This window comes from Callorhinus ursinus, unplaced genomic scaffold (genome assembly GCF_003265705.2).
Source record: "Callorhinus ursinus isolate GAN/ISIS: 27379988/994484 unplaced genomic scaffold, GSC_fseal_2.0 scaffold35, whole genome shotgun sequence".
Lineage (NCBI taxonomy): Eukaryota > Metazoa > Chordata > Mammalia > Carnivora > Otariidae > Callorhinus > Callorhinus ursinus.
Genome location: NW_027397097.1, coordinates 15,443,810 through 15,513,967, shown reverse-complemented (window position 1 = coordinate 15,513,967; position 70,158 = coordinate 15,443,810). Strand labels below are relative to the sequence as shown.

At 38.5% G+C, this 70,158-nt stretch overlaps 1 protein-coding gene and 1 long non-coding RNA gene across 3 annotated transcripts in view; both read right to left on the bottom strand.

Annotated features, from left to right (window-relative positions):
• Positions 1 to 10,282: 10,282 nt before the first annotated feature.
• EED (embryonic ectoderm development) lies at positions 10,283 to 39,648 on the bottom strand. 2 transcript variants are annotated; one of them, XM_025894462.2, is made up of 13 exons: positions 38,950 to 39,648; positions 33,810 to 33,962; positions 31,734 to 31,826; positions 28,482 to 28,547; positions 27,300 to 27,425; positions 26,550 to 26,631; positions 24,408 to 24,499; positions 22,311 to 22,444; positions 20,363 to 20,468; positions 19,155 to 19,229; positions 12,158 to 12,316; positions 11,390 to 11,463; positions 10,283 to 10,617 (listed from the first exon to the last, which is right to left on the bottom strand). In XM_025894462.2, the coding sequence occupies exons 1-13, from the start codon at positions 39,061 to 39,063 to the stop codon at positions 10,491 to 10,493; spliced, it is 1,401 nt and encodes a 466-aa protein (XP_025750247.1). In that variant the 5' UTR covers positions 39,064 to 39,648; the 3' UTR covers positions 10,283 to 10,490. The 2 variants fall into 2 exon arrangements, with proteins under 2 accessions (XP_025750247.1, XP_025750248.1); XM_025894463.2 differs by lacking the exon at positions 19,155 to 19,229.
• Positions 39,649 to 53,385: 13,737 nt separating this feature from the next.
• Positions 53,386 to 70,158, bottom strand: part of LOC141370476 (uncharacterized) — a 139,017-nt gene continuing 122,244 nt past the window's right edge. The window contains exon 3 of the long non-coding RNA XR_012374529.1: positions 53,386 to 53,641. This is a non-coding gene — a long non-coding RNA (uncharacterized lncRNA). The remainder of the gene's footprint in view (positions 53,642 to 70,158) is intronic.

Sequence of the window (70,158 nt, the reverse complement as noted above, 5' to 3'; positions counted from 1 at the left end):
CTTGATCCCAGGACCCTGGGATCATGACCTGAGCCAAAGGCAGACGCCCAACGACTGAGCCACCTAGGCGCATCCAACATGGAGCTTGAACTCACGATCCTGAGATCAAGAGTTCATGCTTTACTGACTGAGCCAGCCAGGAACCCCTAATGTGGATCTTGCTCTCAATCTCCTTGGTAAAAACCCTCTAGACTAATTTCCCCTAGATCAGTGTGTTTCAGACTGTAGGTTGAGATGATTATTAGGTTGTGCAATCGGCTTAGTGAGTCACAACCGCATTCCAAAAAAAAAAAAAAGAAAATAAATAGAAAATGTCAGAATACATCATACATGGTAAATGTATTGTTTCATGGAACTTCTTGTTTTGGTTATATATATATATATATGTTTGTGTGATTGGGATATTATAGTCTACTTCTTACCATGGGTGGCGTTAAAAAAAATTTTTTTTAAACTACTGTCCTAGATGATGCAATTAAGCAGAATGACTATCTCCTTTGCCTCAAGTGAGAGTTTTCATTCTTAAAGCACTTCTGGACAATCTGACCATCAGTTCTTTAGACCTCTGCCCTTCTCAGGCATTTGCTTAAAAACAAAACAAACAAAAAACCTTTAAAATCATTTAATTTCTATCCAGCCCCTTTCCAATATTCTGTAGGATGATACACCTAAAGTCACATCCCAGTCTTTTCTTAGCCAATTTTGTTTTCCCAAGACTTCATTGTACTTGTCATCTCTACAACAGAAACCATCTACTCTGCTTCATAGATTTCTTCAGACTCAGGTCCCTGCTCACAGAGCACAATATGGCTCCCAGCCTCTGCCTTATTTCCTATTGCTGAAATTGTTATTTTTCTTTTGGGGGCAAATGTGGGGAGAAGGGGAGAAGGTGGAGAATCATTCTATTCATTTTATTTAAAAGGACCAAAGAAGACCAAGATAGAGCCAGAAAGAGACTGATAACAAGAGTAAATAGTTTAGAAAAGAAATGAGAACCTATCAACAGAGTTGTCAGTGCCAGAAGGAGCTTCTAAGAAAAGGGAGGCACAGGACCTCAGGTCAGCCCCAGGCAGGATCAGTTTCACAAGTGTGTGACCAATGCAGTAAGTAGTATGGGGCCCTGGGCTCAGAAAGAACCCATGCTTAGTTCAAAGCCTCCTCTGGGGGCGCCTGGGTGGCTCAGTCATTGGGCGTCTGCCTTCCGCTCAGGTCATGATCCCAGAGTCCTGGGATTGAGCCCCGCATCTGGCTCCCTGCTCGGTGGGTAGCCTGCTTCTCCCTCTCCCACTCCCCCTGTTTGTGTTCCTTCTCTCGCTGGGTCTCTCTCTGTCAAATAAATAAAATCTTAAAAAAAAAAAGCCTCCTCTGCTCCCATCTTGACATTCTTGGTAATTTTCTTTGAACTTGCATTTTGTAAGTATTGTAAGTAAAGTCCAGTGGGACAAGGCAGCATGTATGTGAAGAGGGGACTCGTGCAATATGCGTATCTGTCTACTGTTCCTTGCCTCTCTATTCATATGTAACATTTTCGATTCTCCATGAGCAAAGAATTCCACTACAAGATTCAAAATGAGTGCAAGTGTGTTTCATCTACAATTGAGTGGGCAGGGGTCTGACAACCCAAGGGCTATGCTTTCAGTTTGAACCAGAACTTGGTTTAAATAAAGAAGACAAAGCATTTTAAGAAACTCGAACAACTAAGGAACGCTATCCTTGCTTATGTTACTTCTTTACTTCCTTGTGTTAGTCAACCACTTAAACTGATGATAACACAGAAGAAAAGGGAAAGATAAGGCAATGGATGGTTGTTTACCTTTATCCTAAAATCAGTAGGTCAAATGCAGAGAATGTTGGTAGAATGTGTGATATCAAGAAGTGAAATAAACGTTTTGTCCTGCATTTTCACTGTACTGCCAAGAACTAAATACACATGAAAGTACAAGTTACAAAATACCAGTTGTAAAATTTCAATAGGATTTAAATGCTTTTATGTTTGCATTGGAAACTGTCATCATACAATATGAAGATGAATGGTAAAATTCATGCTAATATACAATCTTAACTTAGAATGGCGTTTTTAGTTAGAATAGCATTAAAAGCAAATATAAAAATATTATAAGTTGAGAAATCACAAAAAGAAAAAAGCTTTTGTATTTTTCAGTACCTTTAAGGGCATCTTTCTCCTGCTTTTTAAACAAGGCACTTGCATCTATGAAAAAGCCACAGCGAATATCATTCTCAACGGGGAAAAACTGAGAGCTTTCCCCCTGAGCTCAGGAACATGGCAGGGATGTCCACTATCACCACTGCTATTCAACATAGTATTAGAAGTCCTAGCCACAGCAATCAGACAACAAAAAGAAATAAAAGGCATACAAACTGGCAAAGAAGAAGTCAAACTCTCACTCTTTGCAGATGATATGATACTTTATATGGAAAACCCAAAAGACTGCACCCCAAAACTGCTAAAACTCATACAGGAATTCAGTAAAGTGGCAGGATATAAAATCAATGCACAGAAATCAGTGGCATTCCTATACACCAACAATAAGACAGAAAAAAGAGAAATGAAGGAGTCGATCCCATTCACAATTGCACCCAAAATCATAAGATACCTAGGAATAAATCTAACCAAAGAGGCAAAGGATCTGTACTCAGAAAACTATAAAATACTCATGAAAGAAATTGAGGAAGTCACAAAGAAATGGAAAAATGGTCCATGCTCATGGATTGGAAGAACAAATATTGTGAAGATGTCAATGCTACCTAGAGCAATCTACACATTCAACGCAATCCCCATCAAAATACCATCCACTTTTTTCAAAGAAATGGAACAAATAATCCTAAAATTTGTATGGAACCAGAAAAGACCTTGAATAGCCAGAAGAATGCTGAAAAAGAAAAGCAAAGCTGGCGGCATCACAATTCTGGACATCCAGCTGTATTACAAAGCTGTCATCATCAAGACAGTATGGTACTGGCACAAAAACAGACACATCGATCAATGGAACAGAATAGAGAGCCCAGAAATGGACCCTCAACTCTATGGTCATCTCATCTTTGACAAAGCAGGAAAGAATGTCCAAGGGAAAAAAGACAGTCTCTACAACAAATGGTGTTGGGAAAATTGGACAGCCACATGCAGAAGAATGAAACTGGACCATTTCCTTACACCACACACAAAAATAGACTCCAAATGGTTGAAAGACCTCAATGTGAGACAGGAGTCCATCAACATCCTAAAGGAGAACACAGGCAGCAACCTCTTCGACCTCAGCTGCAGCAACTTCTTCCTAGGAACATCGCCAAAGGCAAAGGAAGCAAGGGCAAAAATGAATTTTGGGACCTCATCAAGATAAAAAGCTTTTGTACAGCAAAACAAACAGTCAACAAAACCAAAAGACAACTGACAGAATGGGAGAAGATATTTGCAAATGACATATCAGATAAAGGGCTAGTATCCAAAATCTATAAAGAACTTATTAAACTCAACACCCAAAAAACAAATGATCCAATCAAGAAATGGGCAGAAGACATGAACAGACATTTTTCCAAAGAAGACATCCAAACGGCCAACAGACACATGAAAAAGTGCTCAACATCGCTCAGCATCAGGGAAATCCAAATCAAAATCTCAATGAGCTATCATCTCACACCAGTCAGAATGGCTAAAATTAACAAGTCAGGAAATGACAGATGTTGGCAGGGATGCGGAGAAAGTGGAACCCTCCTACACTGTTGGTGGGAATGCAAGCTTGTGCAGCCACTCTGGAAAACAGTATGGAGGTTCCTCAAACAGTTGAAAATAGAGCTACCATACAATCCAGCAATTGCACTACTGGGTATTTACCCCAAAGATACAAATGTAGGGATCCGAAGGAGTACATGCACCCTGATGTTTATAGCAGCAATGTCCACACTAGCCAAACTGTGGAAAGAGCCAAGATGTCCATCGACAGATGAATGGATAAAGAAGATGTGGTGTATTATATATATGCACAATGGAATATTCTGCAGCCATCAAAAGGAATGAAATCTTGCCATTTGCAATGACGTGGATAGAACTGGAGGGTATTATGCTAAGCAAAATAAGTCAATCAGAGAAAGACATGTATCATATGACCTCACTGATATGAGGAATTCTTTTTTTTTCTTTGTCTTTAAATTTTTTATTGTTATGTTAATCACCATACATCATTAGTTTTTGATGTAGTGTTCCATGATTCATTGTTTGTGCATAACACCCAGTGTTCCATGCAGAACGTGCCCTCTTTAATACCCATCACCAGGCTAACCCATCCCCTCACCCCCCTCCCCTCTAGAACCCTCAGTTGGTTTTTCAGAGTCCATCGTCTCTCATGGTTCATCTCCCCCTCCAGTTTCCCCCCCTTCATTCTTCCCCTCCTGCTATCTTTTTTTTTTTCATTACATATATTGCATTATTTGTTTCAGAGGTAGAGATCTGTGATTCAACAGTCTTGCACAATTCACAGTGCTCACCATAGCACATACCCTCCCCAATGTCTATCACGCAGCCACCCCATCCCACCCACCCCACCCCCACTCCAGCAACCCTCAGTTTGTTTCCTGAGATTAAGAATTCCTCATATCAGTGAAGTCATATGATACATGTCTTTCTCTGATTGACTTATTTCACTCAGCATAACACCCTCCAGTTCCATCCACATCGTTGCAAATGGCAAGATTGATATGAAGAATTCTTATTAAGAGAGAGAGAAATTGAGTCGATCCCATTTACAATTGCACCAAAAACCATAAGATACCTAGGAATAAATCTAACCAAAGAGGCAAAGAATCTGTACTCAGAAAACTATAGAATACTCATCAAAGAAATTGAGGAAGATACAAACAAATGGAAAAACGTTCCAGGCTCATGGATTGAAAGAACAAATACTGTGAAAATATCTATGCTACCTAGAGCAATCTACACATTCAATGCAATCCCTACCAAAATACCATCAACTTTTTTCACAGAAATGGAACAAATAATCCTAAAATTTGAATGGAAACAGAAAAGACCCTGAATAGCCAGAAGAACGTTGAAAAAGAAAAGCAAAGTTGGTGATTACAAAGCTGTAATCATCAAGACAGTATGGTACTTGGCACAAAAACAGACACATAGATCAGTGGAACAGAATAGAGAACTCAAAAATGGATTCTCAACTCTGTGGTCAACTAATCTTTGACAAAGTAGGAAAAAATATACAATGTAAAAAGGACAGTCTCTTCAACAAATGGTTTTAGGAAAATTGGACAGTCACATGCAGAAGAATGAAACTACCATTTCCTTACATCACACACAAAAATAGACTCAAAATAGATGAAAGACCTAAATGTGAGAAAGGAATCCATCAAAATCCTTGAGAACACAGGCAGCAACCTCTTCTTCCAGAACACATCGCCAAAGGCAAGGGAAGCAAGGGCAAAAATGAACTATTGGGACTTCATCAAGATAAAAAGCTTTTGCACAGCAAAGGCAACAGTCAACAAAACCAAAAGAATGGGAGAAGATATTTGCAAATGACTTATCAGACAAAGGGCTAGTATCCAAAATCTATAAAGAACTTATCAAACTCAACACCCAAAGAACAAATAATCCAATCAAGAAATGGGCAGAAGACATGAACAGACATTTTTCCAAAGAAGACATCCAAATGGCAGACACATGAAAAAGTGCTCAACATCACTTGGCATCAGGGAAATCCAAATCAAACCCACAATGAGATACCACCTCACACCAGTCAGAATGGTGAAAATTAACAAGTCAGGAAACGACAGATGTTGGCGAGGATGCAGAGAAAGGGGAACCCTCCTACACTGTTGGTGGGAATGCAAGCTGGTGCAGCCACTCTGGAAAACAGTATGTAGGTTCCTCAAAAAGTTAAGAATAGAGCTACCCTACAACCCAGCAATTGCACTAGTAGGTATTTACCCCAAAGATACAAATGTAGTGATCTGAAGGGGCATCTGCACCCCAATGTTCATAGCAGCAATGTCCACAATAGCCAAACTTTAAAAGGGCCCAGATGTCCGTCGACAGATGAATGGATAAAGAAGAGGTGGTATATATATACAATGGAATATTATGCAGCCATCAAAAAAATGAAATCTTACCATTTGCAACAACATGGATGGAACTAGACGGTATTATGCTAAGTCAAATTAAGTCAATCAGAGAAAGATAATTATCATAGGATCTCACTGATACGTGGAATTTGAGAAACAAGGCAGAGGATCATAGGGGAAGAGAGGAAAAAAATGAAACAAGAAGAAACCAGAGAGGGAGACAAACCATAAGAGACTCTTAATCTCAGGAAACAAACAGGGTTGCTGGAGTGGAGGGGGGTAGGGGCATGGGGTAACTGGGTGATGGACTGTGGGGAGGGTGTGTGTTGTGGTGAGCGCTGCGTATTGTATTTAAGACTGATGAATCACAGACCTGTACCCCTGAAATAAATAACATTTTATGTTAATAATAATAAAATAAATAAAAAACAAGAGGCTTGCAATTTCATTTTTCAATGGGCCCTGCAAATGACCACTAGCCTCCTGTTCCTCTGGAATTATTCTACATTTCTTTCCCAAAGAGCTGGATGTGGGGTCCATCGAAGTACAGGGGGTTCCAGGAAGAGTTCATTCTGAAATCCATAGACAAGAATTCTGGAGCCTCCCAAGTGCTGGAGCCTATCATGACTTTGGCTCTCTTGGAGGCAATGAGCATTATCTTGACCTACATGTACAATGTTACAGTGCTTAATACCTCCATGTTAACACATACATTTATTTCCCACTTTTCGGTTGGAGATCCAGGTGAACTAAGTGTGCACTTTCTAAAGTGTCCTCACTATTCAAAGTGCACTTTTTAATCCAGAAAAAAATAGGTTCCATGATGTGGAGTTACATAGAGAATTTGTGGCTCATCATAGGACTGGAATGAATACTTTTAGTGAATGACAGGAGAGTTTAGATCAAGCACCAGGCTCTGGGTAGACCCACAGGGATGCCAATCTTTGGTTCCTACCCAAGGCCTTCCAAATCTATTATCCTTCAAATTGTTCTGTAGAAGGGCTTGGAAAAACTTGCTGTCCTGGTGAGCACCTTACGTCACCACAAAAGGCTGCAAGAGGGATATGGCATCAGCTGAGGCCCCTTGTGAAGCTTGAGATCAACTGAGGTGGGGATTTTTCTCAGGACTTAATAGTTTGGGGCAAAGTTCTGGCCTGTGGGTGACTAAACAGACTGGCACATTAGTGGCTAGGACTGCAATGGAAGTGGGAGACATAATGGTAACAAACATGCCAGAACCACCATCTCTCTCCCTGCCCACTTGACACTCAGGTATCATGGTATATTTACTTCTTCAAATATTGCCTTGCCTTCCTTTTTTTTGATTAAGCAATTACCACTGGACCTTTTCATTTTATGCTCTATAGTTTCTAACTCCTCATATTCTCAATTTCCTTCTCTTTAACACATTCCAAGTAATTTTTTAGGATCTCTTCCAGTTCACTTATCTCTATTGTGTCTAATCTAACATTCACTTTTTTTTTTTAAGAGATTTTATTTGACAGAAAGACACAGTGAGAGAGGAACCACACGCAGGGGGAGTTGGAGAGGGTAGGCTTCTCACTGAGCAGGGAGCCCGATGCGGGACTTGATCCCAGAACCTGGGATCATGACCCGAGCCGAAAGCAAACGCTTAACGACTGAGCCACCCAGGTGCCCCTAACATTCACTTTTACTTCCATCATTTTTCACTTCTGAAGGTTCTAGTTGTTTTTCTTTTTTTGTTTAAATGTTAAATGTTGAGACTTATTCAGTTTTTTTTAAATTTTATTTATTTATTCATGAGAGACAGAGAGAGAATCAGAGGGAGAAGCAGGCTCCCCGCTGAGCAGGGAGCCCGATGCGGGACTCGATCCCAGGACTCTGGGATCATGACCTGAGCCGAACGCAGACGCTTAACCATCTGAGCCACCCAGGCGCCCTCATTGTTTCTTTTATAAATCCTCCTGGTCAGTCTTAGTATTCTCTAATTGCTTATTTTTGTGACTGCAACTTTTATTTTCATTCATTCAAGTATTTATCGAGTACCTATGTGCAAGGCACTGTTCTAAGTGGTTATACCAGCAAAATAAACAAACCACAGTCCACTCTTATAAAAGACTACACCCCAGTGGGGGGAGAAATACAACCAACCAAAGTAAATTACGTAGTATATTAGATGATCATTGAAATGTTCAATAAGAAAGCCAGGAAAGGGTGGAATATAGGTAAAAAGCAGCAATTGTAAATGTGGCTCTTCTACATTTTCTGGCAACACCAGCATCTGAAGTCCTTGGTGGTCTAAGTATATTATGTACTGTTTCACCTATCAGTCAGAGCATGTCATTGCCTATCTGGTGATCTTTGTGAGCTATTTGGCTGACCTAAATTTTCAACAACCTTAGGGGCCTCCTGAAGTGTTTAGTTTCAATATCTAGTATCCATAGCAAGAGTGGGCAAAACTACGGTTTATGAACCAAATATGGCCCACTGTGTGTTTTTGTTAATTTTATTGAACACAGCCAGGCCCATTCATCTACGTATCATCTATAGTTGCTTTCACACTACAGTAGTAAAGTTGAGTGTGAGAGAATGTACGACCTTCAAAGCCTAAAGTATTTACTACCTAGCTGTTTACCAGAAAAGTTTGCCAACTGCTTATCTACAGATATACACAGGAATTAATAACAAAAGTAAAATGGGTACCAACATACACTGTTGGAGCAAGTGAATCTGGTACAACCTTATTAGAAATACCCTTTCATTGACTAATTCTGAAAGATGAGTGTGGAAATAATCAGAGAGGTACACAAAGACTTGTATCCTGTGCCAGAAGTCTAAAGATTGTTTATAATAGCAAAAACCAGAAGCAATAAACACATCCAGAAGGGTATTAAATACTGGTGTATTCATGGAAATGCATAAGATTTATAAACACAAGGCTCATGAATCTCAAAATCTGATAAAATTCAGTCTTACATTTTACCCGGCACCCATTTTACTTCCTACCTTCTGATTTACTCAGGTTTTCCTTATTCCCTCTGCTTCAGGTCAACTCCTCCACATGTCATGTTGGTTCTCTTTGGGAATTTTCTGGTCTTTTTTTTTTTAAATAAAGATTTTATTTATTCATTTGAGACAGAGAGAGCATGAGCAGAGGGAGAGGGAGAGGAAAAGCGGACTCCCCGCTGAGCCAGGAGCCCAATGTGGAACTCGATCCCAGGACCCTGGGATCATGACCTGAGCCGAAGGCAGATGCTTAACCATCTGAGCCACCCAGGTCCCCCAATTTTCTGGACTTTTATATAGGTCTCATTCTTGCTGTTTCTTGTTCATAAATATATACAAAGCACCTTATGTTTGGAACAAAAGACCCAACTACTCTCAAGTCTGATTCCCTCAATCTACGTATTTCTCTTAACCAATATATTTCTATAAAAGCAGACATAACACTGTACATACTCCCCATTTCTTTCATTTTTCAATTGCCGGCATTCAAGCTTCTGTGTCCTCTTCTCACTTGCTCTAATATTTCCATTAAGATTTATAATGGTCGGGCACCTAGGTGGCTCAGTTGGTTAAGCGACTGCCTTCAGCTCAGGTCATGATCCTGGAATCCCAGGATCGAGTCCCACATCGGGCTCCCTGCTCAGCATGGAGTCTGCTTCTCCCACTGACCCTCCCCCCTCTCATGCTCTCTCTCAAATAAATAAAATCTTAAAAAAAAGGATTCTTTATGGTCTAGCTGCAAACCAAATGGCAGTATTTTTTTCAACTGTGCAGAAAGCTTAATTAAATCATTGTATGTGCCACCTATATTTTTAAATTACTATCAAGTTATAGAAAGAGATACAAAGACATAGTTAATACAATTTCCAATAAAAATAAGTAACAATGTATTTAGGGTTTAGTGTATGTCAAGTACTGTTCCAGCTGCTTCACTTGTTTAATCATTTGATCTTTAATAACCCTATGAGGTAGGTATTCTTATCCATGTTTCACACACGAAGAAACTGAGTCAGATGTTCAGTTATTTAGCTCAGCTCACAGGTGCAGAGCCAAGACTTAAATTCAGCTTAGTTCTAGAGCTTACACTTAATCACTACATTACATAGCTTTCTTCAGTTAAAAGAACTACAAAAATGATCATTACAAAAAGGGCGTATTTTATTACTTTCAACATTTCTTTTTATCACAATGAAAATAAACACACAGCTTTAAAAAAATAAATTTTTATTAAAAGCAGTAGAGTCTGAGCAGGAGACAGTACAAAGAATGTAAACAATGTAAACATCACTACATTCAGCTCAGCCTGATTGAATGCTGAAAGACAACTCTAAATGCTCTATGTGCCCTTACTAGCAAGATACAGTAATTCTATTATACACAGAAAACACACCTAATTTTGATTAAGAAAAAGTATTTTATCGAAGTCGATCCCAGCGCCAAATACTGGCATCATCACAAACAGCTATAAGAATACTGCTATCCCTGCTAAAACTGGTTTGTCGAATAGCAGCACCACATTTATGATGAGTCAGTGTTGTACATCTAGGAAAAAACAAGACAACACGTTAAATGCCATTCATAAAAAATGTTGTATCAAATTAAACCAGTGAATTAGAAAACAAATAGATGTTCCAAGTCATATGGAAAGCATTTAAAACATTACTAAGAGAATTCAATTTCTAATTTCATAAAATTTGGGTATATTTTATATATATGTATTTTAAATATTTTATTTATTTATTTGACAGAGACACAGTGAGAGAGGGAACACAAGCAGGGGGAGTGGGAGAGGGAGAAGATGGCTTCCTGGTGAGCAAGGAGCCCAATGCAGGGCTCGATCCCAGGACGCTGGGATCATGACCTGAGCCGAAGGCAGACGCTGAACAACTGAGTCACCCAGGCGCCCCTATATTTTATATTTTAAAAAAAGAAGCAACTTGTCACCAAAGTACTCATGATAAACAGTCATTATGAAAATAAAAAGTATATTAAAATAACCGAGTCATGTAAATGTTAAAAATGATTTAAGAATGGTACTTCAAGTATCAATTACTTCCTATCTATTGGCATAACATTTGAGAAAATGGCAGAAATTATCAATAAAAATTTCTTTAAAAAGATTTTTACGAGAGAGAAGGCACACAAGCAGGGGAGAGGGGCACATAAAAGGAGAACCAAAGACTCCCACAGAGCAGGAAGCCTGATGCAGGACTTGATCCCAGAACTCTGGGATCATGATCTGAGCCGAAGGCAGCTGTTTAACCGACTGAACCACCCAGGTATCCCTAATCAATAAATATTTCTAAATACTTACTTGGCTTTATGAGGATCTTCTACTTCTAAATCCCAAACATAAAGTTTGCCGACCTGATTGCCCAATGCAAGCATCTGTATAAACATATTTTTAAAAACACCAAATTATAAAAATAGGTATAGAGCCTTCAAGCATTCCTAAGACATATTCGTATTTCAGAAAAACCTCAGCTCCAGCCTTTGGCTATGCTCACGATTAGTTTTTTGCATCTTATATTTCTGATTTTTAATGGAGATAACAGCAACTAATACTTCAGAGGTATCCTGAGTAAATCAGAAGGCATTCTGCAAACTTATGAAGGACTTTACAATTTACATTGTCAGCATGTACTTTACTCTATTCTGCCTTAAAGAATTATAGCAAAAGCTACAGACAGCTCCTCCAGTTTTCTGACAGAAATAAATATCCAGGTAATTTGTTACTACAAATTCCTAACACCAATCTCTTTCAAATTTTAGATAACTTGTAGTTTTGCCCCATCTTCCATGTTGATTTTTCTCCAAACTTTTCTACAAAAAAAGCTACCTTAATAACAGATGTTATGGAAAGTAAGCACCTCACTGCCACCATTGACACCTGTCAATTGCATTTATACTAAGCATTGCAGATGGTGTGCAGAACCACAAGGGTAGAATAAATAACATCACTGGCCAAAGTAATCAACATAAAATATCAAGGTAGATTCTTACAAGAAACAACATGGATGCACAACAGAGAAAAGTGAAATTACAATGGTCTTAAGTTTAAAATGTAAAAATATGTTGCTACCTTTTGCCAGAAATCCATAGAAAACCTCATGTACCAAATGTCACACTGGCTGTAATCGAATCGCCCAAGAATAGTCACATTAGATTCACTGGGTTTAATTTTATCTATATCATCTTCCATTTTGCCAGGTTTCCAGCACACAATGGCATTTTCACAAGACTTTAAAAGAGAGAAATGAGAAAAAAAGAAATATTACATATAGAACTGAATTTTAAATATTAAAAACAAAGCGCTTTTTTATCTTTTTAGAATCAACAGTCTTAAAACCTGGTTATCCATCTACTAAATACAGTGATATACATTTATATTACAGATCACTTATATTTACAGAGTCAATGTCCACACCTGAGGACAAGAAGTATTACAACAGAATTTAACAATATTCAAAAGCATTATATTATCTGGAATATTCATTTTGAAGTCACAATTTCTCTTCCAAACCAAATCCATCTCTAGATACTGTGGCACCCAGAAACTGGAGTGTTTTATAACAAAAGGTAAAATTACAAAAACCCTATACAAATGCATGGCTCTTCAATATGGCCCCTGCTTAGAGGCCTTAGAGATCAGATTATATAGAAGGCAATAAACTCAGGGGTTTTAACATCAAGACATTGATATGGGGATAGGACTGAACTAGACTAAGTTACACCTTCTTATTCTAATATCATTATCTTTGCACGCATTCTAGTTAAGCAGCAAGTGATAAGGAATACAATGGAAGAAAAACTGCAACACAGTGGGCACTATGCGTATTATAGGTCAGTGGTGTGCCAACTGAGGGACATTTGGCAATGTCCCTGCCCTTTAGTAGGTTAGAGGCGAGAGATGCTGCTGGATGGCCCCTCCCATAAAAAAAAAAAAAAAAAGAACGATCTAGCCCAACAGAACCTGGACTGAGAAATGCCTGTGTAGGGAAGAGTGCCTCCTGGAGTTTACATGACACAGCCTACACAGTCCCGTGGGGCAGCTCTGTCCGGTTCACTGACATACGAACATTTTAACAGCAGGGCCACAGGAAGATTAGGGAGGGGACAACACCCCTCCCCCCGTTTTTCTTCTCTTGTCTTTTTTAGATTATATAAAATCCCAGGGCTATATATCTGATACACAAGTTCTTTACTGTAAAGTACCTTAGATTAGAGATCACCCACTTTGATGATCTAACTAAATGCACAATTGGATTGATAGCCTATAGACTTCCCTCAAAAGACTCATCTTGGTCCCAACCCTACTGAATCAGAATCTCTACAAGGGAAGGCTGAAGCAGAACAATTATGACATAGTTCTTCAAGTGCCTGTCACCGATTACACTGGTAAAGGATCCTTAATTAGTAGAGTCCCCTCATGAACTAAAACTTAAGGAGGTAAGGAGAATTTGTTCGCTGTAATGGATGACTGCACTTGAAAAATCATCTAGAGAGCTTTTTAAAATTACGAATTTCCAGGTCCTTGTGCCAGATTTAGAAAACTCTGGGACTGAGGCCTAGGAATCTATTTTTACAATGTTCTCCTAGTGATTCTGATGCAGAAATAGATTTGAGACCACCAATACAGTTCATTCAGGTCAGCTTCCTGAAACCTAAAATGCAGAAATCTTTTCCTTTCGTCTGATTAAGTTCTAAGAAAAGAAATTTTAGAGCTAGTGGCTTTTCTACTTCCAAAACGATGGAGTAGATGTACTTTCCCCTATTTATCCTCACTATAGCTTAAAAGACTGAGTATCAAATATAAAGCAAACATAAGACTTTGAAAGGTAGAGAGAAGGTAGGCTGGTTTGGAACCTTGGGACTTCAGGACGTTGAGTTCCTTGGTTTTCTTCTGCCTCATTTATGTACCCGACTGGATACTAGAAAAGGCAGCAGCAGCTCAGCAATACCCATGGGTTAAGTCCAAAATACCCCCAACAAAAGCCTGCTCTCTCTAATAACCAAAGAACCAGGGAAGTAACAACCTAGCAGGAGAGAAAATTTTCAAACACTCTACTCCAGCCAAACACCACAGAAAAAAACTGTGGGCCCATGCTCACATGAACCAGCAAAGGCCCAGTGGGGAGCACTTCTCAGGTGTAACTCTGCACCTCAAATGCATACCTGACCCTCCCTACCCCTCACCCATAATGAAGTAACTTTCTCCTCCTCCTCTTTGCCTGGGGTGGTATCAGAGGCAGCCTAGCAGAGTTAGCATGTTTACCATCATCCACGACCCCCGTGTCAGTGGAGACCACTCTGGGGAACAGTAATGAGACACCACCATCTTGACTTCCCCACCACCTGCCAATCATGAAGTAGTGCTCCCCTTCCCCAGCTGAAAATTTATCAGAGGAAGAATGTGCAAAACATCTAAATAAAATAAGATGCACAGTCTTGTAGTATCAACAATCAAAATATCTAGATCTCAATCAAAAATTCACTTGTCATACCAATAATCAGAAAAATCTCAACTTTAATGCTAAAAGACAATAAATGCCAACAATGAGAAGCATAGGTGTTGGAACTATCTGACAAGGATTTTTAAAGCAGCCATCATAAAAATGCTTCACTGAAAAAAATGCTTCAGTGAGCAATTATAAACACACTTAAAAACAAGAACAAAGTCTCAGCAAAGAAATAAAAAGAATCAAATGGAAAATTCAGATGAAAAATACTATAACCAAAATAAGAAAATCAACCTAAAGGTTCAACAAGTGTCAGTAAATTTAAAGTCAGAAAAACAGAAAACTACCCAATCCAAACAAAAGGAAACAAACGAAAAAAGAGAGTCCCAGGGGTCAAATAAAAGATCTAACATTTGTATCGTTAGAGTTCGAAAGGAGTGGAAGAAGAGAGCAGGTCTAAAAAAGAATCTGAATAATGGCTGAAAAGTTTCCAGATTTGGCACAACTGTATCTCCAAAAGACATAAATTTACTACAATTTAAGGTGAGTGAACTCCAAAAGATAAAATCCAAAGAAATCAAGGTACATCATATTCAAACTTCTGAAAACTAAAAAGACAAAAAAATCCTGAAAGCAAGTAAGACAAAACACCTTATGCTGAGAAGAAAAACAATTCCAATGATGGCAGGTGTCTCATCAGAAACCACAGACCCTAGAAAGAGGGAACACAACATTTTTCAAATGTGCAAAGAAAATAACTGTCTAGGTAAAATCCTCTATCGACTGAATATACCTTTCAGGAATGAAGGAGAAATGAAGACATTCTCAGATGAAGAAAAACGAAGAATTTGTCACCAACAGAACTACCCTAAAAGAATGGTTACAGGCAGTTTTATAAACACAAAGGAAATAATATGAGAAGGAATCTTGGAACATCAGGAAGGAACAATGGAAAAAGCAAAATGAGTAGTAAATACTCTCCTTTTCCCCTTGAGTTTTTAAATTATGTTTGATGGTTGAAGCAAAACTAGTAACATTTTTTGATGTTTTTCCCAATTATAAAGGGAATATTTAAGACAAACTATAAATGGTGGATAAAGTAACAAAGGAAAATTAGGTTTCTACACTTCACGTCAAGTGGTAAAACGTTGATACACAATAGACAGGTTACATAAATATGTTTTTATATCTATTATTGCATGGTAGGCATATCTTTAGGCAATTTTTTACTTTTAATCTACACCTATTTTATACCTAAAATGACTTTCTTATAGATAGCATTAACAAAAATAAATTATAACAAAAGGTAACAAAACAGTTAATAAATATACATATATAACATCTAGAGGAAACACCAAAAAGCTGCATAAAGAAATGTACTTAGGGGCGCCTGGGTGGCTCATCAGTTAAGCGCCTGCCTTCGGCTCAGGTCCAGGATCCTGGGATTGAGCCTCGCATCAGGCTCCCTGCTCGCGGGGAGCCTGCTTCTCCTTCTCCTCCTTGCTCATGCTCTCTCTCAAATAAATCAATCTTAAAAAAAATGTACTTAATATTACAGATAAATCAAAATGGAATTCTAGGGGCACCTGGGTGGTTCAGTTGATTAAGCATCTGCCTTCTGCATAGGTCATGATCTTGGGGTCCTGGGATGGAGCCCCGAGTCTGGCTCTCTGCTCCCACTTATGCTCTGGTGTGTGCTCTAACAAATAAATAAAAAATAAAAAATCTTAAAAAAAAAAAAAAAGTGGAATTCTAAAAAATGTTCACATGGGGTGCCTGGCTGGCTCAGTCAGTAGAACATGGGACCCTTGATCTAGGGCTTGTGAGTTCAAGCCCTACATTGGGCATAGAGCCTACTGATCTACAGGAAATTAGGGAAAAGGCCCAGATAGAAGAAAAAAAAAAGAAAAAAAACTAAAAGGGTCCAGTCACCAAGACACAGCAATAACAAGCAACTCACAGAGCTGCAAAACATCATAAAAACTGAAAGCAGAAAGGGAAAAAAATCCACAATTACAGCTGGAGACTTCCTCATCTCTCAATATTCGATAAAATAAGTAGACAGAAAAGTCAATGAAGCTGTAAAGAAGTCAACCACACCATCGACCAATAGCACCTAACGGACACTTATGGAACACTCCCCACAAACAGAATTACACATTCCTTTCAAGCTCCCACAGAACATACCCAAGATAGTGCCATAAAAAATCTCAAAAAAGTTTAAAAGAACCCAAATTACAAAGAGTATGCTCTGACCACAATGGAATCAAATTAGAAATCATTAAGAGAAAGATAACAAGAAAATCTCCAATACCTAGAAACTGAACAACACACTTCATATCAAAATTAGTGAGATGCAGCTAAATAAAGGCAGAGAGGAAAATTTATAGCATCTAATACTTATCTTAGAGAAGTCTCAACTCAATAATCTGAGCTCCCACACCTTAATGAAACTAGTAAAAGAGCAAAATACACCCACGGCAAACAAAAGGAAGAAGAGATAAAAAATTGAGGAGCCCCTACCAAGACTTAACAACAACAAAAAAAAGACAAAATACCATTTCAGGATTGAAGCAGGGCTATCAGTAGAGCCCTTGCAGTTGTCAAAAGGAAAATAAGAGAATATTACAAACAACTCTACATATAAATTTTACCTTAGATGTAATGGATCAATTCCTCATACAACACAAACTACCACAACTCACGTAATATGAAATAGTTAATTTGAACAGCTTTATTAATTATTAAGGAAATGGAATCTGTATCTTTAAAACTCTCAAAAATTTCTAGGCCCAGATGATTTAACCAGAGAATTCTAACAACGATTTATGAAGAATTTCTTATCATTTCTTCCAGAAAATAAGAGGGAAAACTTGCCAATTCATTTTATGAAGCCAGGATTATCAATACCAAAACCAGACAAAGACATTACAAAAAACTTCAGACTAGTATTATAACCTCATGAATACAAACAAATCTTTGACAAAATACCAGCTATTAGCAACACATATAAAAAATTACACTATGAACAAATAAACTTATTCTAGGGATACAGGACCAGATCTATTAAAAAAAATTAAATACACTCCATTAACAGGCTAAGTAAGAAAAAGCCACATGATCGTATCAACTGATACAGAAAAAGCATTTGACAGAATTCAACACCCATTCATGATAAAATTCTCAAAAAACCAATAAGGGGGATAGTTCTCAACTTGATGGAGAACTATAAAAACATACAGCTAATATACCTAATTGTTAAAGACAGAATTCTTTCCCTTTTAATATCAGGAACAAGTCAGGAATGTCTGATCTTAACACCGCTATTCAACACACAACTGGGAAGTTTGCCAGTGAAATAAGGCAAGGTCAGAAAGGAAGATATTAAACTGTCCCTATAGGCAGATGACATGATGGGCTACGAAAACATTCCCAAGTACTAGACAAAAAACCATGGGATTCAAGGTCAATATGAAAAATCAATTGCATTCCTGTATACTAGCAATAAACACAAAAAAATAAGGAACACCATTTATAATCATTCAAAAAAGGGAAGTACTTAGGTATAAATCTAACAAAGCATGCACAGGACTTGTATGCTAAAAGCTACAAAATGCTGATAATAAAAATCCAAGATCTAAATAAATGGAGAGACATACTATGTTCATGAACTGGAGAGTGGAGCAGACATTAATTCCCCATCAAACTGATACACAAATTTAACAAAATACCAAACTCTTCACTGCCCAAAAAACCCCAGCAAGATTTTTTTTTATAAAATGTAGACAAGATTATTCTAAAATTTAAACTAGAAAGGCAAAGGAATCAAAATAGCTAAAAACAATTTCGAAAAATAATAAAGTGGAAGAAAACACTTAACCAATTCCAAGACTTATTACAGAGCTACAGTAATCAAGACTGTGTATATATAGTAGTGGTATAGGGAATAGAACAGAAAAACCAGAACAGCCTCACACAAGTAGGCCAAACAATTTTTGACCAAGGTGCAAAAGCAATTCAAAGGAGAAAGAAGTCTTTCAACAAATGGTGCTGAATAATTGGATATCCATAGGCAAAAAATGAACTACTACCTAAACCTCATATAAAAATTAACTCAAAATAGATCATACATTTAATAAAACATAACACTATAAAACTTTTCAAAGAAAACATAGGAAAACATCTTTAGGATCCAGAGCGTGAAGAGCTTTTAAACATAACATCAAAAGCACAATCCATAAAATTTTTTCAAACAAAAATCAATAAATTGAAATTCATCAAAATTAAAACATTTGCTCTGCAAAAGATCCTGTTAAGAGGATGAAAAGACAAGCTACAGACTGGAAGAAAATATTTGCAAACTACATATCTGACACAGGATTCATATTTAGAATATATTAAGAACTCTCAAAACTCAACAATAAAAAAAACACAAAACCAATCCAATTAGAAAATGAGCAAAAGATATGAAGAGACATCATCAAAAAGGATATATGGATGGTAAATAAGCATATGAAAAAGATGTTCATCACTAGCCATCAGGGAAATGCAAATTAAGACCACGATGAGATATCACTACACACCTATCAGAACAGCTAAAATAAAAAATAGTGACAATACCAAATGCCGGCGAAGATTCGGAGACACTGGATCTTTCATACATTGCTGGTGGGAATGTAAAATGGCACGGCCACTCTGGAAAATAGTTTGGCAGTTTCTTAAAAAACTAAACGAACTTAACCATGACCCAGCAATTGCCATTCTAGGCATTTATCCCAGAGAAATGAAAACTTATGTCCACACAAAAACCTGTACACGATTGTTCATTAGCAGCTTTATTTGTAATAGCCCCAAACTGCAAAAGGACCAAAATGTCCTACAATAGATGAATAGTTAAACTGTGGTACATCCATACCATGGAATACTACTCAGCAATAAAAAAAGGAAAACTATTGATACACACAACAACTTGGATGGCATTATACTGAGTGGAAAAAACCAATCTTAAAAGGTCCCATACTGTAACATTCTTGAAATGACAAAATTCACATGTGATAAAATGACAACATAGAACTATAAGCACACATTGTACAATGTCAATTTCCTAAATTTGATATTGTATTACAGTTATGTGAGATGTATGTGGGAGAAATTGGGTGAAGGGCAATATGGGACCTCTCTGTACTTTCTATGAAACTTACTGAGAATCTAATTATTTCAAGATCAAAAGTTTAAAAAAAAAAAAAAAGGTAAAACTATACCCGTAAAGCCAAGAAAAAAAGTAAGTCAGGCTCTGTCCAAGAAAATATGAAATGCCCTGAAATCCACATCAAGAAAAGAAATTGGATAGCAATTTTTCCAAATATGACAATCCTAAATGTTCAGATAACATCACCAACAACTAAATTATCAGCAAAAAATATGTAAATATACATCAACACATGAGAGAGAAGGGGATGGCAAACTACAGCCATAGCCAATTCCAGTTGTCTGTTTTGGTAAATACAAATTGACTGAAATGGACACAAACATAACAAAAAACCCACTACTGGCTTTAGGTATTGGTTATTTTATAACATTGGGTATCAGAGAATATCATCTTACAAGTTAACATTTTTCCTGTTATTGCAGCACAAGTTATAATAACTCATCAGGATGTTATATGCCTAAAACAAGTTTCCAAATCTATGAGACTTTAAGGGAAAAAAAAGGAATTTCCCATCTGCCATCCAATTTACCAAACTGTATTAAAAAACTGTGCTCCCTGCAAGGTTCCAACTCACACAAACACAAACAACAGAAGTACAGCTTAACAGCAGTTAGCATACCTTGGAAAGTATCAAATCACCTAACCATCGCACACAATCGACATAATTCCTATGTATGTCTCTGGTGGAAAAGTCAGGAAAGTGAATTTTCTGAGAAATAAATGGCCTGCAATGGAAATGTCAAAAGTTAAAAAGAAAAAAGAATAGTAGAATCACACTAATTTTCACTTTCATATTTATATGACTATTAATTCTGTGTTCCTAGAAAACTGCATACCTTCTTATGGGTTTATTGAGACCTAAAGTCTCATTTCATATATTTCTGTATTTTTTCCATTATCGGCTCTCAATTCAATTTTCTTATGAAATTTCATTTACAAAAATTATAGCTTCTTATCTTACTATGGAGACCAAAATAAATCACTTCAAATTCTGGCTATCCTAACCAATGATAAGCAGTATCATCTGATTACAGCACTAAAAGTTTCTCATAGAAAACATTAAACTATTCAAACTTTTAAATTTAAGCATTAACAGTCTATCAAAGTCAACATATCTACATTATTTCAAAAGATGGTCACCTTTCTAGGAACAATGACACATCATTCCAAAGCCTGCTAAAGACAAGGTTAGATGAGAGTCCTCCCTTGAGCAACAATTTCTAAAAATGGTATCTAACAGGAATTTGGCATTTATTAAGACTTTTCCTGTACTTAGGAAAGTGAAACATAGTGCTATTTTTTCTTTAAAGATGTTTTTGAGAAGACTACCAAGCAGAGAAGTCGCTACCAATTCTATAGTTACTTAAAAGTATACCTAACATTTCTAATCTAGTGATTCAGATTTATACTGAAATAACTAGAAGAATGACATGATGCCATGAATTAGTTGTGTCTTGGGCAACTCACATGTCCTCTCTTTACTTTTCTCTCATATGTAAAAAGGATGTTGGGCTGAATCATCTCAAACATTCTTTCCAGTTCAGATTCTGGGAGCTTTTCTTTATTAAAACATTAAAATGTTATTAATGATCTAATACAAATTCTTAATTCTGCTATAATTATATTAATTGCTTTTTAGCCAAATATGTTAGTGCATTGAACTATTTGTTGATGGTTATAAATTTAACTGATAACCTATTAATAATCTGGTTTGATAACCAGAAAATAAATGCTTTTTGTTAAAACAGAAGTGCAAACGAAGTTAATATACACAGACATACCATAGTGACAGTGAAAGTGTTAATAGTCTGATGAGATTCTGAAAAGACAGTTATTGAATTAAAAATTAAAGCATTTCAAAAATTATTAAGGGGGTATCTGGATGGCTTAGTCGGTGGAATGTGCAACTCTTGATCTTGGGGTTTTAAATTTGAGCCCCACGTTGGGTGTAGAGATTACTTAGAAAATAAAAATCTTTATATATATATATAAAAAATATTGAAATTATATATATATTTTAAGAAAACTGCACAGTTCCCACTCATAGTCAGTCCCATAAAGCAAGGCTCCTGCTTTTGAATTTTCTCCATCTAAAAAAGGGATCATTTAAAGGAAAGCATTACATTATCATGAAATAAAGCCAAGAAACCCATTTAAAAAAAATCATGATTTACTGTCTTGACTTTCAATTTAAAGTGTTGACGAATAATACAAGTAATACTATTCTGAAGGGTCCTTTACCCTATCCCACAGAGCAAGTTTAAGCAGCTTAAAATTGTTAAAATGTAAATAGTCAAGCACATGCATACCTAAATAAAAAGTGAAACATGCTACTAAATTAAGATGAACACACAATTTAAAGGGGATTTTGAAAAATGAGCCACAGACTAAAAATAAAGGGCTTTGATTTAAAAAATCTTATGGTATATAAATTGGTACCTAAAACTTATTCAAAGAAGGGCTTCTAAACTCAATGTTGGGGGATTATGTAAAAATTTTGGAAAAAGTAAAATGCACCTATCCAATAGCATGAAAAAACAAACTGTTTTCAATAGCACAATTGTTACCTGTTAGTTTTATTTGGATTATAATCATAAGATTCCTTAATTGCATTCATCATTCTCTTTGAATTGATCCTCCAAAGTTTAAGAGAGTGATCCATACCACAGGACATTATTTTTTCACCCAAAAGATCATAATCCTGTATGTAAAGCAGAAAAGCTTAAAATATACAAACTGCCCAAATTAGACTACTCAATTTTCATCTGATGTACAGCATAATGAAAATTCTATTTCAAGTCACACACATTTTGAGTTTATCCATGTAGCCCATAAATCAGTTGTTACTGCTTCTGAGACTTATTTTTTTTCCAAGATTTAGTTTTAACTGATTAGTCATAACTACAGTATATGAACTTATACAATATGTAAGTCAAGAAAGTAAATTGTTTGAATTTAGTTTTATCTATTCAATTATCTTCCTTTGCTTTATTCTGAAGGTAAATTGAATGAAGTAAAACAATTATTCTATGACACAAAGACCTGAGTAAGTCTGTTAGTACTCTCTGTCCAACCCTGATTAAACAATGAAATCGACAGCTGTAAACTATACAGTTGGTCCTTGAACTTAAATTTTACTTTATCTGTGTATCTAAGTCAAAATGCTTATTATATTGGTTTTAAATTCACTTTTTAAAAGAATAAACAGCAGAAGGGGGCCTGGCTGGCTCAGTCAATAGGGCATGAAACTCTTGATCTCAGGGTTATGAGTTCAAGCTCTACACTGGGTGTAGAGATTACGTAAATAAAATCTTAGGGGCGCCTGGGAAGCTCGGTCAGTTAAGCATGTGCCTTCAGCCTTCAGGCTTGTGCTCTGTCAAATAAATAAAGTCTTTTAAAAAATAAATAAAATCTTTAAAAAAAGGGAAGAAAACAGTAGAGAGTTCTATTTGAGGAGGAAATTTTCCTTATTAATCTAGCTATTCTGTGTTAATCCAACCTTTGAATTGATCATGAACACTATTTTTACAAGAGCCTAAGGGCTTTAGATTTGGTGTTCACTGAATTCAGAAGTCTGGTTGCTGTTACTTCTAATTATCTCACTGTCAGTAGCAACAAGACACCCTTAGAGTCGGTAGCTCTAATTTATATTTCTTAAAGGATGGTAGTCATGGCTCTTAGGACACATAAAACCAGATGGAAGAATGCTTCTGCAACTTTTAGAAAATCCAAAGCAACAAGGTAGCTGAAGGTAGGTATGATACTCACAAAAGCATACAAACTCCAACTACAGAAATATTTCGTACTTCCAAATAAAAAGCTACTGGCTTCAAAACAACGTGCCCCTTTACACAGTTTAATAAAATACTGAAGAACTGTAAAACCACTAGATAAGCTATAAATGGAACGTAAGTAAAGCTAAAATAATGTAAAAATGTGAAAATACTAGCTGACTAAAAATACCAACATACCATTAAAATGGATCAATAGATTATAATACATAAATATAAAGGTAACACCATGACAAAGAGTTCTCTAAAACTTAGTTTAAGCATAAACACTTCCTAAAAATGGATCTTATATTTCAACTTCAAATAAAAGATGAAAGTTGATCTCAATTGCTAACTAGCTTAACCTTTTATTTTTTTTAAAGATATTTATTTATTTATTTATTTGAGAAAGCAAGACTATGAGAGAGAGAGAGAGAGAGAGCGCGCGCACATGAGAGGGGGAAGGGTCAGAGGGAGAAGCAGACTCCCCCCGAGCAGGGAGCCCAATGCGGGACTTGATCCCAGGACTCCAGGATCATGACCTGAGCTGAAGGCAGTTGCCAAACCAACTGAGCCACTCAGGCGCCCAACCTTTTTCTTTAATAACTGAGAAACAGCAAAACACAAGTTGGCTTGGTGATTTCTGACTAACAAGTTCACGGTATTCTTTCATGAGAATCGAGGTGCTGGTATAAAGTGCGAGAGTACGGATAAAGCACAAAAAGCCTTACTTGCTTTATTCCTTCATCTTTAAGTAAAAACCTTGTTATGTCACAAGTAAATGAGTGCCTGGCAGGCTATATGAAACAAACCATATGCTTTCTTATAAGAGTTCCATGGGGACTGTTCAGAGCTCTACACCTGAAGGTCACTGCCCTGCAGCTTTCAACTTACAGCACTTAGAACTTCATCTCTGTGCCCTTCCACGCCTCCAAATATCGCCACCAGAGTGTCTGTTTGGATATTCCACAATCGTAATGCATGATCTAGTAAAGACATGAAAAACATTTTAAATGGACTTTTATCATTCATTTACTCTGGACTCTCAAAACCTCTTTAAAGACGTACAAACTACAAAAGTTTGGACTTAAGTAATGCACAGTGAGAATTAAGAATGGAATCTTCATTATATAACAACTTAACATATTTACATCAACATGCAGATTTAACTAAGTATGAGCTCAAACTCTCCAGATCAAAAAGAAGTATTTATATGGTCTTTTAAAATATGTTTAGCTTATTTGCCTCAAATAATTTCCTTTAAATAATATCCTAATTTGATGGGAGTTATGCTCATTTACAAATTGAGGGGACTACAAGATTTCTAAAGTAACCCCAAAATAGGATTAAAAACATACAACTTATTTCTATAGTATTATAGACCTCTTAGAAATATAACTAATTTGAACAATCTCATTTTCCACTAAACATTAGCAACAAAAATATACAGCAACATTAATATAAAAATCTACAGCTTGAAATACAACAATGCCCATATTGTACATGATTATTAACATATTCCATACACTAGAAGGTGGTAATAAATTGTTTACTAGTGGAAATTAACACTTATAAAAATTATTCCTTGATTCTAATTGTGTACAAGTTTTTACATGGACATCTGTTTTCATTTCTCTTGACTACATATACACACATAGGAGCTGTATTTCTATGTTTAACTTTTTGAGGAACTGCTAGACTATTTTTTATTGTGTACATTTTACTTTCCCACCAGCAATGTATGTGGGGGTTCAAACTTCTCTACATCCTAATCAACATAGGTTACTGTCTTTTTTTTTATTACTGTCATTCTAGTAGGTATTAAGTGGTCTCATTGTGTTTTTGATTTGTATTTCCCTAATGATAAATGATACTGAGCACCTTTTCATGTGCTCACTGGACATCTGTGTATATTCTTTAGAAAGTCTATTCAAAACCTTTGCCCATTTTTTAAAGGGTTGTCTTTATTGTTGAATTGTAAAGAGCTCTTGATACAAATCCCTTATTAGATAACATAATTTGCAAAATATTTTCTTATATCCTATAGGTTATCTTTGCACTTACTGACACAAAGTGGAAAGAGCAGGGTTAGAGAGTTGTGGTATTTAATAAGAGTGAGGCATTATGACCTGTATTACTTGTAAAGAAATACCTGGGCCCAGCTACTATTATCAAGAAAAGAGAAAAAGTTAACAGCTCTTAGGTGTTGACTTCCAAGCTTAAGCCTTGGTAGGTAAAGAAAAATCACACTGAAGCATTTTTATGGAAGAGTTTTGATTTGAGGACATCTTTTAGTATGAGCAGATTGTGGGGGGAAGGTTATACGTTTGACAAGCCTTTAAGAATAAACTTGACTAGATAATAATGCAGAAGTAAAAAGAACAATCAAGGACAGAATGTAGAAATAACACAGATGATTTCAGAGAGCTCAGAAATTAAGAGGCTTGTCTGAACCCTGAATAAACTTATAATGCCAATATAAGCATACAGAGGAAAGCAAGGCTTTCTTTATACATACAGAAAGTATTTCAGAGAGCTTATACTGGAGAACTTAGCATTTTAAGGAATTCTATTAGGGAATCCTTTATAAAATAAAAATTTTATATATGAAAAAGCAACACAGATTTTCAGATGCATTATTTCTTATTACATGATTGGTCAGTGATAAGGAGATTTACAAAACTTATTCTTAAAAATGTCATAACTTTGGTGGATCTGCCACTTAAAATTAATAAAGCTTAGTAAAATAACTGAGGATGAACCATCATAATACACTATTGTGAATAAGGGTGACACATTCTTAATTTTCAGTACCAGTTATTTTATTTATGTCTGATGTTAACAGTCCATTTCACGGTCCTTTTACCTAATTCTTGGTCTAGGGATGCTACTGTAGCCTGAGATTTTTCTACTAAAAACGTACTTTATAAATTCTAAGTCTGTTTTTTTTTTTTTTAATACCTTAGAATTCTTTGTCCCTTAAAAAAAAAATCATTCCCAAATAAATAGGACTAAAGAAACATTTGCTTCTCTTACCTTTACTTACTGACAGGAGAAGATTTGGATCTCTTGGGTGGAATTTCAGCTCATTGATAGCATTTCCATGGCCAACATAATGCTACAATAAATTTGTAACATTCAACTTTCATTTTAAAATCAATAAATTCTTTCATTAATCTTAAAAGAATGGAAATACAGTTTCACTTAAAGTAGTGGTTCCCAACCCTGGCTGCGTATTAAAATCACCCAATGAAGTCAAAGGAAAAAAAAGATGCTCAAGTCCTATATGCAGGTATTTTGATTTGACTGGCTTAGCGGAGACCCAGGCAAGGATTTAAAAGATCCTCAGGTGATTCTAATGTGCCCCAGGGTTAAAAACTTCTGATTAAAGTGATCTGCAAAACTTCTTAGTATCAAATTCCCAGGCGTCACCTTTCAGTTCTTTATGAGTCCTTGACTCTCTATCACTAATTAGGATGTTTGGAAAAAGTACTCACTCTTCCCCTGTAGTTCATCTAGAGCATCTCAGAATAAGGCAAAGCAGGAGGGAAATTATTCTTTTTTAAAAAATTGCAAATAATAAAAACTTCCCACTTATTCCTTAGTTTGTATTATCAAATGTGACAAAGGTCTCAAAAGACTTGTCTAAAGGAAGCAAAAAGCAAAGTACAAATCAAATTAGAAATTGTAGATACTGAGATTCCACTAGTTTTAAATTAAAAATGACAAGTTTTCACAAATGTGTATTCAAAATAGGGCAGATCTGCAATTTAACCAAAAACCCACCTTTATGCACTGCATTGTTATGGGATTAATTATCCTAATTATGCCTCTAGATCCAGCCACAGCCAGCAAAGGATGGCTTGTATTGCTATCATACGTCCATGCACAAGTGTAAAAGTTTTCATCAGCCTAAGAAATGCCAGTTAAGAAATATAATTTGTTTTTGAAAAGTAAACATGTCAATGATTCTACTATCTACTACACGGAAACCTCTATAAAGAAATGCTTGAGTTTTTGACACAGAAGTTCTCATTTCTCCTTATATTACCATATTTAAACAATGGACATTTTAGGTCTACAATCTACACCAAATGGTCAAACAGAACCAGTCCTTCCATTCAATTTTGATTACTATTTAGATGCTTGCATAAATACTCAACTCTGTCATTTGAAAGCAACCATAGACAATATGTAAATGAATGGGTATAGTTGTGTCCCGGTAAAACTTTATTTACAACAACAGGTAGCTAGCCCCACAGGCTATAAATTGCTGACCCTTGTTTTATCCCAGTATGTCTGATGATGCATCTCTATTCAGTTTGATAGAGTTAACTATTAGTTTTCCACCTTTTCCTGTGAGACTTGCCCAATATGGCTATAGGTCACTTCTTTCCATATAAACTATTGAAGTCTGAATATCCTTGTTTGCTGGGTTTCTCAAAGGATCTGAAAGAAACACTATCACCAACCTTTGTCTAACCTTTTGGCTTTTTAGACCTTTTTTTTATGTACTTACGTTTTGCAGTATTTTATTTCCTACACAAACTGTGTTTACTTTTTCCCTATAGGCTTTGTTGTTCAAATACTCGGTATGACTGCCAGTCACAGCTTCTGATCAACCCCAATTCACTAATATTAACAACCCTGAAGTGATAAAATTCTAAGCAATGTCAAAGAAACGGAGGTTTTAGCTATTCTTTGCTATGATTTCCATTACTGGATTTCCAATGCTCTTCTCCCTAGCCACTTCTCCCCACTGTCTCATATCCACCTTACAATGCATTTCTAGGGATCAGGAAAATTAGATAAACTAGATACGAGGAATCTCTTGGGTGATAGTAAAGGAACAGCACTGGTTAAAGGACAGTATAACTTAAGGGAACTAATTAATTTAGAAAAGTTTTGGTATACTTATTGAAAGTCAATTTCTTTAGCCAAAGATATTAAAAACTCAAGAAAGGATACATCAGCATCCACATAAGATTGCAACAACCGGATTTCTCCTTGTGAGTGACATTCATATAAGGTAACCTAATAAAAACAAAAATATAGTAAGTTTTATCTCAAACACAGAAACCACATTCTCTTCACCTCTGCAACATATTTTAGTCACAAATGTGTCTTAAAGATACTACAGAAACTGTTTTAAAACAGCTTCTTTAAACTTAAGGAAGCATTATAAAGCCTAATGTATTATATAATTTCCTGAGTATATTAAATATTGTATTAATAATGGTTTCTATTTCCAATGTTTTAAATTTAGATCTCATTCATGTAATTGCACCAACCGTTCAAACTGAATACCTCAAAGTAAAGTTGCAGTTTATCATTTTTTAATTAAGTTCTTGAAGTCTTTGGGTAGTTTAAGAATATTTACATATTACTTTACATATAAGAAAGCCTATAATTTGCCTAAATAATGTTTTTCTCATGGACACAGCTCATATTTAACTTTTTTTTTTTTAGATTTTATTTATTTATTTGACAGAGAGAGAGAGTGAGTGAGAGCAGGAACACAAGCAGGTAGAGTGAGAGAGGGAGAACCAGGCTTCCCACCAAGCAGGGAGTCCAATGCGGGGCTTGATCCCAGAACCCTGGGATCATGACCTGAGCTGAAGGCAGATGCTTAATGACTGAGCCATCCAGGTGCCCCAAATATTAACTTTCTGATGTATGGTGGTCCTTTTTATTTGCCATATATTCTAAAGTTAATATATACACTATGTACAATTAAACTTTAATAAATTTCTTTCCATTTTTCTTATAGCCTATAGTCATGTTAGCAATAACTTATTAATTTTAATAGAAGTATATAAGAACTCCATAAAGATCCTATAAATTATCACTGCCTATTAAATTAATAAAATCGCTACATTAATAGTTTAAAAAATATTCCTTATCGGGGCACCTGGGTGGCTCAGTCATTAAGTGTCTGCCTTTGGCTCAGGTCATGGTCCCGGAGTCCTGGGATCCAGCCCCGCATCAGGCTCCCTGCTTGGCAAGAAGCCTGCTTCTCCCTCTCCCACTCCCCCGGCTTGTGTTCCCTCTCTCCCTGTGTATCTGTCAAATAAACAAATAAAATCTTAAATAAAAATAAATAAAAAATATTCCTTATGACTGCTAAAATAGGTTATGTCCTAGAAGATAATTTTTCTTTAAAAAAAAAAGTCCAAACAGAACTTTTTATAATTCAATAAACTATGTAATGGCCTTCCATGTCATTTTATTTATTTATTTTTTTTTTTTTAAGATTTTATTTATTTGAGAGAGAGAGAATGAGAGAGAGAACACGAGAAGGGGGAGGGTCAGAGGGAGAAGCAGACTCCCTGCTGAGCAGGGAGCCCGATGTGGGACTCGATCCAGGGACTCCAGGATCATGACCTGAGCCGAAGGCAGTTGCTTAACCAACTGAGCCACCCAGGCGCCCGTTCCATGTCATTTTAAATGAAATTACGGATACTTTTTATTACAATGCCTGAACATTTAATTTAAATAAGGACACCGAAGCACAAATTATAACTAATTCTGATATTATCATGGCCAAGTTAGTGAAGTATAAACTTAGGTTTACAGTGATGTCTTAAAAGTAGATTCAAATTAATTAATGCACTATGTTCCCAACTAGGAAAAAATAACCTAATATTTTCTTGAACCTGTATCACTTTCCCCATGAATTTTTTTCCCCAAAGAATTTAAGAACCAGACTACATGTCACAAGTCACATTTGGCTAAACACCCAAGAAAATCTGTTATCCCATCTTACCAAGTGCAATAGTCAAGTTTCAAATTTTCAGGATTTCAACGACCTAGTAAAAGCACCAGAGCCTTAACCCTCCTTAAAGGAAGTTTTACAGGAAATTACCTAAAGCCAAATTTTACTTTTTTAGAAAACAGTAATAGAAAGGATCTAGCCCAGAATGGATGCATGTGTGCTTGTTATGATTTGAAAAATACTGAGCTGACAACTCCTTTGTTAGGAGTTAACTTTGTTTGAGAACAGAATACCAACACTGAGAAACAAAAATACAGAAAACTGTGCATTAAAACCACATTCTTGGGGCGCCTGGGTGGCTCAGTCATTAGGCAGCTGCCTTTGGCTCAGGTCGTGGTCCCAGGGTCCTGGGATAAAGCCCCACATCAGGCTCCCTGCTCGGCGGGAGAGCTGCTTCTCCCTCCCCTACTCTCCCTGCTTGTGTTCCCTTTCTCTCTCTGTCAAATAAATAAATAAAATCTTTAATAAAAACAAACAAAACCAAAAAACCACATTCTTTTATTGCCTAAGAAACTTAGTACAACTAATAAAGAAGCATAAAATTTTATTTTACTCAAAGTAACAATGTATGTACCATCTCTCAGATTCACTCCTCTTCACCTCTTGGGTTAAAGGCAGAGGAAATGACTTGTTATTTGTTGCCAACGTGTACCTAATTAGTCTATCTCCTCTGTTTTTTTTCCAAATACAACAATAAATTTCTACGTTATTCCTCATAACTCCTAGTACAGTATTAATGGATAACCAGAATGTCGGCTAATGCAAAATTAAGAGAACAATTTTTCCCTGAGGTGATTTCAATAACTAACTCCAAAGACTCCCAGGAAAGCACTAAGGACTCTTCCTGTTCTCCATTTATTTAGAAGTGAATAGAATAATAAGTCTTTGCAGTCCACCAGTTCAGCCACTGGCTTAACTAAAAAGTTAAATAGTAGTTTATGTTAAAATGTGCCGGCATGCTTCCTCCCTACACTTCTCTCAGTTGAAGATACTTTTGGCTTCCTTAAATAAAAACAAATCTAACAGATGTTTATCGCAAATAGTTAAAATACTTTCAATAAATATATAAAGCCACTGGATTTATGCTTTGCATTTACAGAGAGCCACTAAGCAAGTTTATTACTTTTAAGAAACTACAGACTTTATATCCTAATTTGAATGACAGACAACTATTAAAACTGCTTCCAAAAATAGGAGTCAATTCTTTCAGTCACACAAAACAAATAAGGACAAAATATAAACAAACAACTGACAGTAATATATGAAATAAAGATGTATTTCAGGAGTGAATACTAGGTTCTAACAATGACAATTTCTAGAATATTACATAAGGAGTACTGTTAAATCAGCTATGCCAAATTTACTTCAAAATCATTACACTGCAATATTTTAACACCCGAGTCTAATAATCAAGCCAAATGCCAAATAGACCCCTGAACACTCACTCTGTTGCTTCCTACAGTTGCAAACACTAATGGATCTCCTTCTTTACTGTGCCAGTTAAACTGTACTCCAAACAATGGTTGATTATGATCTTCCTGTAAAATAATCATAAAATAGAAAAGTTACTATACTTTAGAGACAAAAGAATGGTGAACTGACCATTTCCCCCTCACAACTTTTTTTTCAAAATGTAGGCCACTACTTAAATCAGAGGTCAGGTAACAAGCACTCATCTAAGAAAACACTCTGATATTTGCCTTCTATTTTCTTAAACCCAATCATATTCTTCTGATCAAAATTAAACTGGATAATTGTTATAGATGCATTTAATCTCTTGGGACATAAGGACATAACTTATGTTTCTCAAACAGGAAATGAACAAATACACCAAGAGTTAATACAGCACCTCTAACACTAAACTTTATTAGGTTTAATTTCTCCCTTGTAAAGTGAAGTATACTAGACTCCATTCAAATCACCACTTCTATTATTGCTATAGAAACAATTTCAAATAATCTTGAATTTGGGTCCTTAGAAAAAAAATCCCAGTAAGTTTCATAATGAACAAGAATACCTGAGCAGTGGGGACCAGGGAAAGCAAAGGACTGTAGCTTCAGTTATCAGGACCACTATAAGGAGGTGCATAAAATACAAGTACAGGTGACCCTTGAACAACAGGTTGGAAATGCACAGAGCCAATTAAACACGGATTTTTTGGATACAGTACTGTAAACATATTTTTTCTTTTCTTTCTTAAAAAAAAAAAAAGATTTTATTTATTTATTTGACAGAGAGAGCACAAGTAGGCAGAGGGAGAGGGAGAAGCAGGCTCCCTGTGGAGCATACCCTGGGATCACAACCTCAGGTGAGGGCACATGCTTTACTGCCTGAGCCACCCAGGCAACCCTGCAAATGTATTTCTTCACATTTTCTTTGCTCTACCTTACTTTACTGTAAGAATGCAGTATGTAATACATACAACACACAAAACGTGTTAATCGACTTTATGTTACTGGTAAGGTATGTTACTGACTTCTAATCAGCAGAAGGTTATTAGTAGTTAGGTTCTGGGGGAGTCAAAAGTTAAACTTGGATTTTCAGCTGCACAGGAGTGGGGGCGGCAGCACCCTCAAGTTGTTCAAGGGTCAACAGTATTCACTTTTTGTTCACAAAGTTATTACTATCTAAAAATAAGTGAAAATAACTAATATTAACACAAAACTATAATGTAGACACTTTGCCTTTTTTTAATATACTAAGATAAATTCCCTTCCTTTTAAGAGAATATAATTTGACACACTGAGCAATGTATTTTGCTACAGACAGGAAAATAATTTCCATATAGCCAGAGCCTCTAATGCTTTCTGAATACTTTACCTAAAAGTATATTCAGATACTTAGAAAAGATTCTAACTTACATATCTGTAAGATAATGCAATGTATATTTTTACTCAGTATAAGAAAAATACTCCCAAATTAAAAAAACAGAAAATGAATATGTAAAGGAAAACATTTTAAATATCACTAATCCTTTTTAAAATAAAAATGCTATTGAGGAAGCAGTAATTTAAGTAACTCCAAAACCTTGTTTTCCCCAAATACTGATTATTAAGAAAATGTTAATGTACACCTTTTCCTTTGAAAACAATTTCAAGTAACACAAATGATAAGAATTACATATTTAAAAACTGCACAGACATCGGTTTCAATTTATGCTGACTGAAAGTTTATGGGTCACATTCAGTTCTTTTTATTAAGAGGTATCAGGAAGAGACTTTGTTTTTAAAGTTTTATCAAAATATGGAGAATAACATATCCCAAATCTTTTTTTCTGAATACAAATAAAGAAAACCCATTATGTACTACTAGGTATTACCCATTTAAATTAAAACAAAATGATAAAATCTAAAACAAATGGAGTGTATTAACTATGCAGTTTATGCTACAAAAACCTTCAAAGTACTCTAATTTTAAAATATTTTAAACTTGACAAAGTATCTGAGCAAAAAATGTTTACCACTGAGAACTAATTCTGAAGCCTGGCATTGAGCCCGTAGGATCTGTCTTTCTGCACATACCTTGAGACTATTTACACACTTGAAAGAATATTTGCATTTCTTTGACTTCCATTTTCCCTTCCCCCAACTTTTCCTTCCAGGAGCATTTGGTGTATTTGTAGGTGTATCAGGGCGTTCGGTGTTTGTACCACTTTCTATACTGACAGCATCATCCTGTAAGCAGTAAATTAGGAAAAATTACATGAAACAACAATACTGTATGTAGCAGTAAATGACTTTGTGCTGGGTAGCTGCTGATTGACCTTAAAGTAGTAATTTACATATTCTGCAAGAAATGGAAAAATATATTCCTGTCTCCAAATAAGGATAAAAAGCAAACCAACTACACATTAGGATTTATGATATTTCAGCAATAATATAATCAAAAAAGCTAATCAGAATAATGGTAAGAATAATATTGCCTTTAATAACAACGCACTGTTTATGCCAGCCACCTTAATACACTGGTTTATTTCATCTTTACAGCTCCTCACAGAAGATAGGAACAGCTCCTTACTGTTAGATAAGGAAGTGTTGTTTAGAGAGCTTAAGTGGTCTCTTGCTACTTATGGTTGCTGGGATTCAAACCAAAGCTGTGACTCCTAAATCTGACTGAACTACATGTCTTCATAATTCACTTGAATGCTGCTCAGTTTGGAGTACAGTGGTTAATGGGCCTCTGAGGAAGACGGAATGTTGGTGCCTCTTTAGATGTAGTTTCTGAAAATGCTGTTATTCAAATTCCGCTTAATTAGAACACAAACCATTTAGAATTTTTAAAAAATCCTACATATTCTGTGCTATTTACAAATGACATTTGCCTCACAGCTCTCATGTAATAATGATACTCATATAGAATTCCAGAAACTCTCTATAATTAAAGTAAAATCCTTCCAAATGTAGAAATGACTGCAGGAAACCATGAAAATTCACTTAGTTTATACGCTATCTCCAGTCCACAGGATACATTCATGGCCCTCTAATCTAAGGTTTAACTACCTCCTTTGATTACATATTCCAGTGCTTCTTTGGAATAAAGAGATTTATTTAAACCTATCGCCTTAGGGCAATAGTTCCTAAATTCATTCCAGAGGAAGCCTTTTTTCATGGAATGCCTGTTAACATCTATTAGAACAAGTCTAGGAAATACCACCTTAGGGGCTATTTCTAAATGATTGCTTCCTAGTTTTATATTTACAGAAGATGAAAAGTTAACTGGAGTGTCAAAAAGCATATAAAAAATTCATACAAATTCACCTAAAAACAGTATAGTATTATACAGCTGTTGTTGGGGGGTGGTTTTCAAAGTTTCAAATGGTTCCTACCTTTTAAGAAAAATACATTAATTATTCTGGAATGTATCGATTAGGATGAAAAAACTGGATAGATAATACACAGTAGTGCTCAATATTTGAACTGTAATTTAATGTAATGTAAAATTCTAAAAGTTCAGTTCCTGGGCTGAAATCATGGTTTATATCTATTTCTCCCACTCTTCATTCACAGCTTAACACAGTCAACACCTAGTGTAGAAAATAACCGTATTTCAGTGAAAAACTATGCATTATCTATAGCACACCTTTCCACATAACCAGATTCCAGCCCTCTTCATTGCCTTTGACCAAGCTTACAACTCATTTTATACTGTGAATCACTGATAGTTGTGTAAATTCTGTCTCCAAAGGTAGAAGCTCAAAATGTCTTCCCTCCCACTCTGGAAAAAACTTTGTGGTCTCCATCTGCAATTTCACCTCTACATTCCTTTGGCATATAAATGTATATTGTTTGACTCACACTTGCCCCGTTCCCTCACTGAGTGTAAAATAAACATTTAACATGTTTCACTTACCTTTTTCTGAAAACTGTCCTCTAAAACTAGAGAAGTAAAATAATAAAACTGATATTTATTCACCAGCTTCTTTACATTCTGGCCCAAAATTCAACTGCTAATCAAGAAAACATACGAAACACTTTTGTTTTTTAACTCTGACCACTTAACTTACCCATCTCCTCCAAAGGAAAATCACCAAAGAATCAAATGGAAATGCAACCGTCACAATGCTTTAATTTTATCTCTAAATTAAAATCAAACCTTTGCTGAGTATCTGTGTATAGGCTGACTTCCACCTTGGCCCCTTCTCAAGGTATAGAATGATGATATGGCGCTACCATCTTCATTTGCCCAACGAGGAAATAGGGAGTAATTTGTCCCTTAATCTTGCCATAGGTTACTTAAGCAAAGTATGTCTTCAGATTCAGCCCTCTACCAAGCAATCATTAATACTCTTCAAGAATCTAAATATCCTGCAAATCATAAGACCTTTAAAAATTCAATAAAATGGCATATACATATACAAAGAACTTAAAATATGTCCTTTCAATTTTTTGACTCACATTCATAGTAGTAATTGCTTAGATTACCTTAACTCCCAGCTCAAACACCACATTCTTTCCTCACTTGCTTTTGGCCTTCTCATCACTATTCAGTTCCCTCAAGAGTATGACCACTGCCCATTACCCTTCTCTGAACCCATTTTTCTAGAGTTCTCTACTGTCTTTCCTCACTGCTTACTTCTAACCTATGTCCTAGATCTGGGGTCCTTGGGTGGAATTCAGAGGGCCTGTGAACTTAAATGGCCAAATAAATCCACTTAATTTTCATCATCTTTAAATGAAATTTAGCACTTCCATTAAATAAAGGTAACATACGTGAGATTACTGTAGTTGTGACTTTCTCATCAGGGAAATCAAGTATTTTCATATCATATTCTAGTAGTTGCAGATCTCAAAAAACCTGTCTTAGGCCCATCATTATTATCAGACCCCCTGCTAGATCTAGTTACTTAATGTGCTAATACAGAAGCACTTGGGGCATCTGGCTGGCTCAGGCCAAGGAGCATGGAACTCTTAGTCTCCAGGCTGTGAGTTGGAGTCCCATGCTGGGTGTGCAAATTAGCTACTTAAACACTTTATATTAAAGCAATCTTAAATTTGTTCTAAAAAGCATTTTTATAACATATTTCATAATTTTATTTTGTTTGTAACCACTGTATTTTATGTATATTTATGCGTAAACACTGTATTTTATATGTTTTAAAAATGTTCTGAGAAGGCTACCTGAGATTCACTGAGGTGTCCAAGGAACTAAAATGTTTAAAGTCCCTATACAAATGAGTAAACTCAAAGGCATAATCCACTGTTTGGTTCTGAACTGCTTTAGAATGCAAAGAATATATCCTCTTAAGGGTCTACCAAAAAGGCTTTCAATTTATTTGGTCCCCTGAAATTTTCCTCAGTCTAAAGAGATTACTGACATTTTCATTACATTTCTGCTTGATTATTTAGTATGTGCTAGGGCCAGAAGCAAAAGTCTTCACAGTTATTAACACTTGTATAGTACTTCTAGGGCAGAGACTCTTTCAAGAACTTTATCTGTATTATCTCATTTAATCCTCACAAATACTGAGATAAAGACCATTATTATCCCCATTTCTAAGAAATTAAGGAAATTAGATCAAGTACCTTGCTCAAGATCAAGCAACCAGTAAACAGAAGATTAGGAATTTTAACCTAACACGTGGATCCAATCTGTACTCCTAATTGCTATCCTAATCTGCCCAGAAAAAATTTTTAAAAACAGAAATAAAACAGGCTCCAAGGACTGAAATGAAGAGGGTCAAAAATGTTATTAGAAAGTAATATATAAGACTGAGAAGCACAAACAGGAGAAAGATTAAAGTAACATTCAACACCTACACTTTCCAGAAACTTCAAGTCCAAATCCCACAAACTGACATTTTCAAATATCTTTCTTCTATTCACAAAAATCCTTCCCCATCTCTTCAATGAAAATTTTGGTCATGACACCATGCCATATATATGCTTGTTAGTGAAGTAATGATGTAGAATTTAGAAAATGGGTGAAGATAGCGTTTATTCCTATAACTAGCCAAACTGAGAAAATGAACAACTTACATCACTCTCCTACAAAACTATAAGGATTTTATTTTTTTTAAGATTTTATTTATTTATTTGAGAGAGAGAATGAGAGAGTACATGAGAGAGGGGAAGGTCAGAGGGAGAAGCAGACTCCCCGCTGAGCAGGGAGCCCGATGTGGGACTCGATCCCGGGACTCCAGGATCATGACCTGAGTCGAAGGCAGTCGCTTAACCAACTGAGCCACCCAGGCGCCCCAAAACTTTATAAAGATTTAAAAGTATATTCAGATATCCTAGGAGGTTCACATTTGGATAACTTTGAATGAATTGTCAAGACACTGCTAACCTTATTCGATGTAAACTGAAAACTGAAAATTAATGTCACTTCAGTGATTACTGGCGACTTAACCTACTAGATGATTACCGAGGATCCATTTCGGAGTTTTTTTTTTTTTAATCTGATTCCAAAATACCTTACATTTGCGAAACCACGAGTCCACACCTAAAGATCTTTACCACTGTTGCCTAAAATCTTCCAGGTCATCCCCTTTATTTGAGTAAAAACTATAATTACCGACTCTTCTTATTACATCAAAGGTGGTTTCCCCCTCCGATTCATAAGACGATCCTCTTCAATTCTCCTCCGGAAGAAAAGCTGACTGTCAGGCACACCCCATCTCCACCCACAGGACAGGAGCAGACATAAAATCCCACCTTTAGAAGAGTCACCAAACCCCTTAAGTCGAAGACCTAACTACTCTTCCCCTCTTGGACGGTCTGTAAAGGTCGAAAAGTGACACAATCCCTAAATTCCTTCTTAAGAGTCGCCAACTCACGCGTGCTCCTCCTTCCAACTTTCTCAGAAAAACCTCTTAACTTGCCTTTTAAACTACTGGAATCTCATATCCGCACTCTCCCCAAATCTCCCAAAGGCCCAGTAACTCCCCAACCACGAAAAAGGATCTCAGAGCAGACCCCTTCAGACCCTCCGCCCACCACGCTCTTTTAAACCACTCTCCTTCGCCAAGTTTCTGCTTGCTCTCGGCCCCTGCTCAAAATCCCCAGAGGCAAGTTCGATTTTTCTCTTCCACGCCCGCGTTTTCCTGAGGGTGACACCTCTCCCTCCCCCCCACCGCAGCCCGTCCGCCCCCACGCCGAGTTTAAAAAGAATTTAAAACTTTCATTCCAGAGTCCCGTCCACACTGCTCTGGGCTGCACTCACATTTTCGTCTCCAGAGAGGTCTGGGTTGCTGTTCTCGTCGCTGCTCAGCTTCTGCTTCTTGGCCGCAGGCATGTCTGTTCCCGCCGGCGCTGTCGACACTTCCCTCTCGGACATATTCCTCCGCCTCCCTCCAGGTTCCTGCCGCCTAGGGCGGGGCCTCCGCCACACCGCCGTCAAGCAAGCCCGGCCGGAGCCTGCCGCAAAGTTGCCGCTGCCGCCGCCACCTCCACCGCTCCCCCCGCTGTCGCAAACCGCGCCCAGCCGCCGAGGCGGGCGTGCGTGCGACCCCGCCACACTGCTGAAAAAGGGGCGCGCGTGCGCGCCCTCCCGCGCAGCTTCCTGGCTCTTTCCCTTTCCCTGCTCCCGTCTTGCCCTTTTCCCGCCGCCCTCCCGGCAGTTTGCACGGAGAGGTGAGATCCGTTAGCTACCAAGAGCAGTATTTCGTACGTCCCTTTCCCCCACTGCCGTCCCGATAAAGAGGCGGAACTCAAAGGGGTGCCCCCTCACCCCCTTCCTCCTTCCAAAGACGTTTCAGCCGCAATCGGCCCAATCCTTCGATCCCCGACCCGCTGCAGGACTCGAAAGTCTGTGGAATGGACTAGACCACCGATGTTCCAGGGGATGGGGGAAGATACGAGAAGTCACCTCTTGCTTTAGCGGCGTATGCCAAGTGTCCTTAATCTTGAACTCGGAGGCCAACAGTCTCACATTAGTCATGGAACTGTTGAAGATCTAGTGTTTCGTTGTGAACAGGAGTTCAAAAACCGTACAGTGCCACTCACTGGCCTCCCCCATCTAGGATATGGAAGTTACCAGCTAAGACGTGCGCATGCGCTGGGGCGTATTCTCGCGCTGGGTTGTCCAGACCCGCCTCCCCGGGCCCCTCCTCTTTGAAATCTTGTTTGCTGAACCAGGTAGTCTTCCATCGGTTTCCGTAGCTGGGAATTGATTTCCAAAGCACGACGAAGTCATAGTGTCTGGACGCTTTTTAAATTCATGACGAATATTTAATCTGATGAATATTTATTTCAATCAATGATTATTCTCACCCAATTGTGCCAATATTGAGTATCATTTAATTTAGGAATATCCTGCAGTTATTCTAGACTCCAGTGAGTTGCGGCCTAAAGTGCCTTTTTTTTTTTTTAAAGATTTTATTTATTTATTTGACAGAGCGTGAAAGGGAACACAAGCAGGGGGAGTGGAAGAGGGAGAAGCGGGCTTCTCTTGGAGCAGAGAACCTGATGGGACCGTGGAATCATGACCTGAGCGGAAGGCTTAGCGACTGAGACATCCAGGCGCCCCTAAAGTGCTCTTTGTAACTTAAAAAATTGTCAAGGCCTTGAACAATGCCAAGGCCTAAAAATCAGTGGTTATCTCCAACTATGTATAAGACTGAGACTTAAAACAAGAGACAGAATTTGGGAACATACCAGATACAATATTTTAGGGAAGGGCAACAAAACTGTTACACTTCACCAAAATGTTTGTTTCTGTTAAGTGTTAACTATATCTGTGGGCTTGACAGGTGTCCAGTAATAGTCGCAAACCTTGTGGATTTGTTAGATGGTTCATTGAGTCACATAATCAAATAAGCAGCAGGAAAAGGAGAACCATGACAAAAAATAACGGCCAGACCCTCACCCCCTTTTTGGTAGATTGTAGTTGTGACTACTTATCTTCCTGGGCTTCATTGTCCTCATCTGTAAAAATGAGGAAATTGGAAGGGGCCTGACATTTCTTGAGCACCTACTTGATAATATAAATTTTTTCTGTTAGACCTCATCACCCAATGGATAACCTGTATAGTGTCCCATCCATAAAATTCTTGTGTGCTTGAGTTACTTCTGCATGATGCCTTAAGAGGGAGAATATCTGTTTCATTATCTGCAGGTTGCCAGGCACTTTTCCTTCGGAAACCAGGAGAGAACTCAGTTGAGGATGAAAAAAAGGAAGGTAAGTCAAAGGTAGGGCAGAATAAGAGGTCTTTGCAATGCAGACTCAGGAAAAATAAGGAAACTAAAAAAAATTAAAGTTCAGGTCTTAATAATTGCAGTTATTTATTGAACTCTTCTAATGTGCTAGGTATTCCTCAGTTGGTGAGAAAGAGATGAGACTGGTATGGAGTCAGCCACTGAGAAATTAAGATGTGCTTAGTATGGTATATTCATGTGCAGAGACATACTTCCCCTGTCTGTTGAAAAGATTGTGAAACTTCGCTCTACAATTAAAGGATAGTCAACTAGAACATTTCCAACCCAAATTACTCTGTGTGTCTAGGATCAGTGGAAGCTAGAAAGTGGGAGTCAAATTCGGGTCATAAAATTAGGAAAGTTGTTGAACATTTGCATAAAGGACACACACGGAAGGAAAATGCCTCCAAGTATGCATGTTATCTGTAACAAAGCAAAAATGTTTTTAAAGAATTTTATTAAAACTTGGAGGAATATTTAAAAATTTTTTTCTGATGAGACAGGGATAATAATGGAAATTAGTTAATGCTCATTATTACCAATGTTAAAAAATTATTCTGACACTTGTTAAAGTAGTAAGGAGCTTTATTTAGGACTATTGTAATAGGTATTGAGACTATTGCCAAAAAAAACTATTGCCAGTAGGAAAGAGAGAGCTCAACTCCGAAATGCAGCAAGGACAAGTGGAGATTTATAATCAAGGAGAAGAGTTGGGGATAAAGGAGTTTAAGACATACCACCCACAATATGCTTCTTTGGTATATTGGTTATTTTGAGCTGAAGTCACTTGAAAAGGCTTTCTCTGAACTCCTTATCTGCCTAAAGACAGATCCTCCAAAAGGAGCTCAACTGTCATAAATCCCCTCTCCAGGAGTCTCGTCAACCAGAGAAAATCGACTCTTATTAACCACCGGAGACTAGAAGTCACACCACACCCCGAGAGACTTTGTCACAAACAGATCTCCCACCTATTGTAAGGGCCCATTCATCTTTCAAAAAAAGTCATTTAGGGTCGCCTGGGTGTCTCAGTCGTTAAGCGTCTGCCTTTGGCTCAGTTCATGATCCCAGGGCTCTGGGATCAAGTATCTCAGCAGGAAGCCTGCTTCTCCCTCTCCCACTCCCTCTGCTTGTGTTCCCTCTCTCGCTGTGTCTCTCTCTGTCAAATAAATAAATAAAATCTTAAAAATCATTTACTCTCCCCTGTGTGACATACATCCTCCAACCCCTTCCCCTGTTGAGATGGTATAAGCTCAAATCTCAGTGCTTTTTTGGGTATTCACTTTTTGTTCCCTGTGGTGACCCTGTGCATGTTGTATTAAAAACTAATAAATTTGTATACCTTTTCTCCTACCTTTGATATACTCAGCTATCCAACCTAGGAGGGTAGAGGGAAAGGCTTTCCTCCCCTGTGGGGAGGTAGGGGATGGATGAAAACTTAATAAAACGAAACATTCAGGGTAGGAGGATTCTTTATAAACTGACTTGCCTCGGTAATCGATATCCAGGGTGGGGAATAAATTTGATCAGCTATCAAGGGTGGGGATTCTCTCTAGGATTCTTGCTACAACTGGACTAGGGAGACCAAAGACAGGACAGAAGGACAAGGCCTGCTTGAGAAGAGGGCTCAAAGGAGCCTGACTACAGTTTGGTCAAGAGGATAGTCTTTGTCACTAATCTAACATATGTAAAATATCATGTCTCTTATTTGGAGTGCTATCATCATGGTATTAATTTCATAAATACAAAAGACTAGTTAACTAAAAATCATAAGTTTCTCAACACTGAATTACTGTGAGGGATTTCAGGAACCATTACAGTTGGAGAAGTCTTACCACCCACATTTTTACAAATGTGGAAACTATGACTTAGCGTAATTAAACAATTTGCCCAAAGACAGCTCTTCAAAGTGGCAAAGCTAGGGATCATATTCATATCTGATTGGTTAGAAAGCCAAAGTGCTTTTGCCTCAGGATGAAAAACTTAGGCAGCTCTAGATTTATGTAATTCTATTCACAGAGCTTGGTCTTCAGACCACATAATCTTTTATACACTATTTATGAAGAATAGTTGGAAGGCAAGCAGGCAGGGACAACCCCCCCCAATCCCCCCAGCCCTAAGAGGAAACCACCCTTAAAAGGATTTTACACCACCCTGGAAGGAGCCCTCCACCCTTTCCCGTATGATAGGCGAGAAAAACCTGATTGGATGATAGGCACAGGGAGGGTTAATCAGATTAAAACAGCCTGCCAACAAACCCATAAAAACCCCAAGGATTTAGACATTCTGGCGGCAGCCCTCTCGGCTCCCCTCCCTCTTCTAGAGCTTTGTATTATCACTTTGCTGTGGCTCAATAAACCTTGCTTTGCTGCCCACCACTCTGTTTGGTCTACCTCTTTCTACGAAGCCGGTGACCAAGAACCGTGGGCACCTATGGAGAAAATTCCTGTAATACTATCAAAGAACATTAAAAAGCTACCTAACTTGGGACAGAAAGAAAACAACTAGAGAAACAAGGGAACCCAAATGAAGCCTGGAATTCAGTTAATAGTTATGAGCATAGTTTAGTTTTTTAATTTTGACAAATGTGCCATGGTAATAAAAAATGTTAACAATGAGGGAAGCTGAGTGAGGGGTATACAGGAAGTCTCTATACTATCTTTGCAGCTTTCTGTAAAATGATCCCCCACGTGCCAAAAATCCTATTTTTTTTTCAAATTTTTATTTAAATACTAATTAGTTAACATATAGGGTAATACTGGTTTCAGGAGCAGAATTTAGTGATTCATCACTTACAAATAACACCCAGTGCTCATCACAAATGCCTCCTTAATGCCCATCACCTGTTTTGCTCATCCCCCACCCAACTCCCTCCATCAACCCTCGGTTTGTTCGCTATCATTAAGAGTCTCTAATGGTTTGCTTCCCTCTCTCTTTTTTCAAAAACCCTATTAAAAAAAAAAACAACCTCTCATTAGACTATGGAAAACATTAGGTAGAAATAGCCCTTAGCCTTCCAATAAAGGGTTCATTTATTTTGAAAAACTTTCAAAGATCATTTATTTATAAAGAAAAGAAACTTCACAGCCTCCCTTCATATTGACTTCTAGTATCATGTAAGCTTCAAATCAGGAAATGAGTTTCAAAAGCTAAATTAAATCCTTCCCATTTCGGTTGAAGTCTATTTCTCATTCATTCAACATTTTTTTTGTCTCTTCTGCTTCATAAATAGCAGCTGTTCATCATCACTCAGGCACTGTGTAATCATATGCTTGCAGATACAGTTTTCTATGAACAGAACATATGGCTTCTTTGAACACTGTAAAATCAATCAGGAGGAATTTACTGAATGCCATTTATGTGCAAAGCATTATGGTAATTGCGTGGGGGGTGTGGGGATTAAAGAGGGAAAAATAGGACACAGTCCGTGCCTTCAAAAAGCCAAATATTCTTCCAGCATTAAAAAAATATCTCATGTAGAATTTGTGCCTGCCTTTTCAGACTAGCTCTTCCCAAGAAGGTGCTGGTGCTGGAGTATAGCCATCATAGTCATGGATTCTTGTTAGCCCTGCCATTCTAATCCTCGGGACCTTGCCTGACTCAGTGTAACCCTGTCCCCAACCTGCTTCTTCTAAAGCTCTCCAGCTGAGGGAGGGGACCCCTCTTCTCTTGGGGGTGTTAACAGCCTCAGCATACCCATGCCCAAGAGCACACCGCAGGGCTCTTTCCAGATCCAGGAGTAGATGGGGTTTTGCTACCTCATCCCAGCTTTGCAGGTGAATGAAGGAAGTCAGGAAGATGGAGTGAGGAGTGTAGAGCATGTCCCCAGGTGTGAGATATTCCTAGACTGCAATTCAACTTCTCATCAATAGCTTACCTGGCATTTTTCTCTCCAAATGTATGTGATCTTAATATCTTTGCCTCAATTAAAGCCTCTGAAAGGAGATGCCCTATTATTACCAATGAGACCTGTCAAGTCCCCTTGTTTTCTCATTTGGATAAGCTGCCCATTGCCTCAGTTGGCTAAATGAAGCCAAATGGAACTGCCTGGTTATGTTAATATCATTTTTGATTCTTCACACTCTCTTTTTGATTTTCCTAATGTTTTCTTTCCTTCAGCCTGATTCATCCTCTTTTCTGGTTGCTATGGATCTGTAAAATATTTCCCCTTTCATCTGTTAGTAATACTGACCAACTACAACATAAGGCAAAACATTCTCTGATTTCCCTGTACTTCCCCAAGACTTTAGATTAATAGTTGAAAGATTATGTTCCTATACCAGTGAAGAAAAACAGGTCAACCCCTCAGAAATGAACTTATGCTCTAAAATTTAAGTGATTTGCATGTAAATTATAATCTATCCAATATCTAGGTGCTTTTAGGGAAGACTTAAGCCATAAAATCAGAGGTTGACAAATTATAGCTTGTAGAGGCTGCTTTTAGGCAACTAACTCGGGCACTGGAAACCTGAGTATGGTAAAAGGGCCCACACTGACCACCAGGCTGAATACAAACAGGCCCATTAGCCAAATCACCTCAAAATAACCATAAACCCTAGCTGACCAATGGGTTACTTACACCTGGGCACAGGTACCAAAAAAGGAAAATTCATAGGTTCCCATGCCTTCTCACCTTTCCCCCTTCACTACAGCCCCCACCACCTGGCAGACAGTCTCTCCTTTGCTGTTCTGCCCACTGTCCCCTTGCAGTGAATTCAATAAACTTCTATGTCCTTTGTTCAGGTGAATTCTTTCACCACCTGAGCCGCTGGCCTCCACCTAATGGTGTCACCACACATTTGGTGGACCCTGCATTTGGTGGGGAGCCTTTGCCAGCCGGCGTGCTCCCAGAGTCTCCAGAAATTTCTCAGGACTTGCTGTTTGTGGACCAATTCTAGTACTCCTTGGGGAATTGACCGAGGTTACTTCTCGGTGAGGATCTGAAGCCCCAGGAGGAACCAGCTGGACTGCTGTTGCCCGAAAGGGTGAGGGATTTCCCCTCTTGCCCTTTGGAGGGATCCTTCCCTCCCTCTCCTTTCTCTTTGCTGCCCTCCAGCAGTCTAACCATGCTTATGGGTCAAATGTTTGATGGCCACCTGTTTTTTAAATAAAATTTTGATGGAACACAGCCATGCCTGTTACATATTATTTATGGCTTCTTTTGTGCCACAACACAGAGCTGACAGAAGCTATATGGTCCTCAAAGCCTGAAATATTTGATACCTGCTCTTTCACTGAGAAAGTCTGCTGACGTCTGACTTACACAGACATCAGAGTTTTCCACTTCTGAATAACTACACAAGTGGAGAGGTGGCCATCTTTAAATCTCTGTGACATCTCCAGAGGCCCTGTGAAATGAATGAACTGCCTTAGCTGGGGCCTGCACTCCAGCCCATGACAGAGGGATCACAGTACTTAGAGGTTTGCTGGGGCAGGGGTGAATGCATCTCCTGCTGAGCTGCTGCATGATTTGAGGCAATTTTTTCTAGCTTCCATGGGTGTCTTAGAGAAAGGCATGAAATGCTTTGAGTAGAAAGGATCATTCGATACAGGCATTAAATTAGGATAATTCATGCTCAGACTATTTCTCTGATCGTCGGAATCAGCGTTGGCTCTTCCAGCAGAATGTGGCTCCTTTGTCTCTAGCACCTGCATTTCAGGGATGCTCCCTGAAGGGAGCAGTAAAGGCCTCTAATAAGCAAAGCAGAGCCCCTGGAGAGCTAGGAGAGTTCTCTGAAGAGGACTGGAGGGGAGGGCAGATGGGAGCACTAGCCCAAGGGGCAGGTTGCTAGCTCAGCCCCCCACCTGTGGGACCTGTGGGGCCTGGGATGGAAACTGAACATTTCCAAGACTTGGTTACTTCATCTCTGAAATAAGATAATAGTAATATCTACTTCATAATATATTTAATGCCCCTAGTACGTACCTGGCATAATACATGGGATCTTCTAATATTATTTATGTTGTCATTTAAAAGACATATTGAAAAAAAAACCCGCAGGAAACTGACTTAAAAAAAAAAAAGCATAGTATAACACTGTATAGACTTTGGCCCTAACCCTGTTAAAAATATGTACACATCCCTATAGACAATGGAAGAAATACATGAAGATACTGAGAAGCCATCTTAGGGTAATGGGGTTATGAGTCATTGATATTTTTTTGTACCTTCCTGCCATTTTACAATTTTCTGCACAGAGCGTGGGTTTTATTACCAGAAAAGAAAAAACCAAAAGGCTAACCATGACCGAATTTTTCAAAGGACTTCCTAGAGGACAGGGCAGTGAGCCTGTGGAAGCAGCCCCAGGCCCAAACCACATGACAAGTCACCACCTTGGGGTGTGCTCTGCAGTGCAGGGACTGGGACAGCTTGCAATACTGTGCGGGGATCTGCCAGAGCAAGGGGCTCTACTTTCTTGCTCAGTTTCTTCATAGTTCTCTCCGTAGGAAATACATGGCTTTCTCAAGGCAGGCACGGCTCTGCTCTGGCTCCCTGGGGCATGGGTCTCTGCAGCCAGACCTATCTTCTTGCCTTGCAGGGCAGACACGATGACAGGTTTGTTGTTTGGCTTCTCTCCAGGACTCAGGGGCAATGAGAACCAGCTGGCCCTTCTTGAGGGTTCTCATGAGGCTCCAGAAGCATTTCTGATGCTTCACAGAGCCCCTGCTCCAGGAATATGACAATTAAAAGAAGCAGGGGAGGAAAAGAAAAAGGAACTTGGGTGCTTTTCATAAGGGATTGCAGCGAGCCCAGGGAAGCATGTAGCTAGGTGGCCTCCCAAACAGCAGCCTTTCGTGGCCTTGTCCTGCTTGACCCAGTGTCAAGCACAGGGAAGGCATCTCTGGGAGCAGCCAAGAGCCCAGTGTCTGGGCCTTCCTAACCCCAGGCTGATCTGTAGCAGTCCCTCTTTGGGTTTGAAGATTTGGGGAAAACAGGACACATCAACTTCCTAAGGTGACTGGGCATGTCTGGGTTCCCACCTGTAATCGCCACTATGGTGACCTACACATAGAAGTCTCTGCCCTGTGCCTCTCTTCACTGGGCCACTCAGATCATACATTCATTTTGTTCTCTCCCGGCTGATCATTTTTATTCCCCCAAACAAAATAACTTTATTGTTTTTCTAGTTAAAAAAAAAGGGGGTGCCTGGGTGGCTCAGTTGGTTAAGCAACTGCCTTCGGCTCAGGTCATGATCCTGGAGTCCCTGGATCGAATCCGGCATCGGGCTCCCTGCTCAGCGGGGAGTCTGCTTCTCCCTCTGACATTCCCTCTCATGCTCTCTCTCTACCATATTCTCTCTCTCAATAAATAAAAATCTTAAAAAAAAAAATGATGCTACTGGGACACCTGGGTGACTCAGTTGGTTAAGCGTCTGACTCTTGATCTCAGCTCTGGTCTTGATTTCAGGGTTGTGAGTTCAATCCCCACGTTGGGCTCCATGCTGGGTGTGGAGCCTACTTTAAAAAATAATAATGAAATAAACTTTAAAATGATGTTAAAAAATTCAACTATTTATGAAAATGTGAAAAAAGCAAGTCACAGAACAATAGAGTGGGGTTGCATTTTCACTTTAAAAAAATAAGAAAACTGAATTTTTTTATAAAGATTTTATTTATTTATTTGACAGAGAGAGAGAGACAGCTAGAGAGGGAACACAAGCGGAGGAGTGGGAGAGGGAGAAGCAGGCTCCTGGCTGAGCAGGGAGCCTGATGCAGGGCTCAATCCCAGGACCCTGGGATCATGAACTGAGCCGAAGACAGACGCCCAACGACTGAGCCACCCAGGTGCCCCGAAAACTGAATGAATTTGATTATATATGCTCAGAAGAAAATCTTAAAGAATGCATGTCAAACATTAACCGCAGTTATACCTGAAAAATAGGACTGATGGGGAAAGAGAGTTTCATTTTTGTCTTTATACGGTTCTCTGTTGTTTGAATTTCTTATAATAAGCCTGTATTACTTTGTAATTTAAGTATATAATTGAAAATGAAAAATAAACATTATCTAACCTCCCTGCCAAATGTCTCATGCGTCTAATAGACATTTACTGATTACCCGCTATGTGTCAGTCACTATTCTCAGTGTTGGGAATATCTGATAATAAGCAAAACCAGACACTTTCCTACTGTCATAGAGTTTACTGTCTAGGCGGGGGAAACAGACATTAACCAAGTAATCACACAGATAATTGTAAAATTACAGCTGTGATAAGTACTATAAAGGGGAAGAATAAGGTCAGAGCTGCTGCTATCCCTTTTAGTATTTGTGTGATATTTTTTAAAAGGTGTCCCCATAGACAGAAACAACCCAGAGTAGGCAGAGTTTAGCAAGCAGACTATGCCTCTGATGAATTAGAAAAAAGCAGCCTTCCAGACTGACACAGCCCTGCTCCATATGCAAGGCTTTGTGAGTGGAGCACAAATTGGATTTCATCTACTATCATTTCAGCTGGGAACCCTTATTTAGATGAACAACCTGCAGGAGTGTACCCAGCAGCCCTAGAAAAGGTTCCACAGACACATATAATAAAATGAGATTTAATAATAAATGAGAGTTTCTTGGAGGAACAGACAGAAGAATGAGAGCTGAAAGAAGAATGGGAGTTAAACAGGTGAAAGGGAAGAAAGAAACATGCCTAGGGAGTGGTAACAGCATGTGCAAAGGCCCTGGGGCAGGATAGGAATATATGCCTTTGGGGAACTGAAAGGTCATTGTTGGTGAAGGACTGAAAAAGTGACAGGAGCAGTTGTAACAATTAAGTCTAGAAAAGTAGGTGGGAAATTAGATCACACAGGACCTTGTAGACATCTTAAGATTGATATGCAAAAAAATCTGCTGATAAGACTTATACAGAAGGAATTAAAATGGCAATACTTTATTTTAATTTTTTGGTGGTATTTAATTTATATAGAGTGAAATGCACCAGTCTTAAGTACACAGTTTGATGAGGTTTTGTTTTGTTTTTTTAAGTAGGCTCCAACATGAGGTTTGAACTCACGACCCTGAGATCAAGACCTGAGCTGAGATCAAGAGTCGGATGCTTAGCCCACTGAGCCACCCAGGCACTCCCAGGTTTATGAGTTTGACATAGACCTACACTCCTGTAATTTATATCCAATCAAGAGATAGAACTCCATGTGCATTTCTAACAAACTCAATGTGATGTCTGTGCTGCTGATCCAGGGATCACACTTTGAGAACCACTGGTCTAGATGATAAGATCAGAAATGTCTCATAAATAATTTGTAGAAGTTTATTCATTCAGTAAACATTTCCTTTAAGTGCCTGCTGTTTGCCAGGCATCTTCTAGATGCTGGGGATTCAAAAATAATTAAAACCTCATGCCTCGGGCGCCTGGGTGGCTCAGATGGTTGAGTGTCTGCCTTCGGCTCAGGTCATGATCCCGGGGTCCTGGGATCGAGTCCCGCATCGGGCTCCCTGCTCCTTGGGGGCCTGCTTCTCCCTCTGCCTCTCTCTCTCTCTCTGTCTCTCCTGAATAAATAAATAAAATCTTTAAAAAAAAAAAAAAAACCTCATGCCTCTCCTCTAGTAACTTAAAAGTCTGGTAGGGGGGACCGAGGTAAGCCAAATGGGTACTTCTAGCTGTCTGAGAAAGTCTGCTCACTAAATAATGGACAAAATATTTTATTTTATTTTAAGATTTTATTTATTTAATTGAGAGAGTGAGACAGAGCATGTGCGGAGGCACGGAGGGGCAGAGGGAGGAGATTGATCCCAGAACCCTGGGAACATGACCCGAGCCAAAGGCAGACACCTAATCAACTAAGCCACCCAGTGCCCTGGACAAAATATTTTGAAAGGTAAAATAGTCTTGGTTTCCAAAGTAGATAAACCACTAAGAAGAAAAGCAAGGATTTATAATGGATCCTATCCTAGACATAGGATTCCTCACTGCCACACTGAATGCACAGATGATCAGTAAGATCTACTTTATTGAGTGTTTTCCATGTGTCCAGTACTATGCAAAGTACTTTCTATGTAGCTTGACATTGAATCCTCTCAATAACTCTATGAAGCTAGGACCATCCTGCCTACATTTTATGGATAAGGCAACTGTATAGTCCAGAGACATAATGGACTAGACAAAAGCCACTCAATGAGTAAGTGAAGGAATCAGAATTCAAACCCAGACCTGGTTGACCCAAGTGCTGGTCCTTTTAGTCACTAAAACTTGCAGCTTTCTAGCAGAAAGCAACCTTCATAAGTCATTTTAGTGCTGAAAATACGAACAAGTCCTATAGTAGAAATATTCAACACAGAATACAGTACTATGATAGGACAGGTAGGGCAGTAAATAATTTTAACTGGGTGGAGATATGAGAAGTCTTCATGAAAAGGTGGGAATTAGCTTGGAAAATAAATTTTTGTTGGTGTTTCCCTAATGAAGTCTGAGAGGCAGAGATAATCCAGTGGATGCAAATGCTGTATTCCAAACACTAGAAAAGCACACTCTATTGTGGACAAGGGAAAGTTTATTGGGATCAATTATAGCCAGCATGACATTTCCCTAGTGATTATACAATGCTTCTGCTTACTAAGTACTACCTTATGATTGCCACCTCAACTTTCCGGTTTCCTTGATAACAGGAAGAAAGTGCCCCAAAGAGTGGACATTTGTATTTTAGTCACTGGAGAGAAAGATTCCACAGCATCACTTTAATATTTGGGTGTACGGTTTATAAATAGGTATCTTGTTCATTTGGAAGGAGCCGGATGGTGAAAAGCCTTATGCCATTGGTCTGGAAGTAACGGGTGGCCAGAGTCTTCTCTTTGGCAGACATCAGACAGTAAGACTGGAGGCAGGGAGGTGAGCTCCAAGGCGATTGCAACACTACAGACCTGGAATAAGGCAGTGCCAATGAAGATGGATGGAAAGTAAGGAGTTGTTTCCAGAGATATTTAAGAAATATAAACAGGGCACCTGGATGGCTCAGTCAGTTGAACATTTGACTCTTGGTTTCAGCTCAGGTCATGATCTCAGGGTCATGGGATCAAGCCCCACATTGGGCTCCTCGCTCAGCATGGAGCCTGCTTGTCCCTCTCCCTCTCCCTTGGCCCCTCCAACCCACCCACCCCCACCGCCGCCCCTGCATGCAAGTGTTCTCTCTTTCAAATAAATAAATAATTAAATAAGATCTTTTTTTAAAAGTTTTTATTTATTTGACAGAGAGAAAGAGAAAGAGGGAGCACAAGCGGGGGAGAGGGAGAGGGAGAAGCAGACTCATTGTTGAGCAGGGAGCCCGATGTGGGGCTCCATCCTAGGACCCTGGGATCATGACCTGAGCTGAAGGCAGATGCTTAACCGACAGAGCCACCCAGGTGCCCCTAAATAAATAAAATCTTAAAAAAAAAAAAAGAAATATGACCAACAGGACTCACGGAACGTGAGGGTGAAGAGGCATAGCATGACTCAGGTTTAGCGTCTGGCTGACTTCCTGTATGGTGGTATCTCTAAATAAGATAGGGAACATAGAAGAAGAAGCAGGTGGAATTTTTAGCTTTAAGCATTGAGCAGATAGACATGTAATTTTATTTCTCCCCAAATCTAAATATAGTCTTCAAGGGCAAATGCAAATGATAATGGTCTATTATTAGTATAAGGAAAGAGTTAGCTCAAAAAATGGAGATAATTCTAATGTCTTGTTCTTTCAAAAGAGTTTTGTGTGAGCATTAAATAAGACAGTATGTGTGGAAGAGCTTGAAACATTATTGCATGGAAAATTGCTAAATGATAAATTAGTTTTGATTTTTGAAATAAAAGATTGCTCTTGCTTTAAAAACACCAGCCTTGATTTTAAAAATAGTATCATTTTATATGCAATTTTCCCCTTATACAATTTTGAAAAAAAAAGTATGAAGAAAAAGATAATTGTGATTATAAGAGACTAGCTTCTGAGACTCTCAGTGCCCTTTTTGAATGTAAAGCAAAACCAGCAATGTCCCAGGCACCTCGGTGGCTCAGTTGGTTAAGTGTCTGCCTTTGGCTCAGATCATGAATTGAGCCCCACACAGGGCTCCTTGCTCAGCGGGAGTCTGCTTCTCCCTCTCTCTCTGCCCCCCTCCCCCGCTCGTGCGTGCAATCTCTCAAATAAATAAATAAAAATCTTAAAAAAAAAAAAAGTGATGTCCCTATTTGAAAACACCAAGACAAAAAGAATCTAGAAAGTTGAACTGATAATTAACATTCATCGAAGACTTGCTGTACACAAGACACACTGCACGATATATTTCATTTAATCTTCACATCCTTGCTCCTCTATTTTACAGATGAGGGAGATGAGATGGAGAAATGAGATTACTAGCTCAGCACAGAGGTGGTGAGTGGTGGAGCTAGGAGTGAACACACACGGCCTAGCAGAGTGTACTGAGCTCTTCAACCCTGTAGCATAGGGCTTCCTACTGTGTCGTCAACACGTTTATCCTGGGTGGATGGACCCGAGTAATATTCTTTATTTCTTTCTTTCCGCTTCTCTGTATTTCCAGTAGTAAGCATACATTACTTTGAGGTTAAGAGAAAAAGGTTATTTTAATTTAAAAAGCGATCAGATAAATTAAAAATTTATTTTAAATAGTCCAATTCTCATTCATTCCCTGAAAAAGAAAACTGTCTATCTGATTTTGATTTGAAGCATTAGGTACACTGCTGTTCGAAGACCAAGTTTTGTCTGGTGCGTCGTTCATGGTGTATGCTTAATTCTCTGAAAAATAGACAACAGTTATTTCCAGGTTAATTAAATGTCATTATCTTAGAGTCTGGAATATTACAGATAAATGTGCAATTCTGAAATAAAACAGCTGTCAAAGCCAGAGAAAGAAGAGTGTGGTTTTTGTTTTTGTTTTTAACATTTGTAACCTTTAAATTGTCTGAAAAATTGTTAATCAAGCTTAAGAAATTCACTACTATCTACAAGTTAAAGTCAGCTCTTACAGTCCTGAGATCTGATGTTGAAAGGAAATGTGAGGTTAGACTCTTCGAGGTGCAAAACTGCATTTCTGATTCTCTTTGTGAGTATTTGGGTTTCCTTTTTCCCGTGTTCATATTGGTTTGTTATTGTATGATCTCTCAGGAGCATTAGTTTGTTGGATCAGATAGTGCTGTTTTTTGTTGGAATAAGGCAACGTCAGGGATGTTTTTCTGTTGAAAGGATAATTAAATAGATTAAATTACATGGACTTTGCAAAACAACACGAGGCACTTAAAGGGAAACAAAAAACAAAACGAAAAACCCCTCTAAAACAGGTTACGCTTGGATTCCCTGACCTTGACACTAATCTGCCTTTCGTAGATATAACCAAGGCACAGAAAGAAATATACTTGATGCAAATATACTTTATATACAGTTACTTGCTGTTTTTGGTTTGAAGATATGTATGTATATAAAAGTGTCTGAGAGAGAACTTTGAATAGGTTTAAGGTACACAGCAGTTTTTTCCAAATGAATATGAGTAAAAATAAATGCATTTAAAAAAGGAATAGGAACTAAATTAGAGATTGTACATTCTGAATTTACTCCAACTTGGGTTCTTACTCTATTTTATGTCTTCAATAGAACAAAAGGTGACTTCTGGTTCTTAGAACAAAGACTTGATGGAGCTAAATTGAAGCATCCAGAAGGCTCAGAATGAAGACTGCGAGACGAGATTTTGATGAGTTAAGTGTAAATGAATCAGAAACATAGGGATTATGTGCACATGAGGTTAAAGTGCTTCTTATTTTATTTTATTTTTTGGTGGGCAGCAAAAGCAAGATTTATTGAGCTATAGCAAAGTGATGGTACAAAGCTCCCAAGGAGGGAGGGGACCCGAGGGGGTTGCCTAAAGTGCTCTTTAAAGTGCACCCGAGTTTAAATGTGCAGAGGAAAGATGCTCAGTGAAAAGCTCGGGGGCATTCTAAAACTCAAATACTTGAAATATTTGAGATTTGAGATTTGAGGTGTGCATTAATGAAACCATGACTATCCATCTCCAGGGTAAATGTGATAATATGGCAAATGTGGTAATATGGATAATTTTGTTACTCCATTCTACATTTTGTAAATCTTACGCCCATGAATAAGGATATTGTAGGGGTGCCCGGGTGGCTCAGTCAGTTAAGTGTCTGCCTTCAACTCAGGTCATGATCCAGGGATCCTGGGATCGAGTCCTACATCGGGCTACCTGCTCCACAGTGAGTCTGCTTCTCTCTCTGCCCCTCCTCCCACTTGTTCTCTCAATCTTTCTCTCTCTCTCAAATACATAAATAAAAATCTTAAAAAAAGAAAAAGAATAAGGGTACTGTATTAGTCAAGGTTCTCCAGAGAAACAAAACCAATATAGAGAGAGATAGAAAGATGGGTGGGGGGAGACTTAAGGAATTGGTTCACTCAGTTATGGAGACTGGAAAGTTTAAAGTCTGCAGTTTGAGTTCAAAGGCTATCTGTTGGCAGAATTCCCTCTCACTTTGCAGAGGAAAATCTTTTGTTCTATTCAGGCCTTCAAGTGATTGGTTGAGGCCCACCCATATTATGGTGGGCAGTCTCCTTTATTCAAAGTCCACTGATTTAAATGTTAATGTCATCCAAAACACCCTTACACAAGCAACCAGAATTTTGTTTGACCATATATCTGAGCACCGTAGTAGCCCAGCCAGATTGATACATAAAATTAATCATCACAGATGTTGAGTTGGCTGATTTTGTCTTCTTGTTAAAGCAATGCCCTTTCAAATGAATGAATAAAATCCACCAACAAACTTTTATAGCTGGAAAGACCACTGGAGACCTTCTAATGGTACTTCTCAATGGGGATGCTACTAGCATTGGGGGACAGAGTAATTTTTGTATGTGGGCAGTTGTCCCAACCATCGAAAGGCATTTAGCACCCCGACCCTAACCTCTAGTTGCAAATAGCTCTCCCAATCAATGTGCCAACCGTCAAACCATCCCAAAGTTTTCCAAACACTCTAAGGTAGGTATAACACTCTTCATTAATTTTTTTAGAGTAGGAAATAGATTTGACAAGGTTACCTTTTACTATATTTCATATGTAGAATATTCCTCTTTTTTCTGATTTGACAGTGTAATTAATCATATCAGATTATTTTGTAGTAAATAATGTGTGAATCTATAATTACACTACCTAAAATGAGGTTTAAAATGTAAACTCTGATTAGTATAACAAGTTATACTATACAAAATTGGGAAGGATTTCAGTCATAAAACTACCAGGGTTTGGTAAACACACATATGTATTTTTGGTATTAAACTAAAAGCATGGATAAATTTTTATTTGTTTATTTATTTTTGAAAGATTTTATTTATTTATTTGAGAGAGTGAGAATGAGAGAGAGAGAGAGAGCACATGAGAGGGGGGAGGGTCAGAGGGAGAAGCAGATTCTCCGCTGAGCAGCAGGGATCCCGATGTGGGACTCGATCCCAGGACTCCAGGATCATGACCCGAGCTGAAGGCAGTCACTTAACCAACTGAGCCACCCAGGCACCCATAGCATGGATAAATTTTTAAAAACCCTATTTTGAAAAACTTTTTGAAAAATTGATTAGTTGCGGAAGCATTAATTCAAAGCTTGTATACATGAACATATTGAATGTCAACCGTCCATTCTGTGTCCCTTCTGAATGGGAGCATTTCTGGGGTGACAGTTAGCTTTATTTTGGTTAACTAAATCTCACTCTTCAGATATGAACTTAGATGTTACTTGCTACAGGAAGTGGTCACCAAGCAAATGTACTTCATTGACATATCATATTCTGCTCATAGAAGTCATCCTCATAAACTATAGTTGGACTTACCACCTACCTCGCTCACTGAACTGAAGGCTCTGTGAGGTCAGGAACCGTGTGAAGATCGTTTGCCTGTCTTTGTACTCTCAACATGGAGTCAAATGCCTGGCACATAGTAGAAGCTCGCTAAATATGTGTTGGATGGATAAATGAGGAGGGGGCAGCATAAAGAAAACAAACTTTTATCTTTATTGAAAATTATGCACATCATTTTCAATTGTGAAGCCTAGGGAACAGTAATATTTTATCATCTGTGTGTTCTATCGCTCCTTAGCATTGCACCTGGCATGCCTAGCATCTCTCATGCTTTATTGAGGTATAATTTATATACAATAAACTGCATTCATTTAAAGTATACAGATCAGTGAGTTTCAACACCAGTGTAACTCCTGCCACCAAGACACAGAACACTTCCATCATCCCAAAAGTTCCCTAATGCCCCTTTGCATGCATCTTCCCCTCTCCACCTCCAACCCAGGTAAACAGACTTGCTTCTTGTCAATATAGATTAGTTTGCATTTTCTAGAATTTTATATAAATGGAATCATACAGTATGCACTTCTTGGACATAGATCCTTCTTGAGATTCATCTATGTTTTTGCATGAGTATGTGGTTTGCTCCTTTTTATTGCTGAGTATTTTACTGAATGAATATGTAATAATTTGTTCATCCATTTCCTGTTGATGGACAATTGGGTTGTTTATATTTTGGGGCTATTATGAATAAGGCTGCTATGAACATTCATGGACAAGTCTTTGTATGGACATATTTTTAAATTTCTTTTTTTTTTAAAGATTTTATTTAATTATTTGACAGAGTAAGACACAGTGAGAGAGGGAACACAAGTAGGGGGAGTGGGAGAGGGAGAAGCAGGCCTCCCGCGGAGCAGGGCGCCCGATGTGGGGCTCGATCCCAGGACCCTGGGATCACAACCCAGGCTGAAGGCAAACACTCAACGACTGAGCCACCCAGGCGCCCCATATTTTTAAATTTCTTATGGGTAAATTGCCTAGGAGTGGAATTCTGGATTATATGGCAAGTATATATTTAACTGTATAAGAAACTATCAAACCATTTTCAAAGTGACTATACCATATTTTTATTACTACCATCTATGTATGAGAGTTCTATTTGTTTTACATCCTTTCCAGCACTTGATATTGTCAGTCTTTTTAATTTTAGCCATTTTGGTAGGTATGTGGTGGTATCTTACTACGGTTTTAAGGTGAATTTCCCTAAAGACTAATGATGTTGAACATTTATTGATTATCCATATATCTTCTTTGGTGAAGTGTGTGTACAAGTCTTCAGTCCATTTTTTAAAAACTTGTTTGCCCTTTCTTTTGTAATCCTTTGGCTGATATACAAAAAATGTTTTCTCTAGTCTCCAACAGTTTTTTTCACGTTCTTAATGTCTCTTAAGTAGCAAAAGTTTTTTTAGTTTTGATGAAGTTCAAATCATCAACTTTAATATGATTTATTTTTTCGGTTCTGTCTGAGGTCACAAAGATTTTTCTCCTGTGTTTCCGTCTAAAAGCTTTATTGTTTTAGCTTTTACATTTAGATCTATACGACATTTTGAGTTAATCTTTACGTATGATGTGAGATGAAGATTGGGGGTTGATTTTTTTCCCCATATGTATATCCAGTGGTTCCAACACCATTTATTGGAAAGACTTTCCTTTCCCCATTGAATGCTTTGGCACTTTTATCAAAAATCAACTGACGACCCATGTATGGTTCTTCTTCCGGGCTTTCTATTTTATTTCATTGGTCCATATGTCTATCCATTCACCAATACAGCATTGTCTTCATTACTGAAACTTTACAGTAAACCTTGAAATCGGTTATTGTTTGTCCTGAACTTTGTTCTTTTCTTCATGTTTCTTTTGTCATTTAAATGTTTATCCCAAAGATGATCTTACCAGGATCAAGCGTAATCCTGCTTCCTTTCATATCCCCGGATGCCTTAAAGTATCTATGGAGCTATAAAAATAAAAGATCATGCTTTCCTTACTTTGTTATTTCTAGTTTCTTCCCTTCCCCAGGAATGCTTCGACCAGGAGATTCTTTGACTTACCAATGGCTAAAACTTGTGGGGTTTTCTTTATGATTTTACTTTCTAAGCAATCTCTACACCCAACATGGGGCTTGAACTCATAATCCCAAGATCAAGAGTCACATGCTCGGGGCGCCTGGGTGGCTCAGTTGGTTAGGCGACTGCCTTCGGCTCGGATCATGATCCTGGAGTCCTGGGATCGAGCCCTGCATCGGGCTCCCTGCTCAGCGGGAGGCCTGCTTCTCCCTCTCCCACTCCCCCTGCTTGTGTTCCCTCTCTCTCTGTCTCTCTCTCTCTCTCCGTCAATTAAATAAATAAAATCTTAAAAAAAAAAAAAAAGAGTCACATGCTCTACTGACTGAGTCAGCCTGGCACCCCTAAAGCTTATTTTTTAAAAAAGATTTTATTTATTTATTTATTTATTTATTTATTTATTTGGGAGAGAGAGAAAGAGAGTGCACACTTGCACTTGAGTGGGGGGAAGGGCAGAGGGAGAGAATCTCAATCAAACTCCACCCTGAGCACGGCATCTGACGCAGGGCTTGATCCCAGGACCCTGAGATCAGGACCTGAGCTGAAATCAAGAGTTGGATGCTCAACCGACTGAGCCACCCAGGCACCCCCTTAAAACTTGGTTTTAATAGAGAATGTGGAAGGTCATGAGATGGACAAATGGGGTACTTGTACCATGCTCAGGTGAATTACAAAAAAAGGGATTCCTGTGTGATGTTACAGAAGTTATTTTGGGATGAAAATTATAATAGATGGGCACACCTGGGTGGCTCAGTTAAGCGTCTGCCTTTGGCTCAGTTCATGATCCCAGGGCCCTGGGATTGAGTTCCACATTGGGCTTCTTGCTCATTGGGGAGCCTACTTTTCCCTCTGCCTGCAGCTCCCCCTGCTTGTGCTCTCTCTTGCTCCTTCTCTGACAAATAAATAAATAAATAAATAATCTTTAAAAAAATTATAATAGATGAAACATGTCCTTATTATCCATAAGCTAAGTCTAAACTTGTTTACCTGCTATTCTTATCTCCTAAAGACTTCTTCATATATGTGATGTTCCAGGAAAACTGTTCAACACCTGTGTTCTACAGCTTCCTCACCTGTATGCTCTGATGCTGCCATCACCTGAATGCCTTTACCCCTCCTCTCAGAATACCTAAATTTTCTCCTTCTACAAAGCCTTTTGCAATCTTCTCAACCAGAAGTAGTTGTGTCTTTTCTAGATCTCTCATAACATTAATTTTTATCTCTGTATTGTATTTATCTTAGTAATATAATAGCTTATATTTATTGATTACTACATGCCAGACATTGTGCTTAGTACCTAACATACATTATCATTTTTTTTTAAAGATTTTATTTATTGATTTGAGAGAGAGAATGAGATAGAGAGAGAGAGCATGAGAGAGGGGAGGGTCCGAGGGAGAAGCAGACTCACTGCTGAGCAGGGAGCCCGATGCGGGACTCGATCCCGGGACTCAAGGTTCATGACCTGAGCCGAAGGCAGTCGCTTAACCAACTGAGCCACCCAGGCGCCCCTACATTATCATTTTTAATCATCATAAAAACATGATAAGGTAGACATTATTATGACCTAATTGACAGATGAGGAAATTGAGTCACAAAGAGATTAAGTAATGTACTCCAGGCCATATGATTAGTAAATTTTAGCGTTAAGATTCTAAGTTCTGACTCCAGGGTCCGTGTTCCTACCTAATATGCTGTTCTGTTCCAAATAGTGCCTGTGTTGGGGTGCCTGGGTGGCTCAGTCAGTTAAGCTTCTCCCTTTGGCTCAGGTCATGATCCTGGGGTCCTGGGATTGAGCCTGGCATTGGGCTTCTTGCTCAGCGGGGAGTCTGCCTCTCCCTCTCCATCTGCCTCTCCCCGTGCTCATACTCTCTCTCTCAAATAAATAAATAAAATCTTAAAAACAACAACAACAAATAGTGCCTGTATTGCTGGCCTCTCTCAGAAACTCTGGGATACTACCGAAGGCCATCAGGAGTGTATTTGCACATGGCCAACTGGTATACCGGGAGAGGTGGTGAAGACTTTAGCATTGTTTGTGAGGCCCCAGGGATATCATAATTAAAAACCCTTGAACATAGAAACATGTAGGAAGACTCCCTGCAGTTCCTGAGGAGTGTACCCCTAACACTTTTCTTTGCCTATTGATAGAAGTGACACTTTTCTTTGCCTCTTGATAGAAGTTCTGTGAGTAAGGTTTTGAGTTGGCACAGTTGGTGTCACTAAAATAGCCTTCCGTTCCAGTCCTTGGGGAATTTGGTAAAACTTCTTTGTCAAAAAAAGCTACAGAATAGGAAGAGCTAGACTAATAATTTGTTTTGAATAATGAAAGTAACACATGTTCATTTTGTATAATTTGGAAAATACAAGAAAACCACAAAGAAGAAAACTCTTTTATAATCCTACCACCCAGAGGTAACCACTATCAATATTTGAGTCTTCTATTCTTCTAGTCCTTTTCTGTGCACCTACAACATGAATATACACATATTTGGAAAATGCAATGATACAATGTTATGGTTTTGTAAGCAATTTTTATAACAGCATATGGTGAATATTTTCTTAAAACATGATTTTTAACAGATCCATAGTAATACATCATAGGGATATCCATACACACCTCAGTTTTTCAGCATTTAAATTATTTCTGATCTTTTCACATTTATGCAAATACATGTTTATATCCATCCGTGATTGTTTCCTGAAGGGGGAGAGAAACTAAATCATTCATGCAAATTTACATTCACTCTGGTAAAGCTGTATAAGTTAACACACAGTGGAGTAGGGTTACTAATTGATGACTAAAAGATCAATAACCCCAGGATGCCTGGGTGGCTCAGTTGGATTAAGCGTCTGCCTTCGGCTCAGGTCATGTTCCCAAGGTCCTGGGATCGAGTCCTGCATCAGGCTCCTTGCTCAGTGGGGAGCCTGCTTCTCCCTCTACCTGCAGCTCCCCCTGCTTGTGCTCTCTCTCTCTCTGACAAATACATAAATAAAATCTTAAAAAAAAAAAAAAAGATCTGTAATCCTAAATTTAGGGGCCAGATCCTAAAAAGGTTGCCAGAATTGCAGGGGAAGACCCGTCCACTGGGAGCAGGAAAAGCAGGGGTTCCAGGCAACAATGAGAAAATACCAACCAAGCTTTTCAACTTTCATACCAGGACACTAACTTTGGGGAAAAAAAAAAAAGAACGCTAACTTTGCCAAATGCCACCTGTTTCTTGGTCTATACCTCAAAGTCCACAGATCAACAACACAAAATACATGTACTTCAAGTTCTCAACAGTGATGTTAGCCCTAACTCCACTAATTAGCTGTGCCACAACCCCACCCCAGGCTGGATAATTTGTGGGCAGAATCCATTTCTGATTCATCTTGCTATCCCCAGGGCCTTCACATTCAATAAATATTTTCTGAATGAATGAAATCAATTCTATCTCTGCTTACTACCCTAATTTAATTGACTTTTTTAGAGGCTTTGAAGAAAGTAGGCTCCTGGAGTTATCATAAGGATTGAGATTTTACCTGCGGTGAGAAGAGAATTGAACCAACTGAAACCATTTTGACAGGTTGGAGCTTCTGGGCAGAGATCTCTTGCACAGGCTCACTAATCCACCTAAGTAAGGAGATCTTGAAATAATCGTGTTCAAACCTGCATTTGGAATCTGTTCAATTGCAACACACTTGTATAACTCGGTTTTATAGTATACATATTAAAGTTTTTAAAAAATCCCTGTTCATATCAGCAGGAGAAATGTACTCTTTCAACAAGACTGGTGTTGAAACTTGGTGACCAAGTTCTATACTTTCAGGTCAAATTCCAGTAAAACAGTTTTCACTATCACAAGATGGATTATAGTGAAAAATTTTCCAAGCTTTTGCAGACCCATAATAATAATGTTTTGCCAACATCCACTATAAGAAGTGTTTTGCCAATATCTACTTATCTCTAACACTCACTCACATCATGCTCCTGAAAACCACATGGAATCTCTGTCACAGCCAGTATATTTGCATAAAATAAAGAACATTATGCCGGGTACAGCAAGGCCTTAAGAAGTCCCATAGTTTTCTCTCTAATGATTATAGTACAGAAAAGATACTATTTAGTTTCTGATGCCTTTATTTATTTAAAGATTTTATTTATTTATTTGGGAGAGAGAGTGTGTGAGGGAAAGAGCACAAGCAGGGGGAGCAGCAGAGGACGAGGGAGAAGCAGGCTTCCCACCGAGCAGGGAGCCCAATGTGGGGCTGGATCTCAGGACCCTGAGATCATGACCTGAGCTGAAGGCAGACACTTAACCAACAGAGCCACCCAGGCACCCCATCTGATGCCTTTATTATGAAAGTCCTGGGTGCATGTACCTTTATGCAAACAAAGAGTTAATGTCTCTTTCCTGTGAATACTAAAGGATGGGATTGGGGTTTTAGGTAAGTGTTAATAAAGACTGGAGTTTTAAGGTGATGGGTTTTTAAAACTTCTCTGAGCCTGAGTTTTCTACTGTGTCAAAAGCATAAGAATAGGGAGAGTTGCGAGAGGTTGATTGTACTAGTATCATTTCTTTCCTACTTCTGCTTTCCTGGCTTTGCTAGTCTGCGAATCATAAGAAATTTGGAACCAGCATGGTGGAAGGAAGATCTGTGGAATTTGGGGAAGACTAGCATTAAAGTCCTAGCTCTGCTATTTAAAAACTGTGAAATCTTGTGTTGGTCATCTAAATGAGCTTAAGTTACAGATAATATGGAACTCTGATAATATCTGCCTTAAATAGCTTGAGTTTCAAATAAAATGAAATTACTTGAATCCCTGTTGTGCCAGTTTATTCAATTTTCGAATGTTCATGAAAGGACTTTTCTTCTTTGCTTGGCTCCTTTTCCTCCACCTATTACTTATTTGCCCCTTTTTCTTAGGGTTCTTCCATACCTTCCTTTTGTTGTATGTGAATATGTAACGCTCAGGTGACCTATTCTATTCCCATAGCTTCAACTATTTAAATATATGTTGATGTCTGTTATTGGTGTGTAGCATTCTCGTTAAGCTTTAGATCTACATATTATACTGCCTATTGGATATAACCACCTGAGAAGGTCAAGGTCAAATGTTTGGCCTGCATACAATTTTAAAAACTTTGAACTAGTTCTCAACATTTCAAAATTGAAGGAGGTCTCTTGTTTGCCTTGAGAGAGCAAAGGCACTGCAGCCCTGAGGCCATATTCTGGCAAAGGAAAATCAGCGGGTGCCTGGGGCTGCTAATCCCCGTAGCTACTAATCCCCATAGCTGGACTCGGCTCACCTCATACCTCACACTCCCGTTCACCTCAGGTTCTACCCAGTCAGCTGTACTCATGGTAGGTATTTGAGTTTGCCACCCTGCAAGTTAAGGAATTAATTTAATGGATTAAAGAATAACCCAATGGAATAATTAAATGGATTAAGGAATAACCCAATGATCAAGTGACCAGACTGAAATTACCTCTCCTGACCACTCACTCCTGGCGTGTCTGAAAGAGTTGATGTGCCTTGGCTTGGATGCAGAGCTTTGTATTTATGAATGTTCATAAGTAGAAAGTATTTGAGTTAAGACCTGCAGTGAATTACTTGTAGTTTACTGATTAGGCTGTGAGCTTTCTCATACATATGTTTCCTTTTGCTTAAAATACCCTCTTCTTCCTAATTCATCCTTTTCTCTTAGCTCATCCTTCAAAATTTAGCTTCCCGGGAAACCTTCCCTCATCCCCCAGTCTGATTTGGTTGCACTTTTCCCCACATTTCTGTAGAATGCTTCCTTTATCTTAGTCTCCCATTGTAGATTTTGTTCTAAAATTTGTTCTATGATCTTTTGTTCGAACAAGATTGGGAACTTCTTTTTTTTTTTTAAGATTTTATTTATTTATTTGACAGAGAGAGACAGCGAGAGCAGGCACACAAGCAGGGGGAGTGGGAAAGAGAGAAGCAGGCCTCCCGCCGAGCAGGGAGCCCGATGCGGGACTCGATCCCAGGACCCTGGGATCATGACCCGAGCCAAAGGCAGATGCTCAATGACTGAGCCACCCAGGCGCCCAAGATTGGGAACTTCTTGAGGGCAGGTTGTGTGTTGAGTTTTATTCAGATCCTATCGACCTCTTTCACTTCCTCATGGAGGTCTCCTGTCTACCTAGTGTCAGGCATGCAGAAGGCTTACAACAAATACTCGAGGGGATGAACGATTGAAGGTCTCCATCAATAGATTGTATATGATTTGCTTTCTGTTACCCTGTCAGCAACCATTTTGTCAGCGGTGGTATGTAGATTGACCAGGTCTGATTTATTACCTTAAATGATCAATTTATTTATAGTTTGTGCTGGAAAGTGTTTTTTGTTGTTTTGTTTTTTTTTTGATATGCTAAGTGTTGGAGAATAGGAGAAACAAAGAAAGTTCGGGTCTAAACTCTTAAGTTTTGTGTGGGGCCCAGGGTTGTTAAAAGGCATCCACTTCTCTCTTCTGGGAAAACACAGTGCCAGAATATTTAATTCAGCCACACATTCTCGTGTCTGTAACATCTGATTATCAAATAAATGACTCAGAGTAAGATGGTATTGGGCTTACATAAAGCGGGGAGGGGAGCGCTGTAATTACTAAGTGAAAAATATACTGATGGCATTAATTTGCCTATGTAAGAAGTTAGTGAGAAATAAATTGAGATGAAACGCAAGGGTAACCTAATGACTTATTATTACCATTGAAACCTTGGTTAATATCATCATTACAATCTACTCATTAACTGTATATACCCTTACATTTACATCCTTAAATTCATTCCTACCCTGTGGTATCACAGAAGGATCTTTGGTTTTGTTCATTCCTGGCACAGAGCTCCTAAAACCCTTGGAATTTCTTGGGATAAGGGTGATAGGAGCGTCTTTTAAAGAGGCCACTCTTGGCGAGCCTCTAGATAGCTTTAGCAAGGGGGCAGGAAGCGGGAAAGACCAAGTCTTCCTTGAAAGCTTGGAAATTTCAGCCCCACCTCCTGAGAAGGGAAAGGAGCTGGAGATTAAGTTTAATCACCAACACATGGTGATTTAGTCAATTGTGCCTACGTAATGAAACCTCCATAAAAACCCATCAACAGGGGCCCCTGAGTGGCTCAGTCCTTAAGCGTCTGCCTTTGGCTCAGGTCATGGTCCCAGGGTCCTGGGATGGAGTCCCACATCGGGCTCCCCACTCAGCGGGAAGCCTGCTTCTCCCTCTCCCACTCCCCCTGCTTGTGTTCCCTCTCTCGCTGTGTCTCTGTTAAATAAATAAATAAAATCTTTAAACAAAACAAAAACCCATCAACAACGAGGTCTGGAGAGTGTCCAGGCTGGCAAACATTTCTAAGTGCTGGGAGCAGGGCACATCCAAACTACATAGGGACAGAAGCTCCTGCGCTTGGGACCTTTCCAGACCTCATGCTATGTACCTCCTCAGCTAGCTGTTCATTTGTATCCTTTATAGTAAACTGGTGAATTTAAGTAACGTGCCTTCTTAAGTCCTGTGAGCCATTTTAGCAAAACGTCCAACCTGAGGAGAGGGTCATGGGAATCCTCAATTTGTATCTGGTGGATCCAAAGCACGGGTGGCCTGGGACTTGTAATGAGCATCTAGAAGTGGAGGCAGTTTCGTGGGGGCTGAGCCCTTTAACTTAAGAGATCTGATATTAATGCCAATGAAATAGTGCCGGAACTGAATTGAATTGAATTGTTGGTCACCCAACTGGTGTCGTAGAATTAGGGAGGTAGTGTTGGAAAAGGAATCAGATATATGATGTCAGGAGGAAAAAAACCTCTCACGCCCTTGATCATTATATTGATCACATCATGCTGATTGTTAGCAGCACTGCTAAGTTGCTTTAAATGGTCCCTTTAATAGTATGTCAATTCCCTCTCCCCATTGCCTCTCATGCAACATTATTCATTTGCTCCACAAATATTAAAATCCTGTTATGTTCCAGGCCTATGCTGGGACCTAGGGGATAGTGGTGAGCAAAACCAGATATGAGTCCCTACTCTTAGGAGCCTAGTGATAAAAACAGACATCCATCAAAGAATCACATACACATAGAGATTTACAACTGTGGTAAATGCTGTGAGAGGTATAAGATGCTCTGTTTGTTCTCATCAGAAAAAGCATGACACGCTTTCCTAAGGAAGCTGAAATCTAAAAACCTGTAGGAGGAGAACTAAGTGAAGGTGTAGGAGTGGGCAAACTTAGACCTTGCCTCTTGCAAAGTCTTCTGAGACTGAGGATTCTTTTTCTTTGCCCTCCTCTTTCAGCACACTCCTCCTCTAGTCCCCCCCCCCCATTTGGCTTCTATTAAGAGCCTCTCAGAATATACCCAGAACAGCATCAGAAGAAAACATTTCATAAGGCTTCTTTTTTTAAAAACAGATAACAGCATTAGACACTCAGTAAAAAAAGGCTCCTAACTTCTCATAATTGAGCACAGTACTGCTCTCCTAATCAGTTTCCTCCTCACTTCTCAGGTGGACCCCCAACTGGGTGCACCTGGCATCCACCCAGCTAGGGCCCCAGTGATTGCAAAAATTATTAATAGAGCTATGAGCCAAGACTATTGGATGGCAGTGGGAGCAACTCACTTTGCTGAGTGGAGTCATAGAGATTTAAAATAGGTTTTGAAGGGTGAGGAAGAGAGGGGAGGGCAGGAGGACTGAGCACCCACAAAGACACAGAGGAGTAAAAGAACACATATTTGCAGAGACTGAGGGCAGTTGGGAATTCTCTTAACTAAGTCAGGAAAACATCATAATAAAATAGTGAAATTAAATCCACTTTCTAAAAATACAAAGAATTAAACTTCAGTGAACTCAAAGTCCCATAGGTAGAAGTCCTCATTTCTCTAATGAGGTGAGTTGTTGCTACACATATTATCTAAACATCTGCAACTGTCCTGGGTTCTAGAATCTTTAGTTCAATTCCTTGGAATCTGTGTATTTTCCTGGCATAACTTATTTAAATTCTTTCCCTTTTTTCATTGTCTTCCAAGTGTTACCCTTCTTCTTTCTTGCTTACCACGTAGAACTATCTTTGTCAAATGATTTCCACATCTTCCCAGACCATGATGTAGTTGACTAAGAGTTTCTTTTGGCATAGCTCTTTCCTTTTAGTTGGTGGACTGGAAGCTTCTACCTAAAATGGCACATGGCAAGGGCTAGAGGAAAAAATGTCAAGAAAACATGTTCAGCCCATGGAGAGAACCAGCCACCGAAAAGTTCTTCCATAAGGTACACATCTAGAGGGGAAAACAAATGTTTCTGCAGTACTTTTGATTAAACAAGTCTTTTTTTTAAAAAGATTTTATTTTTATTTATTCATGAGAAACAGAGAGAGAGAGAGATAGAGGGAGAAGCAGGCTCCCAAGGAGCAGGGAGCCCGATGAGGGACTCGATCCCAGGACTCTGGGATCATGACCTGAGCCGAAGTTGTACAGTTCTCTATTGTCATATCACCAGGCAAATATTCCTGTGTGTGTCTGTTTTCAATGGATAAAGAAGGCAAACCTTACTTAAAATTGAGAATGTTGCAGAATGTTTCCATTGTGTGTGAGGAAAAGAGGAACTAACATTTATTAGCACACATCTCACGCTAGGCTTTGTGGAAGGTGCAGTCTGAATACTATCTTGTTTAGTCAGCGATCAGGAGCCTAAATGGGGAGATGGTCATACAATTTCATCGTGGTGACAAACTTGAGACGTAACCTACTGCCTTGATTCTCTACAGAGTAGTTTCCTGGTCATTTAGGTCATTAACAGCCATGTGGGACTTGAGCCCAGGTTCCTGATCCTTCATCCAGTGTTCTTTCTACAGCATGGCTGAGATTCTCATGACCTTTCTCTTCCAGTCCTGTTTTTCTTTTTGTCCTTTCTTTTTCAACAGTGTGGTTATCTCTGTTCTTTGGAAATGGGTTGTTTGAAATCATCCTTCAACAATTTAATTCAACATTTATCAACCGATTATCTACTGCACACTAGACCTTGACACTATGGTAGGCATTTGGTTGAATAGAATAAGATAAGCAATGTAGAGATAACCAAAATACAAAGGAGCATATATAAAGGCTTTGTAAACAAGTTCTACAGGATTTCAGAGGTAGGTGTGGGGAAGCTGACCTGGGACTTGGGCTTTTAATGAAGGGAAAAGATTTTCACAAGGAGACGAGGGACTAGGGTAGGAAAAGAATTCTAGGTAGGATGAAGAGCAATAATGAGGATAAAGAGGAAAGGAACATGTTGGAGAGATGTCACGTAGAATCATATGACTAACAGAGCGCTTGTATTAAAAGAGAAAAATGTGAGGCAAGATGGAAACATTAAAAAAAAAGATGACTGGGTGGATGAGTCAAGAGCGAGGCCAAGGAGACTTACTAGCATACTCTTACCTCCAGGGGGAGCTCAAGGTTTCTATCCTTAATTCCAAAGAAAAAGGAACTCTGAAGTGAATCTAGAACAAAATGGAGATTTTATAGAAAGTGATTCTGCAGGAGATTCTGTTGGAGGGAGAAAGTCATTATAAATGGAAGTGGGCTGAGAAAATATTTTCCCCATCAATCATCTCTGGGGATCCTTAGCTTTGTTTAGATCTTGTAATGTACTTATCTTTTCACTTTTCTCTCCCTTGTGTTTGGTGTCTGGGACATTCTGAGTCAGAAGGGCAAAAATATCACTGGGGAGTCCATATCGTCCAGCTTGATAGGATTTGGAGCCAGCATGAGCTGGCAATAAAGATAATGGGCGGAATGCCCCAGTGTCCTTTGTACATGTGTCTGGTGAGAAGCCTGTAATAGCTACGTGCATGATTCAGGATCTGGTCAGATTGTTTCTACGTAACTGTATAAGATCTGCATCTGGTGTGCTTACATAGGTCACATAGGTCACTAGGACTTAGGAGGCAGGATCTCAGTAGGCAGCATTCTTGCTGAGAGAGTTCTTGCTCAATGTTTTAGCTACTGCTTACCAATAGGCAGAGATAGAGGGCTATTTCTGACACCAGAGAAGGTATCCTTGAAAGGCTGAGAATACCAAGGCACCTAACTGCACAGTGGTGCAGCTCCATCCCTCATGGTGAGGGAGAACCTGCTCTTGGCCAGGATTCACTTCTGGGACCAAAATAGTCTCGTCAGCAAAAGCCTGGAATGTGAAGAAATGCAAAGCCAACTGTGAGGTACACACCTTCTCTAAAATGAAGAACTTGGCCCTCACTTAATTTAGGAGTGAGGAGCTGGAAATGCCAAAAGTGACAGCATGAATCTAGGACCCTGGAGAGGTGTTTAACGTACAGGATTTATAAAGGAGACCTGTGAATGACT

What these genes read in the sequence shown, in the direction of transcription:
- EED (XM_025894462.2), bottom strand. Translation starts at nt 39,063, where the DNA reads ATGTCCGAGAGGGAAGTGTCGACAGCGCCGGCGGGAACAGACATGCCT. An exon ending in GAGATGAAGTTCTAAGTGCT is followed by an intron (nt 22,445 to 24,407) that starts GTAAGTTGAAAG and finishes CTTTACATACAG; the next exon opens with GATTATGATCTTTTGGGTGA. An exon ending in GTGATTTGATACTTTCCAAG is followed by an intron (nt 19,230 to 20,362) that starts GTATGCTAACTG and finishes ACTATTTTCCAG; the next exon opens with AGTGGCCGTGCCATTTTACA.